The sequence below is a fragment of the Azolla caroliniana genome, unplaced genomic scaffold, assembly GCF_043228905.1.
Source record: "Azolla caroliniana isolate FFs.n. ecotype wild unplaced genomic scaffold, voAzoCaro1.0.p SCAF_8, whole genome shotgun sequence".
NCBI classification, from domain to species: Eukaryota; Viridiplantae; Streptophyta; class Polypodiopsida; order Salviniales; family Salviniaceae; genus Azolla; species Azolla caroliniana.
Window position 1 is genome coordinate 17,664,501 of NW_028230443.1, and position 69,600 is coordinate 17,734,100.

The window sequence follows — 69,600 nt, forward strand, 5'->3', positions numbered from 1 at the left end:
AGTCAAGATCGGCGACGTCGAGATAGACCAGCACTTCTTTGTGCAAGAAACGTCCTCGCACCCGGTCATACTAGTGGAACCGTACATTACGTCAGCGCGAATGGAGACCAAGGTGCTGGACAACGGGTCGGCTTACGCGAGGGTCAAAAGTCAGGACGGGCATCATTTGGTCCAGTTCCTGACGGTGCGACCGAACCACGAGCGAAACCGCGAGTCCCTCGGTGGCGAGAACCGAGAGGATTTTTAGAGAGGGCTGCCAAGGCATGGGGCCGCGACAGTCCGGACACTCCGGGAAAACCCCACAAATGTACGATAGAAGCGAAACCGAAGAAACCTTGTACCATAAGTAGGAAGTTTTGTTTCTTCGACAACGGAGGGTGTACGATAGTCGGCGTCGTAGGCCGAGAAAAGACAAGGGCGGAAGAGCGACTTCGGGCGTGTGGAGTTCTCGGGCCCAGCGAGGAAATCAACGGAGCCGTGGAGGCGGTCTCCTTCGACGATACCTTGGGAATATTGCGAGAGGTGGTCGGAGAGGGCCTTAAAGAGGACCGAACGATACTAGTTTGTTCAGAAGAGATGTATGAAGTCATCGCGGACTTCAGTCGAGGGCTCGAGTCGGATCAGACGGCCCGGGTTAACACGAAGTACAAGACTGTGGACCGGAAGGTAAGGCCAGTCGCAGCACCCTTACCGGAGGGCAGCGAGTTGCGAATCGAGGGGGTCGCGTCGGACCCCAGTTTACGTGATCCGGCCTGCATAGGACACACCTTCACCGACAGAACGCTACGGGAGCTCAAAATCGGTGGGGGCGGGTTCCTACTGCCGACAGAAGAAGACCGGTTTCGGAGAATGCTCGGAAGGCACGAGAAAGCCTTCGCGTTCTCATCGGAAGAAATCGGGTGCGTAGACCCGACAGTCGTAAAGCCGATGGTGATATTCACGGTACCGCATGTGCCGTGGAATCTCAAACCGATTCCGGTACCGAGAGCTCACATCCCGGAGCTGATGGAGCTGTTGAGGCAGAAAATCGATATGGGCATCCTCGAACCGTCGAGTGCCCCGTACTCAAACCGGTGGTTTATAGTACCAAAGAAGAACGGGATGTTGCGCTTCATTCAAGACCTGCAACCAGTCAACAAAGTGACCATTCGGAACGCAGGAATCGGACCGACAATAGACGAGTTCGCAAAGGCCTTCGCCGGAAGGTCAATCTACTCGGTCGGAGATCTGTCCTCAGGGTACGATCAGTTCCAACTAGCCGTAGAGAGCAGAGACATTACCACGATGCAGACTCCTCTCAGCCTAGTGCGGATGTGTACCCTGCCACAAGGAGGGACGAACTCGGTGGCCCACATGGTGAATGCGATGAACAAGGTGCTGAGGGATTGTATCCCGGACATCACCATGCCATTCTTGGACGACATCCCGATCAAAGGATGTCCGATGAAAGAAAAGGATGAGACGATCGGACCGGACGGATGCCGGAAATTCGTGGCAACACACATTGACGACTGCGAGAGGGTGTTGCAGAGGCTAGAGGACGCGATGCTCACCTTATCCGGGGAAAAATCGGCCTTCGGGCAATCAAAGATCATGGTCGTCGGACATCTATGCGGACCGTATGGGCGGAAACCGTCTCCAGTAAAGGTAGAAGCCATCTCCGCAATGAAGCCCGATTGTAACTCGGTCACGGAGGTACGGAGGTTCTTGGGTGCATGCGCGTTCTACCACATATGGATCCCGCATTACGCCCACGTTGCCGAGCCACTATACGGGTTGCTAAAAAAGGGGCAAAAATTCGAGTGGCGTGACAAGCATACGGAGTCGGTGCGAAAGATGAAGGAGGCCCTTGCCGCGGCTCCGGCACTCCGGAAGGCTGTCTACGAGAAAGGCACTGCCGTCTACATAACGGTAGATACGAGTCTGACCGGGATCGGATGGGTCGTCAACCAAGAAGACGAGGATGACATTCGGTTCCCAATCCGGTTCGGCGCGAAGGTCCTCAGCGAGCGAAAGCGAGGATACGCCCAGGTTAAACGCGAACTCTAGGGTATCGTTTCGGCAGTAAAGGCCGATAAAGACTATTTGATTGGGACAGAGGTGATTATCGAGATGGACTGCCTGCCGATTCTCGGCATGGTTTCCAGATGCGCAACCCCGGACCTGGCGATGCTCAGGTGGATAGCGTACATCAAGTCCCTGGATCCAGAAATACGACACATTTCTGGGAAAGACAATGCCATGGCCGACATGCTTTCGAGGGCGCGATTCAACGACGAGGGTGACATGGTTTTGGAGGACGAGGAAGTCGGCGTAGACTTCTTCGAGGCGGCTTACGTAACAACCGAGAGGGGAAGCACTCCGGCGTTTAACGATTTCAACGAGAGCAAGTACGACAGGGAGTGGCTGCAGATTGGGGGATTCTTAAGGACAATGATGCCAGACGCATCGTGGACAAGGGACAAGGCCAACCGGATCCGGAAGAAAGCGTACCGGTTCTTTCTCCGGGACGGATACTTGTGGAAGCACCCGAAGAAGAGGAACGACATCCCGCTCCGAGTAGTGGCGATGAAGGAGGAACAGGAGGAATTGATGAAAGCCTACCACGACAGCCCCTAGGTTGGACACCGTGGGACGTGGGCCACGTTTGAGAAACTAAAGGGGAAGTACTGGTGGCCGGGACTGTACCGGGACGTGCATCGGTTCGTGACAACTTGTGAGAGCTGTCAGATGCACTCCATAGTCCGACATCGGGACGAGCTTCACCCCACTTACCCTCCGGCCATCCACTTCAAATGGATGGTAGATTTGGTGACGATGCCGATGGGCATAGGGCAGATGCGATATCTGGTGCTGGCCCAAGAGGACCTGACGAACCAGGTGGAAGGCCGAGCCCTGCAGAACAAAACGACTGCGGCCGTGTGTCGGTTCCTGATCAAGGACGTGATATGCCGGTACGGGTGCATCGTAAAGATCGTGGCTGACCGCGGGGAGTTGGACGCCGAAGAGGCCGAGGAGTTGTTCAACCGGTTAGGGGTCAAGCTCTCGCTCACCACAACTTACAATCCGGAGGCAAACGGGAAGGTAGAGCGCGACCACGGGCCAATTGTCAAAGCGCTAGTCCGGGCATGCGGAGGCCAGGTCGGGAACTGGCCACGGCTGTTACCTTATGCCTTGTGGGCGGACCGGACAACGCACAGTTCGGTAACCGGGTTCTTGCCGTCAGAGCTCATGTTCGGACAGAAGCCGATCATGCCGATAGAACGGACGATCTCCTCTTGGGCGACAGTAGACTGGAGTGATGAAATGAGTCGGGAAGAACTGCTAGCGGCGCGTATACGGCAGCTCGAGCGGAGGCCAGAGGACGTGGAATGAGCGGCGGAGAGAATTCGGGGGGCAAGGATGAAGAACAAAGCCCGGTTCGACCGGACGCACCGGCTCCAACCAATAAAAATCGAGGAAGACGAGTAGGTGCTAGTCTACGACAGCAGCCTCGACAACCAGCACCGAGCAACACGGAAGTTCGCGAAGCGGTGGTTCGGGCCTTACGTGGTAACGAGCGCCAACGACAACGGGACGTATCACCTGGCGGAACTCGACGGTACGAGGATGGCGATGCCGGTAGTAGGGAAGCGGGTCAAAGCGTTCAAGAAACGCCACGTTGACGAACCGGATCTAAGAGGCCTGGACAGCGAAGACGAACAGTTCGAAACGGAGGGCGAACCGATGGACGAAGAAACGGAACCCGGACCGGTTTTCTCCAACCAGAACCCAATTTTGGCGCATACCGGTGGATGCGCGGTTAGGTGGGGGCGGATGTCGTGAAGAAAACCGTCCCTTGGCGCAATCGGTGAATAGCGCACATGAACCGGCCCTTCACGTGTGCGCGCTCTTAATGTATATAATAGAGAATTAGGTACAGAGAGATATCATGGGTAGTTAGATTCGGTAGGTAGGAAGTAAATGAGGGAGACGGCTCCCTTCTTGACGCTATAAAGGAGAGGGAGACGCAAGGAGAAGGGATCGCGCATTGAGGAGGACGAAGTGTTGTCGGACCGGAACCGAACGCTTCTCCTCTGTCTATTCTCTGTTGCTCTTCTCTGCAGGTTTCAGGAGGCTCGCGCTGCATCGAGGAACACCTGTGTGCTTCCGGTAGCACCTCCATTCTATCCCCTTTTCGTGCACAGACGAACAGGCATCGACATCTGTTCGCCGTCATGTTCGGTTGTAACCGCTCGCGTGCTCTGCTGTGTACTTGTTATTCGTTAATATACAAACACTTGCGTCTCCCTGTGTTGACGGGCCGCGCCCCCCCTGTGTTTCTCTGCTCATATGTGACCGGGCGTCTCTCTCTTTCTCTTTCCCCCTTTTATCACCTGCTCCTCGGTTCAAGACCTCGGTGGTCCCGCCTTGTTTCTCCACGCACGCACGTAGTAACGCGACAGCGCGTTGAATCATTGTTGTTTCGGCGTGCTCCTCCGCCATTCGAGCGGCTGCCGCGACTTGGGCTCTGGCGAGGAAGTCGACCAGCTCGAATGTCGTACCAAGGCGTAGGAGCGCAATAAATTCGTAAGCCTCCGCGGGGAGGTCCTTATACCCGAGGACTTCATCCTCCGAGATCTGCGTTGTCTGCCCATGCTCGATCTTTCCCTGGTTCAGCGATGCCTCCTCAGGGATGATGGCCAGGTTGCTCTGTCTGACAACTAAGGCTTGGTCTTGTTGTGGCTCTTTCTGTTCTTCCGAGGACTCGCAGTTAAGCCGTCTTCTCTTGCTCGGCTGTGTTTGGGTTCCGGGGCCGGTAGTGTCGTTTCCTCCGCCTGCTTCCTTTTCTGGGGTCGTGGTGGTGCAGCCTGCTATGTGTTGGGGCGTGGGCTAGGCCCTGGGCACGTTACCGAGGGGCGCGACGTTGGTTGTCGAATGGTGACGTCATCGGCCGTGTTGTCTTCCTCGGCTACCTCCTCCTCCCATTCTTGGCAGGTCTCGGAAACTGCCCTTTTTGTTGGGGTTGGGTGGGTGGTGGTGCAGATGCGGGGTTTTGGTCGGCCGTAGAAGGTGAAGGCGATGTGGGCTCCTCCCATGCTTCGTGGCTGATGGCAACGAATTTCTCTCTCTGCCTTCGTGGTGGTGGTGGGGACGTGAGTGTGTGAGGGGAAGGAAGAGAAGAGGGTGGGTATAGAACCATCAAAAAGTGGGTAAGAACAGACAACATCTTCTTACCGGATTGAAATGAAGCTAAGGCGGCGCGGAGTTCCTCGCCTGTGATGATTCCCCAATCGATTCTGTTTCCTTCATACGCGGTGATGATGATGGCTGCCTTGTTCTGCGGCATGCTCGTTGGGTTCGTATGCACGAACGCATACTCCATTAATATACGAGCAATCTCCCCGAAAGCTCTGTTGGGACCGCCATACGTGCGATATGCCTTCCCTGAGGCTGAGTACTCACCGAAGTACGCTTTCATCTTTGATGCTGGGGGTATGTCGACCTCATGGTCCCCGCCCCGTTGCAGGTCCAAAACAGCCCGAAGCACGTTGTTGGTGATGGCTTCAGGACTAATACGTTTAGCCACAGCTTGGGCATCTGGGTGCGTGGGGGCATCGATGACCTGCATGTAACCGCCCATTCCTCGTTCCTGGAGCCAATCGCGGGTTTCTGTTGAAGCGGTAAGAGGCATGGTAGAGATGGAGACGGGGTTCGACTGTGTGGAAGCATGAAGAAGAGTGATGAGGCGAGGGCGTGACACAGGAGGAACAGCAGGAAGGGGAAGTCCAGCAGAGGGGTTATGAGAGCAAAAGAGGGCTTGAGAGCAAGAGCGTTTTGCGCGATGTGAGCGAGACGGGGTTTCTGAGCTTGAGATCGATGGAGATGGGGGTGATAATGAACTTCTGTGTCTGTGCTGCGTTTTGGAAATGGTTTTAGTAACTTACTCCTAGGGTTTTGTGCCTGAAGCGAATCCTGAAGATTCTGAGTCGTGGGTGCCATAATAAGTGACTAGCACCACGTGTCTTGAAGGTGAGTGGGTTGCTTTTAGTGCTTTGCATGTGCTTAAATAGGTACTAAATGAGTGGTGGCGAGGGTTGCTCCTAAAATTGTGGGTGCCTAGGTGGGTGGTGTAGGTGTAGCTAATCGGTGGCTAAACTCTGGTTAATCCTACCTACTACTACTTTTATTAATTTCAAGAAGGTGGGTGAGTCCTTATTTAGGGGGACACATGGCCTCCTCCGTGGTGGTCTCCCGAAACTCGTTTGTGCCGTGTGGCTCGGTAAACGGGTTGGGTGGTGTAGTCCGTCGATATGGTCAAAGTCGGAAACCATTGGCCCAACTTTTGACAGTGTCGCCGGCGAGTGTGCCGAGCTGGAACGTCCCGTTGAACTCGTCGATAATCCAGAATGGACCAATCCACCGAAATCTTAATTTTCCCAGCATTGACCCGAGTCGTGTTTGAAAAAGAAGAACTGGTTTGCCGATGGTGAGCTCCTTCTCCAGCCCGTGTCGATGTCGATCCACGAAAGCCTTGCGTTGCCGTTGGCATTGTTCGAGCTGGGCCATACTCTCTATCCTATCTTCACCGAGTTCGAGGAGTTGTTCTAGCCGGTATTGCTTGGATTGGGCCTCGGGGAGCCGTGCTTTGACTTGAACTCGGAGGCTCGGGACTTGGAACTCGACGGGCATTACGACTTCTAACCCGAACGCCATTCGAAAGGGGGTTGATGGGATGCTTGTTTTGAAAGTCGTACGATACGCCCACAGCGCGCTCTGGAGTTTGTCATCCCAATCGGTCCTGTTTTCATTGACGATCTTCTTGAGTATGGTTTGGAGGATTTTATTGGTCGATTCCACCAAGCCGTTCGCCTGCGGGTAGTATGGTGTGCTTTTCTTGTGCACCACCGCGTAGTGGTGTGTAAGCTCACGTATTATATGGTTGATGAAGTGCCCACCTTGATCACTAACGAGCTCGATTGGGCATCCGTAACGGCACCAGAGGTGCTCGTACACGAATTTAGCCGTGAATGCCGCCATGTTATCTCGGAGTGCCTTAGCCTCGACCCATTTGGTGCAGTAATCCGTGGCAACGATAATATACCTATTCCCTGTTCGGGCCACGGGTGGTTTGAAAGGGCCTACAAAATCCAAACCCCATTTTTGAAATGGGTTCAACGGAAGAATCGGCTGGTGTGGCATCCGTGACTGTTCCATTGGTTGCCCCAGTCGTTGGCACAAATCGCACTGCCGGCAAAACTCGTGAGCGTCTTTCTTTGTTGTCGGCCACCACAATCCACTTTGCCAAACTTTCCTTGCCGTGGAATCCCCGGCGTAGTGCCCCCTAGCTACTCCCTGGTGGGCTTCCTGAAGAACGGCGTTCTTCTCAAATTGTCGAATCGCTCAGCGCCATATGCCGTCCGAGCCTTTGTGATAGAGAATGTCTGAGACGAGGCAAAAATTCCGGCTACGCACTGCTAGGCGTTTTCTCGTGTCAAGGGTCATGTGCTCGGGAGGTACACCGGTAGTGAGAAAATGGGTCATCTCCGTGATCCCTTCATCTCCGTTATCGTCTGGTATCGTGGTCAGGTTAAATAGGCTGGTGTCCGGTAGCTCGTCGTACATTGTTTTCGCCGGTTCTCCTGACTCAAGACGGCTCAAGTAGTCGGTGACGGCATGTTGTACCCCGGGTCGATGCTGAATCTGGAAATCAAACTCTTGTAGTAGGAGCATCCACCGAGCCAACCGTCTGGTGAGGGCTTGTTTATTGACCAAATAAAGAAGGGCCGAGTGATCCACGTGAAACGTAAATTCTCGGCCCAAGAGGTAATGCCGAAATTTATTGATGCTATAAATCATACCGAGGGCCTCCCGCTCGGTGGTGGAGTAATTCTTTTCCGCGGTTGAGAGCCGTCGGTTGGCGTAGTACATGGGCCTATACCAATTCGGGGGTGTGCATTGCATCAGGGCACTTCTGATGGCGATGTCCGAAGCATCTACGAAGACATGAAACGGTTCGGACCAAACCGGGGACTGGACCACCGGGGCATGTGACAACATTCGTTTCAGGGTCTGATAGGCCGTGTCCTCGATTGACGTCCATTGGAAAGGAAGGTGATGGACTACCTCGTGTAAAGGTGTCGCGAAATCGGCCAGGTGTCGTATCATTCGGCTATGCCACCGGATCTGTCCCAAAAAACGGCTTAGTGCCTTAGCGTTCGAGGGTGTGGTGGCATTCAGGATTGCCTTTACTTTATCCGGGTCCATAACGATGCCTTCTTGACTGACAATGTGGCCGAGAAGGTTGCCGCTGGTGACTAAGAACGCGCATTTCGCCGGGTTTAAACTCAATCGAGCTTGGCGACATCGGTCCAGGCAGAGTCGTAACTGGGTCATGTGTTCCCGTCGATGGCCATACACGGCGAAATCGTCGAGAAAGACTTGCATGAACACCGGGATGTAGTCATGAAAGATTTTGGTGATGATGCGCTGGAACGTAGCCGGCGTCGTTTTTAGACCGAACATCATAACTTCTGCTACAAAAACACCCCATTCCGTGACGAAAGCGGTTTTCTCCTGATCCTTCGGGTGCATTCTTATCTGGTTATAGCCGTTGAACCCGTCGAGGAAATTGTAGCATTCGTGGCCGGCTACCGTGTCGAGGACGCTATCTGTGAATGGGAGAGGGAAACCGTCGGTGACTGTTGCCGCGTTAAGCTTCCGATAGTCGACGTAGACGCGGATTTTTCCATTCTTCTTTGGGACCACTACGATCGGGCTCAACCATGTGGCCCGTTTAACAGGGCGAATGAAGCCCACTCGGAGTAGTTTGTCAATTTCCTCTTTGACTTTAGCGGCGTAGTTGGGGTTCATCCTGTAGCGCCTCTGCTGAACCGGCCGAGTGTCGGGTAAGATGTGAATTTGATGTTGGTAGTATTGAGGATCCAGCCCCTTCATATCGGTGTAAGACCAAGCGAAAACATCCTGGTAGTCGGTGAGTAATTCTACGAGGCATGCCCGTTCTCCGGTTGGTAGATTATTGGCAATTTGTAACGTACGGGGATTCTCGTCTGAACCGAGGTTTATTGTTTCTAGGGTTGATGCTTTCACCCGTTGTAAAATGGCAAGTTCATGTTCGAAAGCCTCCCGAGCATGACGTATCTCGGCAACTGTGGTTGCATCTGGTTCCTCCTGGGGTGGTGACTCCTTCGTGACTTCCTCGTCTTTAGATGGCTCGATGGTTGGTAAGGCATTGATTTCGAAGAGAGGGATGATCGTGGGATGATCATCTAGGAAGTCATCGACCTCCTCATCGGCCAACCCTTCAAGCATATGGACCCCTTCCGCGTATAACGGCGAAGTGTTGAGGGCGACGGGGACTCGTTCTTCAGTGATGATGCGGACTTTTGTCTTGCCTCTTCGAAACGAGATCATGTTCCGTTGCCAATGTTGCTTGATATTCGTTGTACGCAACCATGGTCGACCTAGTAACAGTGGGTAGGTGCCTTGTGTCTCCAGTCTCAGCACGATGGCCGAGATCGTGAACATGTGGCCTCCGAGTGTGAAGTCGAGATGGCGGATTAAACCAATGGGGCGAACAGAGCGTGTGTCGGCCATCCGAAACCAAAAGGGGCATGGTTCCCATTGATTCAGGCCGAGGTTGAGACATGTTAACTCGCTAATAACGTTTACGCCGAATCCGCCATCGATGATGCATCCGTGCAGGTCTTGTCCCTTAATGATGATTCGCACGGCTGGGTTCTGAGAATCCATGAGTGGTGGACCGGTTCCTGCTTCGGTGAGGTGTATCGATGGCGTCATGGGCTTAGTATTGGCCTGGAGTGCTGCCAGGGTATCCCAAAATCTCGGCATGAGTGGTAGCAGTTTATGTAGGGGCAGCGAGATGCGGGAGTTGGTAAGAACATCCCATAGTTGGTCGTCCTCCGACGACGTGGATGGTGCCGAGGTTTGTGGTACTTCACTGGGCCCGTCTCTCATGTCAGTTTGCATGCGTACCACATTATTTTTATTGGCCGTGTCGATCCATTCTTTTGCTGCCTGACGTACTTCATCCTGGATTTGCCATTGAGTAGTCTGCGCTTTACTCCGGGTAGTGACCGTTTGAACATCGGCCATGATACTGTTCACCGCAGGTGCCTTGCCACGGTTGGTTGTCGGACATTGCGTGGCGTAGTGGCCTGGTTGATTACATTTAAAACATGTCACGTTGGCCGAGCTACTGGTGTCCGCTCAGTCTGTGTGTGGAAGCTGTTGTTGTTGATTCTCGGTCTCGTTTGGTGGTGGGTTGTTCCGAGGTGCGTTGGAGTTGTGCTGGTCATTTTGAGGAGCGTCCTGTCGGCGGTTGTCATTAGGTCTTCTATTGTTGCGCGTATTGCGATTGTCGTTTCGCCGATCAATGCGTGAGTTCTGTCTGTCATACCGGTCATCGTGATCGTCATCATATCGAGCATAATCGTCGTGCCGGTCATCGCGACAATGATCATGGCAGTCATCACGTCAGCAGTCGTCGTCTCGGCGCCGTCGATCCGGGGATCGCAGTCGGTCGTTATCCTGGTCTCGGTAGATATATCGCTCGTCCTACCGAGAGTATGTATTTCAGGGCTCGATCTGGCAGACCGGTGCTGCTGTTGTGCGGTTCAACATATTATATTCGCACTACTCGACCGTGTAAGCTCGAGACTGACAGATCGGACACTGTGGTCGGTGGGGACATTCGAGGGCCAGGTGCCCTAATCCTGAACATGCCGTGCATTGGAGGGCTTGGCGAAAGCGATTGTCCTCTTGGGGAAGAGCGTTTTGCAAGGATCTCATCGAGAAGGCCGCGTCGTGCTGGTTCCGATCGAGGGCGAGAACGCGCGCTATGACTTGTTCGATAGTATGGTTGGCGAAATTTGTAAGTGCGAGAGTCGTTCGTAGAGGCTCTCGTAAACTGGATAGGAAAGTGTCCGGTATATGTTGTGCCGAAAGTCTGTAGAGATCCTGGAACCGGATCGTGAACTGCGCGACCATTTCGTGCGGTTCCTGGCATATAGAGAAGAATTGTCGTAGCAGTTCTCGTTTAGGCACCTCGCGATGAAAAAGTTCAAGGAACTTTGTGCGCACGATTTGGAAAGTGGTGGCCTCTTCTATTTTGAGGCGAGAGTACCAGCGTGCGGCCGGTCCATCGAGGGAGAGTGTGAACTCGGCAATCTTTGAGGCATCGATTTCAGCCGGCGTGAGGTGGTGCGTGGAGTGGTTAGCCTGCCACGTGGATATGAAGGCACGGATGTGTGACTCCGCGTCTGGTCCGTCGTTGTATCGTGGGTATGGGTACGACATGATGTCGTACTATGGGTCTTCTGATAGCACCGGAAAAGGGTTTAGTTCCGGTTGATTGACCTCCGGAGGGCTCAATGGGGGTTTTGGTGGTGAATCAACTCGTGATCGAGTGTCCGGTGGCGAGGATTGCACTGGACAAGCCTCTGATTGATCGGGAAAGGATTGGTCAGTGACCGCCGAGTCGGAAGTTCCTTCGACTAGCTCAGGGCGTCGGGCGGGTGGCCGAGACCTCGTGGTGCGAGAGGGCGCCGTAACGGCGGCTGGTGGTTACCTTCAACGAAGTTCGTTGTGCACTCACAGCTGTAACCGAGCGTGCCAAATTGTGTTACCCGTTCCTTTGGGTGAACACCTTCGATAGATTTGCGGCTATCGGTATTCAAGGGCATGGTACGTGAAGGCTCGTAATAGAGGCGTCGAGAGAGAGACAGGGCTCAGAGAGAAAACACTAGCGAGGTCTTGATAGGCGTGGGCGGCGTTGAACTCATAGGTATGGATCAAAACACAGACTCATGGAGCAAAATGGGCACAAATCAGATATATTATTATGACAGAAAAGATTATAGAACACGGCCTATGGCCGGTGACCTTACAAGTTTATCTAGTTACGATGGACTAAGCTAGTGCTTCCGCCTATATTTTTCTTCTCTCCCTCTCTGAGGTACTAGTCCTCGTTTAAATAACTTTTCCCCTAATACACAGTCGAGCTGTCGGTGGCCTGTGATACTCGGACTCGGCGTTTGCTAATTCCCCCGGGTGCCACAAGTCGATGTCCGACTCGGAATTTTGTCCCTTCGCGAACATTGCGGTGCCGCCGTCAGTGGAGTTGAGGATGAACATCCTCCCATCTCTGCGCCCTTGCGCAATCACACAGCCTTCTTCCTCAATGAAGCACTCGAGGTGTGTAAACCGAACCTCCATCCCTTGGTCGACGATCTGTCCGACCGAGACCAAGTTTTTCGTTATTGTCGGAACGTGCAACACGTTCATGAGTTTCCCTTTCTGCCCGACATGGCTAAGGGGAACTTCTCCGACATTCACGATCGAATGCAGAGTGTTGTCTCCTGTTGCGACTACTCCAAGTTGTATCGGTTTTTCAAGGTACGAGAACCACTCCTTATGCCTCGTCATGTGGTTTGACGCGCCAAAGTCTATGTACCACACCTCGTCCGATCTCGAGGTGCTCTGTTTCATTGAGTTTGCTTCGTGTCTCGACACGAAGGCAGACCCTTCTCCGGCTCTCCCGAAGTCTTCGGCGTAGTGCGATCGCTGCCGATTTCCCTTGTCGGTATGTCTGGAGCCGTTTCCAGAACCGGTTCTCTCCGACTCGGCGCGCTTCTTCCAGCACTCACTTTCCCTGTGGCCTTTCTTGCCACAGTACCAGCACTCCGCGATGGCCTTCCCTTGCCGGTTCTCATCGCTTCGACTCCCCTTGTTTCCGGAGGGTCCGGAGTTGTTGTCAGCATCACTTCGGTGCCTTCTTCCTTGATCTCGTCGACCGCTTCCATTGCGTACCGACTCGCCTCGTCCGCCACGACCACGGGGCCTTTCTCCCTCCGTGTACAACATCTTGCTGTCGGTGTGTGTGCTCGTCGATGCACCCGCGTGGTTCTCCTCTACCAGGAGCATCGACTGTAAGTCGAAAAAGGACGGTGTATTCTCCCGGGTACACACAGCCGTTCGGAACGCTCCGAACTTCGACGCCAAACCTCCGAGACAGATCTGGACCATCTCGCTCTCCTCGATGTTCACCCCTATGGAGGCGAGGGAGTCACAAATATCCTTGATCTTCGAGGTATAGTCCGCCACCGACAAGTCGCGTTGTCGTAGGTTGTTCAACTCCTGTCGGAGCTGAAGCTTCCTGGCTGTGGTGCTCGCGGCGAATATCTTCTTCAGATTTTCCCACGCACCCTTCGACGTCTTTGCATCCCGAACATAGCTCAATAGCTGTTTGCCCACACACGACGCGAAGCAGTATAATACCCTGCTCGCCGATTGCTCCCACGACGGAAAGTCTCTGTGTGTCGATTCGGGTGCCACGTCATTAGCTCCTTCGACATAACTCCAGTAGCCGTGCCCGAGCAGGTACTGGTGCATCTTGTAGGACCAAGACGCGTAGTTGGTTCTGTCGAGCTTCTCTGTTGGAAGCGAGCTCGCCATGCCTCTATCCATCATTCTTCTTGTTCTTCTTCGTCAAGCTGTGTCGACTGCAGAGAGGTTCTCAACCCTCGCGCTCTGATACCATGTAAAAAGTAGCGTGCGGAAGCAAGTATAAAGACAGAACAGAAGGGAGAACACTCAGGTTTAATGGAGAGCTTGAGCTTACACAGTATACGCGGGAGAGACCGAGAGAGTTAGAGAGAAGACACCAAAAGGATCGTGTATTATGAAAGACAAAAAAACACAATACATATATGTGTTCAATGAACACTTTATACAAGCCCTAGAAGGACTGACTGGAGGACTAACAGTACTTCAATGCTCATTAAGAGCTCCTACACTAACTCCCAAATATATTCCTCACGGAATATCTTTCCTAACGGCCTAACCGATCCGGCCGATGTTAAGCTTATCTCTCAACAGATCAAAACACAAACTCATGGAGCAAAATGGGCACAAATAAGATATATTACTATGACAGAAAAGATTACAGAACACAGCCTATGGCCGGTGACCTTACAAGTTTATCTAGTTATGATGGACTAAGCTAGTGCTTCCGCCTATATTTTTCTTCTCTCCCTCTCTGAGGTACTGGTCCTCGTTTAAATAACTTTTCCCCTAATACACAACCGAGCCGTCGGTGGCCTGTGATACTCGGACTCAGCGTTTGCTAATTCCCTCATTTTACATTTCTGTCCTCTGGACAACAAGTAGATTCCACCAACCGCATTTTATGTGGTAGTCCCTTGAGGACTTGTATATAAAACCCCCAAATCCCAAGTATGATTTGCATGCAAGTATAATCTACATATGGAATTATGGCATAAAAGGCTTGGCCACATGAGCAATAAAGGCCTTGATAAACATGTAATTTGGAGACTTTTGATGTTAAAGGCTCAAAACTTGATTTTTTGTAATGAATGCCAATATGATAAGGAAATAACGAATTCTTACTACTTGGCCTCAAAATTGTTGAATGAAGTACATGGACAACATCTATATTTCGTTCATTCTTATTGGGCAGTACCAGTAAGATCAATCTAAATACAGTTTTCTTATCTTAAATTCACTTATTGCATGCATGTGTAATGTTCACTATAAATTTTATATATTTCAGTCTCCAGCTAATAGAGAATGGCAACTTGCAACATGCTACCATGGTGATGAGTTCATTGCTGCAGTAAAAAAAGGGAAACGTGCATGCTATTCAGTTCCATCTAGAGAAAAGTGGAGGTAATTGATCAAACACCATGTTGTGAGAAGATTGGAGTATCTTGCATCTACAGAGAGACGAAATGATGGACATCAGTGTTATGTATTAAAATACAGTAGATGTTGATATGATAGCAAGCAAAATGGATGACTAAGTTCGGTAGTCTATAGAAACCAATGTGAATATTCTTTGCACTTGCCAAATGTGCAACTTGGCATGTGTACATGACGGGAATAGTGTACTATCTTTTCTTTCCAAAAAGAAAGAGATCCATGATAAGGAGGCGAGAATTGTGTATAGAATGCTCAATGACGGAACTAACTCATGGGGATACCTAATGACATACAGGATTGCTCATTAATAATTATGGTAGCTAATATGTATGGCAGGCTAATATTAGCCATGGGAACCCATGATATTTGAACCCATAACCTTTTGCATTGAACAAAAGAAACCATAATCTTTGTTCTGGTAGGGTTTAGGGTTGAGTTACCTGTGGACTTGAGAGATATTATTTTCAAGCATCTCCCCTTGACTAAACAATTTCTTCAATGGAGGTAATTTGGGAGATTTTTCAGAATCTGCCATATGTATAAGTCATGTTCTCTCATACGTAATTTTGTAAAAATAGACCAAATATAGTAATTCCTTTCCTCTTCAAAGTATTTGGTGATCAAAATAAGTATTATGACAAATGTATGATCTAGGAACTCGTTGAGTATGATATTGGGTTGAGGCATCATATATGGTATTTTCTTGATATTTCATCAATATAATATACCTCGGCATGTTTTTCTATGATTAATTACGCAACTTAATGAAACATTTAGACAATCAAAATGTTTTTTCATATGTCTTGTTGGAAAGATGCCTATATATATGTACGTGTGTATGTATGCATATAATTAAAAAAGTTTATTGTGTAGATATTGGTGGGATCTAGTTCTAATAGCCTCCTTTGATCTCTTTATGGAATTGGGAACCAGATTTGGATATGAATTGTTTCTAAGAGTAAAGGCTGTGAAATGTTGATATGTCACATAGAGCATTATGTTGGATGTATAAGTCCCCATTTGATAGGAGAGATTTGACACAGAACTTGTAGATGTGGTATGGTGTGTCAAGCTACGATAATATAGGTAATTGCCTCATGGTTGTGGCCTTGCTCATATCAAGCTGCTCGTAACTAAACAACATTGCTGAAATCAGGATATTGATATAAGAAGATATGTTGTGAACCTTAGCCCTTGCGCAAATTCGATGTGGTATCATTACGAAGGATCTCGTTATGAAAAACATCATTTTCCTTCTACTAAGACATGTTTAAGTTGGCTAAATGAAGAGTGCAAGCAAGGACAATAACACTTTAAATGTGGAAGAAGGAATATGCTAGCCATTTTAGGGACTTCCCTGACTCTGTTTAGGAAGTGTATACAATGACAATGATCCTTGTGGATGTGTACAAGCCAAGCTTTGTGGGAGAGTATATTTAAGATTTTTTGTCGATAGTGGATATGGTGTTTTGAGTTGGAGGATATTTTAAACTTGACACTTAATGGATCAACCGTATATGAATGTTTATGGCTCTAAATGGTTTTGCAAAACTAAAGACAAGATTGTTGTGTTCATGAAACAAGTGGAATTTGAGGATGGGGAACAATGATATCACGGCCATATCTCTTATAATAAATTAAATGAAGATATATATAATAATTGAGAATGTTTCGTCTTGCTTGTTATGATATATAGCTTATTGTTACTGGATTTTCCTGTACTTCATTGAAAACGCTCCCTTTAATGATTTGTATCAATTAAGTGGAAGAGGACTCAATTCATTCATTTGGAAGCATTCCATTTTCTCAATATTTATGGTTTTTTCTATTTCTTTTTACATTCTCAATATTTATTCAATTTTCACTTGTGTGAAAATGTAGGAGAATCACGACATATTTCTTCTAGGTAATTGCATGTGTTTATGTGAGATCGAATGAAAAAGGAGATCTTGCTGTCACTAAAGGTGGTCAATATGATATGCAAAACAGTGGCAAACAGGAGGTACAATTTCTTTAGCTACTGTAAACAGCCCTGCATTACTGTTATCAGATTCTAATGTTTTCCTTTACATGTGGATGTTCTAAAGTTTCAATGTAGCCCAAGTAAGTTTGTTTGTATTTCATGGGCAGACAGGTTTGTATCATAAGCCAAACAGTAGTAATATGTGAGATCAATAGCTTTTAGATGACGTGAAGGTTGAGAATATGGTGTTAATCTGTTTTCTTTGGTAACTTCTTGTTTTCAAGTGGAAATTGTAACCAGGAGGTTCTTTACATTAATGTGCTTTACCCTACCAACACGAAGTTTTTGTGAATGGACGAGAAATTCAGGAACCACCAACAGTATAAGTAGGAAAGCTTGTGTGCCTAGGATATAATCTGGGGAAGATGGGTTTTGCCCCAATAGTGGTTAGAGGGGTTACTTCAATTAATGACAGTAGCCATGTCATTCGAGGTTTGGTTTTATAGCTCACTTAGGCCTCTATCTTTCTTTCTTTTCTTCCTTCCCATAGATAACGTGTACGCATCATCAAGGTGAATTATTCATAAACAATGTGCATCACAAAGCTTAATTCATTCGTCCTGGTATGTGGATATGAAAAATATTCCTGCATTCATCTTTGTTTTGCTCCACACTCTTCCAGGAATGTTTCTCACAGGTGAGTATTACCAGTAAGTTCAAAAAGCACATGAACATTTCATGACAATTATGGTAATCCACATTTAATGTAACAGTTAATATCGCTGGACATACAACCACTCAAAAACACTCTAATCTTTAAGAGTCAGAAAGCCATCTACTCTGCAGTACAAACCTCGTCATGTCCTATATAATAATTCTGAATGAGTTTAATAACATCTACTACAAAACTGTAGCATACTCTTTAGTGCAGCGCCGCACCTCTATGCCTTCTTCTTGCATATGCTCTTTCACATCTCCTATTTGAACCTAAAAAAAATACAAGTCATTTTAGAAGGTAGAATGGGAATTTTCACGTATCATGTGTAAACAGGTACATACCAACAAACAATTCTTAAAGAAGGCAACATAAGGAGTTTTTATCATGAAGAGAAAAATTGTGCAGAAAAATGGAGAAGAAACCCTAGCCCTAAGAGTCCTTTATTTAATTATGATGGGTTTTGGTACAATTGAAAGAATGACAAAACACATTTATTCTCAAGAATATACATATATATCACAACAGAAGAGACAACAAAGATCGCTTATGGTACACAAGGAGGCCAAGATCTGCCTGATTGATACAACTTTAATCATTCTTAATAGTCTACCTCAAGATGGGCGAAATATATCCACTAAACCAATCTTGTCACACAATCTAGAAAGACTTACTGGCCCAAGTCCCGTTGCAAGATATTCGACTACGTGATCTTCAGAAGAAAGATTACTCAATTTTAATATTCCTGTATCAAGTTTCTCCTTGATAAAGAATCTGTCAATTTCGATGTGCTTGGTCCTATCATGCCGTACCAGATTGTTGGCAATGCTGATTGCTGACTTATTGTCACACAACAGCTTCATCTGACTGTCTTGATTCATTGTTAGTTCTATTAGGAGAGTTCTCAGCCAGAACATCTCCGCAATTTCTACAGCAATAACTCTATACTCTGCTTCTGCAGTGGGCCTTGCTACTACCAACTGTTTCCTACTATTCCAAGAGACCAGATTGCCCCCAACAAACATTCAGTATCCTGATGTGGATTTCCTAACATCAGCACAACTAGCCCAATCAGAATTGCAATAGCCCTCAATTTTATAATGACCTTATTTATTAAAGATCAATCCCTTCCCCAATGCACCTTTGAGATATCTCAGAATCTAGTATACTGCATCCATATTATGTTTCCTTGTATCCTACATGTAGCGACTTACCACACTAACTGCAAATGAAATATCTGGACAAGTGTGAGTCACAAATAAATCAGCTGACCTACCAATCTCTGATACCTTTCACGATCAACTTTCTCTCCTGCAAGTACAGTTAACTTGACCTTTGGGTCAATTAGAGAAGCTACAGGCCTCCAACCCAACATTTCCCATTTCTGTGAGAAGATCTCATACATATTTTCGCTGAGATAGAACAAATCCTGCCCCACGAGCTACCTCAATTCCAAGAAAGTATCGTAGCAAACCAACATTCACCTCAAGCTCTTCACCCAGTTCCACCTTCAGTTGAGTATTATCTCCTTCATCGTTACCCGTGGTAATTATATTATCAAAATACACAAGTAATGTAGTATGCTCCTTGTGTTGGTGGAAACACAAGGAGCAAACCAACATTCACCTCAAACTCTTCACCCAGTTCCACCTTCAGTTGAGTATTATCTCCATCGTTACCTGTGGTAATTATATTATCAAAATACACAAGTAATGTAGTATGCTAGTTGTGTTGGTGGAAACACACAATATGGCCCGCATTGATCTGCCGGTATCCCATACCCACCATAGCCCTTCTTATCCTGTTGAACGAGACTCGAAGAGATTGCTTGAGTCCATAAAGAGATTTCCTAAGTCTGCAAACCTTGCCTACTGTTTGAATTTTTCCAAACCCTGGGGGGATATCCATGTACACTTCATCAAATCTCCATGAAGGAATGCATTTTTACATCTAAATTAATATAAATTTCAATCCTTATTCATTGCTATGAAAATAATCATTCTAACATTGCTCTTCCCACAGGTGCAAAAGTCTAATAACGATCTATTTTGACCTTTGAGGACTTTTATTGTAAACACCCATTTGCACCAAACTGCCTTCTTTCTTGGTGGTAGTGACACGACAATCTCTCATGTTTTGTTCTTCTCAAGAGCTCCAAGCTCTTCTTGCATAGTTGCTTTTGACTTTGGATCTTCTTTAGCAACCTGTCAACACTTATAATGATGCAATGAATGCTCTATGTGTAGCTGATATGTTAGAACAATAGATAAACTGAGCAACAACTCACATGGAGAATTCCACTTCAATACTCTACAGGGCATTCTATTGATCAATGAGGCAACTTGTCCCCACAACTGTTTTTTGACATTCATAGAAATCATCATGCTTCTTGCTACCTCTAGAAAATGTTTGCTCTTCTGTCTCTGCTACTCTATTTTATACTGATATATATGGGCATGTAGTTTGATGTTGTATTCCTTGATCTGACAAGCATTCCCTAAACATCATGGTAGTATACTATGTTCCATTATCGAACCTCAACACCTACTGCTCTATGAAAATCTTTAAAGCAAGCAAATACTTCATTCTTATTTTTCATCAAATATAACCAAGTAACATGACAAAAGTAGTGAGTGAAAGAGATAAAATATCTATATCCATGAATAGAACTTGTGGAACACGTCCCCTATCATCAAAGTGTATTATATAAGAAGTAGGAGAACTTTTGAACTAACATAGTAGTTTGGTCTGGCAAACCAGCTTCATATGGCCACCTACACATCTTTGGGTGTGACACTTTTGTGCGTCTAAGGCATGAGTTGAGAAGCAAGTAAGATGCAATGTCCATGAGGGGAATAGTTATGGGCTATAGAGATTAAGGCAAAATGGGCTACAAGATTTGGTTAATATGTCCCTGAGATGTTGTATTTAATGAAGCAAGTCTGCTCAAAAATCATTGTGCCTCTTTAAGTCTGACTGTAGAAGAGTCAAATTTTAACCCTAATATGAACCCTCAGGGTGCACCATGATTGGTTGGAAATCATAATGAGCCAAATGATCTTGAGCAGGAAAATGACGCTCCTAATGGGCATATGCAGCTTACGTATTCATGCTGAAAACAGGGCTGGAAATGATTTACAGCAGCCCATTAACTGTGAAGATGGCAATGTCCCTTCTGATGTAGATCAATTGCTGAATAATGTGGATCTACACATCCTAGGAGGCAAGTGAGTAGATATGACCCCTCTATACATTACATCATGATATCAGATGAGGGTGAGTGTCTTACTTATAAAGAGGCAAAACTATGTGAGCACAAGAAGTGGGAGTTAACCATGCAGGAAGAGAAACGCCGGGCATGAAAATGATACTTGGGGTTTGATTGAGTTGACCAAAGGTACGAAAGTCATTCCAAAAAAGTGGGTATACAAAATCAAAACTGCTGATGGCAAACCGAAGTATAAGGCAAGGCTGGTTTCCAAGGGATATGCCAAAAAAGAGGGTATTGATTTCCAAGAAGTTTACTCTCCCATGATTAAGACGACCACACAGCCGCCTTGGATTTGGAAGTATTCCAAATGGATGTTAAAATAGCCTTTTTGCATGGTGATTTAGACAAAGAGTTGTACATGAAACAGCTAAATGGATATGCCATTCCTGGAAAAGAGCATCTGGTATGCAGGCTGAAATGGAGCTTATATGGGCTAACATAGGCACCCATGCAATGGTATATGAAGTTTGATGCATTTATCCTCAAACATGGGTTCAAAAGAGGACTTAGGGTTTAGGGATGAACACCAAAAAGGATGAAGATGGCAGCCCAAGTATTCTAGTACTGTATGAAGATGATATACTGCTGGCAGCCAAAAGGATATGCCATTCCTGGAAAAGAGCATTTGGCATGCAGGCAGAAAAGGAGCTTATATGGGCTAAAATAGGCCCCCATGCAATGGTATATGAAGTTCAATGCATTTATACTCAAACATGGGTTCAAAAAAGGGCTTAGGGTTTAGGGATGAACACCAAAAAGGATGAAGATGGCAGCCCAATTATTCTAGTACTGTATGAGATGATATGCTGCTGGCAGTGAAGAAAAAGAGCACTCTGAATGCTCTAAAACAGCAGCGGAACTCTGTATTCTCAACGAAACACCTTGGATACACTGAGCATATGCTTGATATGCGAATAAAAAGGGATAGGCAGCAGTGTACTTTGCATTTATCCCAGGAAATTGTTGGGGAAGCACATAACAATAAAACAATTCCACACGGAAGTCAACAAATTGTTTCCTCACTTGTCTTGTAAAATATAAGATTGTAATCAAACCAAACTAATCTGTGCAGCACTTCAGCAAGAAATTCCACACCCCAACACTAACAAACCAATGATCACGGAGACGTGAGATTTACATGGAAAACCCTGATGTGGGGAAAAACCATGGAACCGTTCACAACGGCACCAAAACTCCACTAATCATCAATAATCCAGTGGGCACAACAAGTTTTCATCTCTAGTTCAAAACTAGAGACTTTACAATCTTCAAGGTAAGTCCAATAATATATGGAGATAGAGAGATCGAAACAATAATCCAACCGTTGGATTTGAAGAAGAGAGTGTCAAAAACAACTCACTAAATTCTGGTGAAGATCGGAGGTCGCTTGGTCATCGATCAGGGCTGGAATAGTAGCTGGTTACTCTATCTTCTTTCTCTCTATATACTTTCTTGCTGCGTATTCTTTTTAGTATATTTCTAATAAACAGAAATAGTAATAATAAGGGTTATGTTTCTAAAAAAACCCTTATTACCCCTGCTAAGAACTTATAAGTGGAAACCTTGTAAAGGCCCTTTTCATACTAATTTGGACTCATTACAACATACACATCCACATACTACTGTGGGTAAACAAAACATAGATCCAATTAATTATTTAGACCTCTTCATCCATGTAGGAGGGAACAACCCAACAGAAATGTACATTGAAAAAGTGTTGGACAGATTTAATGTGGCTGATGTGAGTGCCACTGTTATCCACTAGGGTTTTGCACCCATTAGTGACTGTGTAGACAATGTATTACAGAGCAATGAACACAGAACACAGATTATGGCAAACTATTCCAATCATGGAGAGATCAGAAAAACATGGTCTCTGTTATCATCACAACAGATGGTTCTGTTCGAAAGGGTGAACAGTCAAACCCATTTCAAAGGCGGTTATGAGAATATACTAATAATATATGAAAATACTATCTTTAACACTACCTTATGCAGCTCATGGGATACATGAATATGTCCATATATGAGGACCTGATGATGAATCAATATAGATAGATATGTCCATATATGAGAGCCTGATGATGAATCCATCCTCCAACGTGAGTAAAAGTGTCTCTCATAGTGGGCAATGTTCTTATCAAGAGATTTCGGGCTGAGTGGAGTTATTTTGTTTTGCAACTTGATAATATCAAGTCGGCTCACTCTTTTATTTTCCATTTTGCTCATGTTTGGATGAGAACAATCCAACCTATATTAGAACGGATGTAATGCGAAGCAATCGTTCATGTCATTCAATATTCTACAACTAGACTTACATCTTTAGACCCTTTGTAACAACCTGGTAGTCTGTGGATCTTTATAATCAATTGCTAACTTTGGAATAAAAAGATCTCAAAACAAGCCATTATAAAAAAACATTTGTTCATTATACCTCTTGTCTATGAAATATGCCTGCTGCAAGTGCAGCTGAAGCACCTGTGCTAAGAAATACTTCAGAAAAATGCTTCTGCGAACCAGCACCACTGCTAGCAATCACAGGTATCCCCACAGCATTCGAGATAAGGTCAACAAGCTCCAGATCAAACCCGCGTCCTTGTCCTTCATGGAAACAGGAGTTAATAAACAAGTAACTTAGAATATTTAATATGCACAAGGCTTGTTTATAAGGGTGGCCAATTAGGTAATAGTTCACTCCATGCAGACTTTATGTTTCCTGTTTTGGGCAGCTACAAACTTCATCCTTACTCAGGTTCTCACAATAATACATGTATATGTAGATGAAAGTAGTCAATATGATTAAAGATGATGGCGGATTAGGAGTGAGCTTGAAAATTCACTTCCTTAAAACATTGACTGTGGATTTTCAAATTTAGGATTCCTCAATTAGTGTTAATGATTTCAGCAAGAGAAATATTACATGTATTATATGTCGATAACAGAGATTCATTACCATCACAATCAATACAATTTAGAAGTATTTCACCAGCACCAAGCTCCTCTACTGCTTGAGCAAGTTCATATGCTCCAATTGACCGACCTTCACGCCCTCCATTCACCTGCAGAAATATACCACACGGATATGATTGAGAGAGACGTCTTAAATGAGCAAATGTGCATGCAATTAAAATATATATGAAAAACATATACCGTGCATTGATACCACACGTACTCCTCTCCATTTGGACCTAAATAAACATTAGAATGATTATTCTTGACAACATTAAGCAAACAGGAATAGAACAATGACATACCTGGGTCACGCACTTTAATAGTTTTGAAAGGAATTTCTTCAGGGGAAGGCACATATACACGTCGGGGGTCAATGCTAACCACTACAGCCTAGCAAGAAAACTTAAATATTTTCAAGATAACGTCATACGAAATTTACATTATTTAGAACGTTGAATAGATACTAGCCTGATTTCCATATACGTATGATATTTGCTCTAAGCTGCTCCTCCCTGACTTCAACTGAGAAAAACAGAATTAATTAGTACGATATAACAGTTTCCACTTAGATGAAAACCACCCAATCGTACACATAAAGATTCTTCCTTACCCATACACATACACATGTTTAACTTTGTTCTATTCCAGGTATAAAAATTGAGATTCAATGAATGATTCTATTGAGAATGATTAAAGTTATAGCCAAACGGCTAGCCAGCCCCAAAAGCTAGTTTGCCTAACGGATAGATCTTGGCCTTCTCCTCATGTAACATAAGCGATCCCTGTGTTTTCTCTCTCCTGTTGTGACATATATGTATATTCTTGAGAATAAATGTGTTTTCTCATTTTTACAATTTGGTATCAAAGCCTAGATCTGCACCTCTGCCAAACCCTCGCCCCACCCCTCTCCTAGTGCAACAGCAGTCAGAACAGCACCGTCCTAGCATCCAGAGAAGATGGCAGTGTTATGTGATTGAGAGATGACTTGAGAAAAGAAGTCAAAAGAGAAGAGAAGAGATATTCTAGGTTGAGAAGATGGATAAGGTTTTGTCAAAATTAAACGAGGATGAGGTGAAAACATTGGTGAAATACATGAAGCAGGCTGACATTGTAACATCTAGAGGTGTGACAAGAACACAACCACCACCTAGACTTGAACTCCTCCCAAGTGACTTCAAACTCGATCAAGGACAAGCCTTGATGGCTATCTAACGGGAAAAGAGAAAGAACCTCCTGTTAAAACAAGTAGTTAGTGGAAAGCATGGAGAGCTACCCACATGTCTTTGTATAGTTGGCTTCTCAACTCCATGGTTCCATTAGTTGCCACCACTATTGGTGGAATTCAAAATGTGAAGGAGATTTGGGAAAAATTACAAAAGAGCTATGCTGGGAGGGGAAATGAAGGCAGCACGAGGATTAGGGTTTAGGTCAAAAATAGAGAGGGAGAGAGTCTGAGTGAGAGACAAAGGGAGAGAGCGAGATGCACGTTGTCTTGGGTACAAAGAGTGTACCTCTTTTTTGGTTTTTAGATATTATGTATATACAAGTCAAAAGTGTGCTACGAGTGCATTCACACTCGTGCACTAATAAAAGGCACGATGGCCCTTTATTCCCAACAACCTCCCATCTAAAGACAATGTGCTGTGAGAAGAAAAAAAAAAGTCAGCTAAGTCCAAGTATGTACAAAGCTGAACTACATACATCTATACAACTCCCATCATCTGTCAGCAATGAGCAAATCGCTCAGCTGGAAGACCCTTCGTGAGAGGATCTGCAGGATTATTATTTGTATGTACTTTGACAAGCTCAATGTTCTTGCTGTCAAGTACATCTCTGATGAAGTGATACTTCACCTCTATGTGCTTCGTCTTTGCATGAAAGATAGGATTCCGAGCTAGCATGATAGCACTCTGGCTGTCACAATGAAGAATAGGTAACTTTGTAATGCCAAGATCTCTCACTAGATATGAAAGCCATAAAGCCTCTTTGCATGCCTCAGTGGCAGCAACATACTCTGCCTCTGTAGTAGACAATGCAACACACTTTTGTAGGCTGGAGATCCAAGAGACCGCTCCTCCTATGCAAGTAAACACATACCCAGAAGTAGACTTTCTGCAGTCGGCGTGACCAGCATAGTCTGCATCCGTAAAACCAATGACAGATGCCTTTTGCTTTCCAAAGCAAATACACAAGTCCTTTGTGCCTTTGAGGTATCTCATAATACCTTTCATCGCTTCCCAATGCTTTTTGCCGGGATTTGCCATGTACCTACTAACCACTCCCACTGCAAAGGCAATATCAGGGCGTGTAGCAACCATCGCATATATCAAACTGCCAACGGTTGAAGCATATGGAACCTTAGCCATTTCAGCCTTCTCATAATCAGATGTAGGGGTGTCTTCTACACTGAGTTTCAAATATGGAGGCAATGGGACCCCAATTGTTTTCGCCCCCTCCATATTGAAACGCTGCAAAACCTTAGAGATTTACTCCTGCTGAGATAGAAACAGTACCCCTTTCGATCGGTTTCAGAGTATTCGCATGCCCAGGATGTGATTTGCATCACCAAGATCCTTCATATCAAAGCTGCCATGAAGGCTTTGCTTCAATGAATCCAAGGCATGAATATCCTTGCCAGCAATCAACATATCATCAACATACAAAACCAAGATAATCAGGTTGCCATCTCCTGCCTTCTTGGTGTACAAGCAGTGGTCCACTTGACTTATACGAAAACCTTGAGACTGCATAAAAGCATCAAATTTATGATACCATTCTCTTGGTGCTTGTTTCAACACATACAAACTCCTTTTGAGCTTACAAACCATCTTCTCTTTGCCTTTAGCCACAAAACCTTCAGGCTGCTGCATATATATGTCTTCATGCAGATCACCATGTAAAAAGGCAGTCTTCACATCCATCTGTATGAGCTCCATATCTTCGGATGCAACTAAGCCCAAAATGATTCTTAATGTAGTCATCTTGACTACATGCGAGAAGATCTCATCAAAATCAACTCCATATTCCTGCTTGTATCCTTTTGCAACCAATCTTGCTTTGTACTTTGGCAAGGAATCAGAAATGACCTTCATTTTATAAACCCATTTGCATGGAAGTGTTTTCTGCCCTTTAGGAACCTGCACCAAATCCCAAGTGTCATTTTTCTCAAGAGATTCCATCTCTGACAACATGGCTTTATACCATTTCTTGGTGTCCTGTCTGTCCATTGCTTCCTTGAAGCAAGACGGTTCGCCACAATCAGTCACCATGACATAATCGTCCACACTGTTTGCATCAGGAACAAATCTGTCAGGCTGTCTAGTATCTCTAGACGATCTCCTAACCCAATGCTCATTGTTTGGTAGCTGTTGAGCCTGCAAATCATCATTTTCAATTTGCAGTCCAGGCATTTCAGCCTGCAAATCAGCATTCACAGCTTGCTGTTCTAGCTGTTCCTGCACATTTGGTGGCTGATCATTATTGGCAAAGGCTGGCTGATCATTTCCAACCTCATTTTCTGCATTTGCAGGTAAGTTTACAGCAGGTGTTTGCCGCTGTACAGCGGGCACATTTTTCTGTCTAAAAGGTATTTCTTCTCGGAATACAACCCTCCGTACTTCCTCGGTCTTTTCGGGTTGTTTATGCATGCAATTTTCCCGGAAGATGACATCATTGCTGCGTACTATTTTTCTTTTCTCGGGATCCCACAATCTATACCCCATTTCACCCTCGTCACTATATCCTAGGAAAATACATTTGCAGGACTTTGGCTCAAGTTTGTTGCGTTCTTCTTTACGAATGTGCACAAAAGCCTCACAGCCAAACACTCTCAAGTGAGCATATGAAGGTGGCTTGCCCGACCACGCTTCTTGGGGTATTCCCCCTCCCAAAGACCTGTCAGGTGACCGATTAATCAAGTGAACAACTGTCATAACAGCCTCTGCCCAAAAACCATGGGGTAACGCAGCATGAGACAACATAGTACGGACCTTATCTTGAATGGTCCGATTCATACGCTCTGCAACTCCATTATTCCGAGGCACCTATAATAACCGAGGCATTGTTCTGATCAGTGACATTTATCCAACGTCTTTGGGAGCTACCTAAACAAAGGTACCACTTATGTCATCAAGACAACTGGCTGAAAATGGAGACACTCATTGTTGGTATGGTGAAACACAGCTATGGTTCGAGTCACATGGCATGAGTATAAATGCACTACCGCCGTTCCAATATAGCTTGGACTGTCCCCGCCTAAATATGACCAAAGTGGAAAAGAATATAGTGATCCGGACTGATATTATTAACTTGGAAAACAAGATAACTTGGATCAGCCCCAAAATACCACTAGGTACAAAGATGGCCCACTATAAAACGCACTTCTTACATACATCCGAGGATGGATTCGTCATCAGGCCACCTTATATGGACAAACATCTATCCTATGCGCTGCTTAGTGTGATAGGGCAGCTAAGAACTCAGCTACAGATTGAGGTAGGCAGATATACACGACTACCTCTAGAAGAGAGAATTTGCCAATTGTGTCATCAAGGAGTGGAATCTGAGGAACACTATGTTTGTCATTGTAGTGTCTTTTATGAAATCAGAGGGAGATACCGTTGCCTCTTTAACAAGGCTTTGGCCCACTACGAAAGGTAATGGAATATGAGGACCAACGATGCCTAAGACTTTTCTTGCTAGAGCTCAAGAGACATCGGGAAAAGTTGTTGTAGAATACAGCCACACAAGCTCATCCACAAAGAACAATCACAACTTTCTTTAGCCCCATCACTCCTACTAATCCTACAAGTCCATCACGGGATACACAAATGGGCTCCAGACCAGGACATAACAAAGGGGTTACAATTGATCGGGCAATAGCAATTTGCCGTGCACGTAGGCCCCGCCTCCATGGACCACGACCTCGACACCCTTGTCATCTACATATAAAAGCCATTATCTCCCACCATCGTAGGTGCTTCCCTTGCTTTGGAGACATTTCCATTTTGGATCAATCTATACTAGAGATCTTTCGAAGACAAAAGCTACAATATACCTAACTTGAGAATCTCACATGTGCCAAAAACCAGATTCCCTTGTTTTCTTCTCTTTTCATCTTATTTACTTTTATATTTACTGTGTAGTATTTATTTTATTTTGATTTGTTCTCAAAGACGATACAACACTCAAGATGTAATCTCTTATTTGGTCTTATAGGCCATTTTGGCCTCTTAAAAGACGTTAATATATCTTTCTTTCTTCTTTCTTTCTCCCGTTCTGACATATATGTATATCCTTGAGAATAAATGTGTTTTCTCATTTTTTGAATTGATTCTACCTATGAAAATTTATCCAAAATCGATCATATCCTTTTCAAGGAATTTCTAATGAACTAAAGATGTTGTATTAAAGGTGGTTTGTATCTCAATTTTCCACTAAGCTTATTTTGAGTTTTATTTCTATCTTTTAGCATTCTACATTCTTGCATTATCCAAGTACATTTTATCTGCTGTTTCGGGCTCTTAATTTTTTTAAGTCATGGAAACTCTATTCTTGTGTGCTCATGAGATTTATTTTTCTTGTACTAACAACTTTTTGATGTTCTGGAAAAGAAAAGCACTCAGTCTTTGCTTTTGTGCTAGGCTCATTTGCATGGCCTATTCCCTTCTCCAAGAGTTTTCTACCTCATAAGACTTGAACTAGCTTTCCGTTGACTCACTAGCAAACTATGCCTTGTCCATGTCCAATTCGTCGAAAACTCAGTAGCTATTGATGGGTTTGTCCAACTCTACCTCATTCAGACTAATATCACCCCAATAAAAAACAAACCAAGTTACTTATATATGTGATGTATCACAGCAAATAATTTTCTACTGAACCTATGTACATAGCTTTGCGTGATTTAACCAAATGTAGTCTGATATAGAAAATCAATCTTTGTAAATTAATTTATCTCAGAAAGGATGAAAGAGGATCCTACAGGCAGGTCTTGTAAATATGAAAATGAATGCATTTTGCGGAAACTAAATTCTAATCTTTTGTAAGGCAAGGCATCTAATGACCAAGATAAAACATAGATTCGTAGCTTTGAATTTGCTACCAGTTTCCAAAGGGTTTCACTAAAGACTGTTTAGGGCAGTGAATCAAGAAGAGCAAAAAAATGCAGCCTTTGTCTCAGAAACTGCATTTACCAAAAGTCCTTACTGGCATATTGATAGAACTAGGTGCCATTTAAGAAATTTGTGAATTCATACCCCAGTCTTTAGGTACTCTTCTGCAGCATAAACAGCATCACTTCCAATAGATATCTTGTCTGCACCAGATCTGAAGTATTCAGCCGCAACTTCAAGACTCGAGTATATCCTATGAGTCATGAAAAGTGCAAATTAAACATAAAAATAGTACTAAACATAGGAGATTTAATGTACATGCACCAAATTGAAAAATGTGGACGACATTGATCAAACTATTGAAATTGCAGTGAAGAGACAACCATATAGTTGGGTTAGCATCCTCTGTTTATGAGTGAGCCATCCTTGTAATAGTTGGTGCTCTATGCAGAAGAAGGCATGTTTTCAAAATATCTTAATAAGTGAAAACTGAAAGTGCTGCTCTTAGTCAAATGACTTTTCTTACACACAAAGTCTAAGGTGCCATAATCATTCTCAATGCAAAAATAGCATTATAAAGGGAAAATATCAATATGAACCATCCTAGTAGAGATTATGCTTTTCTAAAATTATTACCTCATGTCCTCAGAAAATATACTCTGTATAGCTACATACAATCAATACAAACCTTCCATTCCTTTAATACAATTCTATAGCACTAACCGTGCTAGCATTTTAGGTGTCCCCAAACCTTTTCCCATAGCATTTCATTACAGTTATATAACCCTCTTTTCTTTGATCCAGATTCATAGTTCTTTGGTGGCACACACTATTTTCATTTAACCATGGACTGGTATCCAAATTGCAGATCAGTCACACAAATGCTTTACTTGTCCATGCAAACTCAGATTATGCATTGTAGAATTTCCCTAGACATGCACAACTGATTCAATGGAAGGTTTGTAGATTGGTTTTATCCTACTAGTACTAGTATTCACTTGCATGCCAGAGGAGAATTATGCATCAGAACCAACATCATCAATACTGAAGTACAGTAACCATTTTCATTCACAAGTCTGTATTACTGACTTAGACACACATGCCTGAAATTCTGCATAGCTCCATGAAAAAATAACATTATAAACGGAAAATATCAGTATTACCCCTACTGTTAGAGACTTTTGGATATCTAAAAGTACAATAATGTCCTTCACAAACATGTGCTTGAACTTGCGAATACACACCTTCCATCCTTGTCTTTAAAGTCGCGAATACCTCCTCCTACAGTTAATGGAACAAAAACTTTTTCTGATGTACGTTGAAGCACCTACAAAAGGTTGAAATAACTAACATCAGTTGAAAGATAGACAAGATGTTAATTCATTGAACATTTTAGTGCATAGCACTCACCTCAAGCATCGGCATATCTGCTAAAGGAAAATCTCGGAAACCTGTAATATTCAAAAATGCCACCTGCCATGAGAATAACCTCCAGTAAGTTTTACATAGATATGCATGTGTGTCAGAATGTAATAAACTCTCACCAACAAATCAAGTTGATTTTCACATGATAGTAGTAGGCATAATATATAGATTATTTTACATAAAAAAAGAGCAAGATTTTATTTATACAGATAAGAGGTGAGTGCATATTGATGTTAGCTATATGTGTATATATGTGTGCAGATAAAGTGTGATTATTTGATGATTATATATTGGCAAGTATTGTTTTTTTACTTAGACAAGCACAACATATTTCAAGTGAAGCTGGACAAAGTGACAACGGCAGAATTTACATCTCCATTCATAAACCTTGAAGATTTATCTTGCAAGTGGTACTGAAATGAAGATTCTCTACATGCCCAAATGGTCTATCTATCATTTATGGCGGCTATTAGCCATAAAAAATTGCAAAATAACTCATTTAATCAAATAAATATATTGAAGCACATGAATATGGATGTTCTCCCACCAATTGAGTATAGCCTTGATTGTATATATACTGATGATAAGCAATAAGATAAACAAAATAAAGAAAACAATGGATTAAGGGCACTTAACCACACTAACCACCCCAAAGCAGAGGACAAGGGAAGATAAAAAAGTTTATTAGCGTCCCATACCGCCAAAATGGCCTTATGGTATAGAAGTCAACCGATTGAAAATCAAAATACAAGATTTTTATTCAGAGATAGAGTTCCAATCACATCTACAAGATGCCATGTCAAAGGAGGTGGCAGATACTCTTTACTTAGCAGAACATTATAGACTTCAAGACCTCCATGTGTTCCCACATGTTGCAGATCTTCATGGGTTTGTCTCAAGTTCTAGGATAACTAGTTTCACACTAATTCTACTCTAAAAATTAACCTTCAGAATAGATTCATAAGGCAATGACCATAAAAACTACCCAACTTTGGATTTAACAGACATCGTAGAGAAATAAACAGATAAGAAGCTAAGCACAAAACAAACTTGCAGCAATCCAAAAGTGCCACCATGTCTACCCCCTTGCCCTCACAACATTAAGGTTTTATAGGCACAGTCAAGGACATCTTTAAATGTCCTTATGACACTGTTGGTCATAAATAGAAGTTTAATACAGTATGTAAGGACACATGTTTCAGAATCTTGATTTGTATGAATTTATATAGGCAAGAACACCAATTCAAGCTGTAATATGATAATACGCATAATACATCAAGAGATATTCTATAATTGTGACATTGAGAAGTTGCTTTTTGTATGAGGAACGTGACAATATCAAGAACAATGAAAAGGTCTTGGTGACATGATCCTGGAGTACTATTGATTCCTCAATGTGGAGTTGTGGTTTGGAGTTATAGACTCTGGACATTTAGAATTTCTAAGTACCTTGGAAATTTTAGTAATTCAGTCTGTTCTTCTCAAATTTTAGTATTGTCCTTTATAGTGAGTTTTGAACCTGACCTAAAAACACACAAGATGAAGCATCCAGAGCAAATCTGAAGCCTAGCATCCATTACACAAGGAACCAGCAAGTAGTTTACGTTTAAGCTTCTTTCGCTCACTATGTAAAAGAGAATAATTTCTCTTCATGAATACACCCATTCACCCCATGGTAAGTGCAATAAAAACTAATGCATCAGGAAAGTGGAATGATCTCAAAACATGACGAATCAAAGCAATTTGGTTCTAGAACTTGAGTAAGGTCATAGATATAACACATTATTAACGCTTAAAAAATGATTGTTCAAGACGTATATTCTATGTTCAACTATTAAGGAAATAGGTGGCACCTCATCTGCACCTTCATCATAATATCGGCTAGCCAGTTCCACTGGCTTACCAAGATTCCGAACCTGCACCATAAAGCATTAATCAAAAAACCTTCATGAGCAGCATCAAGCTGGAGAAGATTCTGTAACTACAAAACTAAGTGTCTTCAACTGAATACCAATATTCACTCATGTGAAGCAAATACCTCAACTTGCTTTAGAGCTAAGAAAGTAATCATGTTCAATAAATAAGAAAATCATCGAAGTATCCTAATAATTGTTTGTTGGTATGTATTGGTTTACACATGGTACGTGAAAATTTCCATTCTACCTTCTAAAATGACTTGTATTTCTTTTAGGTTCTAATAGGAGATGTGAGAGAGCATATGCAAGAAGAAGGCATAGAGGTGCTGCACTAAAGAGTATGCTACAGTGTTGCAGTACATGCTATTGAACTCATTCAGAATTATTATATTGGACATGATGAGGTTTTTACTGCAGAGTAGGTGGCTTTCTGACTCTTAAAGATTAGAGTGTTTTTGAGGGTTGTATGTCCAGCTATAATAACTATTACATTGAATATGGATTACCACAATTGTCATGAAATGTTCATGTGCTTTTTGAACTTACTGGTAATACTCACCTGTGAGAAACATTCCTGGAAGAGTGTGGAGCAAAACAAAGACGAATGCAGGAATATTTTTCATATCCACATACAAAGACAAATAATTAAGCTTTGTGATGCACATTCTTTATGAATAATTAACTTTGATGATGAGTACACGTTATCAATGGGAAGGAAGAAAAGAAAGAAAGATAGAGGCCAAAGTGAGCTATAACACCAAACCTCAATCACATGACTACCATCATTAATTGAAGTAACCCCTCAATCACTATTGGCGCAAAACCCATCTTCCCCAGATTATATCCTAGGCACACATGCGTTGCTACTTATAATGTGGGTGATTCCCAAATTTCTGTTACATTCACAAAAACTTGTTACTAGTGTATAACACCACCACAAAAACTTAGTGTCAGTAGCGTAAAACACATTAATGTAAAGATCCTCCTGGTTACATTTTCCCCTGGAAAATAACTACGAATTACCAAAGAAAACAGATTAACACCATATTCTCAACCTTCATGTCATCTAAAAGCTATTGATCTCATATATTACTACTGTTTAGCATATGATACAAACCAGTCTCCTTATGACATATGAACAAACTTACATAGGCTACATTGAAACTTTAGAACATCCACATGCAAAGGAAAACATTAGAATTTGAGAACAGTAATGCAGTGTTGTTTAGAGTAGCTAAAGAAAGTGTACCTCCCGTTTGCCACTTTTGTCTCGCACATCATATTGATCACCTTTAGTGACAACAAGATCTCCTTTTTCATTCGATCTCACATCAAGACATGCAATTACCTAGAAGGAATATGTCCTCATTCTCATACGTTTTCAAGCAAATGCAAAATGAATAAATATTCAGAATCTAAAAAGAAAATAGAAAAAATCATCAAGCATACCCTTTTCGCAAGCCTAGACATGCTTCCAAATGAATGAATCGACTCCACTTCCACCTAATTCATACAAATCATTAAAGGGGGCATTTTCAACGAAGTCCAGGAAAATCCAGTAACAATAAGCTGAATATCATAAGAAGCAAGACGAAACATTCTCGATTATTACATCTATCTTCAGTTAAATTCTTATTACAAGAGACATGACCATGATATCATTGTTCACCATCCTTGCATATATAGCTGTAACAAAAGGGAGTGGGAGTAATAAAAATATTTCTGAACTAGATGATATGAGAACTAAATTTATCTTCAGTTCAATTCCTCTTCCAATGCACGCGGCCTTGTCTTCACTACGGAGTAGAAACATGGGGACAGAGTCCTGACAAGGAAAATAAATAGAAAGACTCAGAGAGGCTGTTAGTCTCAATGATAGCCGATATGGAGCAGAGCATGGGTGCCCCATAATATAATCTGGGCAGGTATGGGCCAATCATCATTGAGACATTATTCCAATGAGTGCAACAGCTTTTTGGAGCTCCCTAAACGAAGGTACGAAAATTTGGGTCTATGTCAACAACTTGCTGAACATGGAGATATTCACTGCTGGTATGCTGAAACACAGCAATGGCATAAGCATAAAATGCATTACCCCCATTCCAATATAGTGCAAAATGATAAATTGCGATGACAATTTTGGCAAAACCATTCGCAATGCTGTTAACTAGTTATTTTCAACTTTGAGGGTTGCGGTGTATCTAAGAACCTTCTTCTTAAGCCGGATAGGCATTTTATTCCACGAACATTTAAATGTTGTCCCGGTGCCTAGATGTACAGCAGAATTGTATAAAAGCTTAAAATATTTGCTTTTCATAAGTTTGCATTGAATACATATTTTACATACCTCCTCTATAGCTGATTGATCCCCTTCCAAAAACCGCTGAAGTATACCCATTCCCACGACTGCATGAAATCATTAAAAATGTAAAAATAGTACAATTTCTCTACAATACATGTACCAAATAACCTACCCTTTCAGTTTATGGATGTCGAAAATGCTTGTGTGCCATGCAACTATAATTGGAATAGTCACTCTTACCTGCACATTTGTTGGGTGGCAAAAACATTCACACAAGCCTCTAGAGTTTCATGGAACTTGGAAAGCCATCTTGTTTGTTATCATATCAACGTTTACAATATTAGGCACCATTCTTGTTTCACCTCTTTTAATCTGTCCAATTCCTATTTGTTATTCCATCTTTTCGTGGTCAAATCGTTCGCCCAACCTTTCCAGAAAATGTTATATGAGAAAGTACCTCCCCCTTTCTCCAAATGGAACTAAGCAACGACATTTTCTTTTTTTACCACAGCAACGAACTCACAACCAGAGTTACAAGTTGCCAATACATGATCATTGGTGACTGACAAGTTCAATGTAGTAAAGAATATTACACATACATGCAGTTGTGAATCTAAGATAGGGAAACTAAAATGAACCAGGTTTATTTCAATGTGTCTTTCTAGCAATTTCACCATGAGTTCAACATGGCCCACTAAGACAATTATGTATGAAGAAACTTCGAGCACCTCTTATCTTGAGGTTGACCATTTTGTCAATAGGCAATAATTATTAGGCTACCTTCAACACACAAAAAAGGGCTCTCTGCTTCCTAAGAAATTAAGTTGAAATAATCAGGCATTGGGGGATTTTGTTTAGACAGCTAAGTTTCCTTCAGAGCTATTTCATTTTTTTATGCAAATGCCAGAATTTTATCATGGAATACAGTCAAAACCATAATTTACCAACTGCCTTGACAAAAAGTTAGGTTTCTTCAGAAAAATAGGGTTTTCAACATCTAAGAGCATCAGAATTTTGGAATGACATGTTATCCACTTCCATTGAGGAGTATAATACAGTTTTTAGTCCACAAAAATATTCGTCGACCCATGGCTTAAACTAAAATTGGGGGTTACTCTCCTAGCCTTAGGATCCAATCAACATGCAACGAGGCATACTCAGTCTAAGATACGAATATCTCCCTATCCCTCTAGTATGTCTCTAGCCTTAAATAAAAGTGCAATAGTCCCAGGTATTTCATCTTGAAGTCAAACTATGACCGTGAAATGGTTCATCCCTGATTGTCTTTTATGGTGCTTGTGAGAACCAAATCATCCACATACAATTGAAGGATTGATATCACTTACCTTTTATTTGGACCTAGACTGCAACATCTCCTTAACATTTAAATCTGGACATTGTGAGGAATTCGTTAATATTGCCTTAGCAAGCTATTGGTGCCTCCTTTAGCCTATGTAGCGATTTTTGCAGCCTCTGGTCAATGTTTTTTGAACCAAGTAGCCCAAAACTAATGGTCGTTCCATATAAATACCTCCTCCTTGAGATAGCCATTTACAAATGTAGATTTAATCTCGACACAGTTCGTTGCCTCGTTCCAAGCCTTGCAATCAAGGCAAAAGATTCCTCAAATTCCACTTGTTTCATGAACACATCAATCTTGTCTTTAGTTTTTCAAAACCATTTTGAGCCATAAACTTTCATATATGGTCGATCCACTAAGTGTCAAGTTTAAAATACCCTCCAACTCAAAACACCATATCCACTATCAACAAAAAATCTTAAATTTACTCTCCCACAAAGCTCGGCTCCTACACATCCACAAGGATCATTGCCATAAGTGCTAAGTTGACAACTGGTCTCTTTCATGTTGTGCATGATTTCCTAGAATTCCTAAACAGATGTATATGCTTCCTAAACAGAGTGGGGGAAGTACCTAAAATGGCTAGCATATTCCTTCTTCCACATTTAAAGTGTTATTGTCCTTGCTTGCACTCTTCACTTAGCCAACTAAACACGTCTTAGTAGAAGGAAAATGATGCTTTTCATAACGAGATCCTTCGTAATGATACCACATCGAATTTGCGCAAGAGCTAAGGTTCACAACATATCTTCTTATATCAATATCCTGATTTCAATAATGTTGTTTAGTTACGAGCAGCTTGATATGAGCAAGGCCACAACATGAGGCAATTACCTATATTATCGTAGCTTGACACACCATACCACATCTACAAGTTCTGTGTCAAATCTCTCCTATCAAATGGGGACTTATACATCCAACATAATGCTCTATGTGACATATCAACATTTCACAGCCTTTACTCTTAGAAACAATTCATATCCAAATCTGGTTCCCAATTCCATAAAGAGATCAAAGGAGGCTATTAGAACTAGATCCCACCAATATCTACACAATAAACTTTTTTAATTATATGCATACATACACACGTACATATATATAGGCATCTTTCCTACAAGACGTATGAAAAAACATTTTGATTGTCTAAATGTTTCATTAAGTTGCGTAATTAATCATAGAAAAACATGCCGAGGTATATTATATTGATGAAATATCAAGAAAATACCATATATGATGCCTCAACCCAATATCATACTCAACAAGTTCTCAGATCATACATTTGTCATATTACTTATTTTTTATCACCAAATACTTTGAAGAGGAAAGGAATTACTATATCTGGTCTATTTTTACGAAATTACTTATGACAGAACATGACCTATACATATGGCAGATTCTGAAAAATCTCCCACATTTCCTCCACTGAAGAAATTGTTTAGTCAAGGGGAGATACTTGAAAATAATATCTCTCAAGTCCACAGGTAACTCAACCCTAAACCCTACCAGAACAAAGATAATTTCTTTCTAACTTTCTTCTGTTCACTGCAAAAGGTTATGAGTTCCAATAGCATGGGTTCCCATGGCTAATATTAGCCTCATACACATTAGATACCATAATTATTAATGAGCAATCCTGTATGTCATTAGGTATCCCCATGAGTTAGTTCCGTCATTGAGCATTCTATACACAATTCTCGCCTCCTTATCATGGATCTCTTTCTTTTTGGAAAGAAAAGATAGTACACTATTCCCGTCATGTACACATGCCAAGTTGCACATTTGGCAAGTGCAAAGAATATTCACATTGGTTTCTATAGACTACCGAACTTAGGCATCCATTTTGCTTGCTATCATATCAACATCTACTGTATTTTAATACATAACACTGATGTCCATCATTTCGTCTCTCTGTAGATGCAAGATACTCCAATCTTCTCACAACATGGTGTTTGAGCAATTACCTCCACTTTTCTCTGGATGGAACTGAACAGCATGCACGTTTCCCTTTTTTACTGCGGCAATGAACTCATCACCATGGTAGCATGTTGCAAGTTGCCATTCTCTATTAGCTGGAGACTGAAATATATAAAATTTATAGTGAACATTACACATGCATGCAATAAGTGAATTTAATATAAGAAAACTGTATTTAGACTGATCTTACTGGTATTGCCCGATAAGAATGAACGAAATATAGATGCTGTCCATGTACTTCATTCAACAGTTTTGAGGGTCTCTTTATATTCAACCGGTTCCAACCAATGTGAGGAACTTTAACCATTTCAGATGACTCGAACTTCCTAACAACTCCAGATATGAGGCCAAGCCCTTCAACTGCAAAAGCTTTAATTTTCAGTATCAGAAAATATATACACATTTGGACTAGTAACCATAACAGCATAGAGGTAACATATTCTTTACCATTGCCTTTCTCTTCACTGCTTTCGAAAAGAAGTTGCAAACCAAGGCATATACCCAGAAAATGCTTATCTTGCAGAATATAATCACGCAAAGCATCTGCCAACCTACCAGGCAGACTCTTCTACTTTACCACAAGATAAAAGCAGTTATTCCTGTCAATATATGATACATCTTCATAACGAAGCCTACCCTTGTTTTCGGATGGAGTCCATAGCAGTCCCAAATGCTCCTACGCCAGGAAATATTAAGTGCTTCGCATTTTCTATGTCCCTGGCACATTTCACCTGGTCAAATATTCACATGTGAGTACAACAAAAAAGACTCAATAATGATGAAACTGTTCATGAGCATACAGAATCAGTACGAGAGCGAAAGATCATAGGCAATCTACATCAAACATGAGTATTTTTACATAAGTAAATATATTGGGCAATTTACTATTTCATTAGGTCTTCAATCAGCTATCCCATGCTGAATTACTCATGAAAACGATTAAAATCTACTGAAATGCAAGTGGAAAACATATGTAACCTCCTTTATTTGATAGCCAAGGTGATGAATAGCATTCCGAATGCTGCGAACATTTCCAGCTCCATAATCCAACAAAGATACCACTGAATATGAAGAAAAGATCACAAAGAGAAGCTCAATCAATCAAAGAAATCAACAAGAACTTACGTATATCGGGCTGAGTAGGTATTCTAAAAATAACATCAAGAACTGATCAAATAGGACCAGGGAGAAAGATAAATAAGAAATAGAAAGACGATCAAAGAAAATCTAGACGTACCGAAGTAGTGAAGGAAGGAAGGAGGAAAAAGGAAGCATCACCTTTCGTTTCTTGTGAAGAAACGATGCTTCCATGCTGAAGATGAGAGCATCTTGGCACCAAGAACCTTCTACTACTTCTACATTCGCTGCTTCCTCTGGAATTCAGAAGCAGCGGAGCATTAAATGATTTATCAGAGATTAGTCCAAACACCTGCGAATTCAAAAGATTGTGAGTTTCAAAAGGAGAAGAAGGAGCAGGATTCAGCGTAGAGAATTAGCTGTACCATTGCAGAGCAGGCAGAAAAACATTGTCGCAATCTAACCCTAGACCTTTCTAAAGAATTCTGAAACGGTTTGTTGGTTTGGCAAAACTCGAGCTGAACCGACGATTTTGTTTGAAAATTCGAGCTGAACCCACCACTTTGGTTTGGACGAGCCAAAACCGGCTAAACTGAAACTGAACCGTTGTCGGTTCCTAATTGGAAAGACACACTATACTAACTTTAAATATGGTTAATTAGAGCACCTTTGTGCCAATGATTTCATCTCAAGTAACACTACTAGCATAACTTATTTCCAAGATCAATTCATTCCCGTCAGGATCAGTATAATTTCCATTAGAAAAGTTGCGTCTATAACATTTCCATTTCCAAAAATGTATATATATGCATTTCGACTCAAGTGCAAGTTACGTGTTGAATCTCTACTATCGAATGGGAACTTGTACAATTAACATGATCCTCCATGTGACATATTGAACTCTAACCCATTAACAATCAATGGTGTGATTGACCGTGAACGTTCATTAAGAAGATGGATCGTATTAGGATTACATAGCATGTGACCATTTCAATAGATTTTCAAATTAATGATCACCCAAATCGTGTAAATGATTTTATCTTAAGTAACACTACCATCATAATCTATTGTGAAGAGTGATTCATTGTAAATGCAATAAAATTGAACATTCCATTGCAAAAGCTCCGTGAATAAATATGAGGCCACAACATGATGCAATTACCTATATTATTGTATCTTGACAAAACATACCACATCTACAATTTCTTTGTCAAATCTCTCTTAACGAATGGGGACATTTTCATCCAACACAATGCTCTATGTGGTATACATAACAACATTTCACACACTTTACTCTTAGAAACTATTCATCTCCAAATTTGGTATCCAATATGTAGTTTATCTAACTGAATTACATATTGCCGTGAAGAATTCTATCATAAAGCATCAAGAAAGAGAAAACCAACAAAACAATTTGATCACAAATTCCAATTCTACTTTCATAGCTAAAATATGCATAGCTTATTTAATTGTTTGAGTATCATGGAAAGACGATGATTAACACCTAAATACTATATTGTACTCAACAAGTTCTTATCTCATACATTTATCACAACACTTGTTTCCTCTAACCTTATGACATTATGTTATATGTGATTCATGAAGCCCATGGAAAAACTTATGTGACAATTAGCATATCCACTTATTGTTTTAGATGATGTAGTCTAGCACATTGATAATTTTTTGCCATTAGATCATGCATCACAAAATTTAATATCTCTTGATATCCCTTCAACTCTACATCTATTGGCCAATAAGTTAACAATGAGTTAAATCTATCAATCAAATTAACTAGGAGACTTAATTTCTATTTCCTTCTAAAGGCATGATGAATTCCATAATATCTAATTATTTGTCAACATTCGCAAGAAACACTTCCCATGCCTCATACCCATCAAATTCAACACGATAGGCAAATACATCAATCGACAAATATAGGCATGGAAGACCTCATGATCAAAAAATGATAAGTTAAACATCAATGGTGATTTTCCTAATAATTCGTGAAAAGCTCTAGTGGAGTGGTGCATGAATTCAAAAATTAATGGGAAATAAGAAACAAGACTATCCAAAATCTCTAGAAAAACCCTTCAATATGCATTACATAAATTCGATCCAACCTATTTGAAGTATCCTTATATTGAGCCGATTGAAAGGTATAACCAAGTTCATCTCCCTTAATCCATTTCCATACATTCCTTAACACTTCAGTATCACCCACTCTTGAGCCTTTGGTTCATCCACAATAAAGTGGATAGATGTTGATTGATCTGCCTCACAACAAACGTTAAAATCTCCTATCAATAAACTTAGTTGACCATTATCAAGCATTGAGATAAGAGATCTCCATAACAATTCCATTCTTGTGAAACATTTGATGCATACACACCAATTAACTAAAGTCCTTGCTCTTCACAACACATCTCAATCATTATAAATCTTCCAAATTCATTTGAAACAATTATTTTTGGGTGACATTTGTCTCCAATAACTATGACAAAGCTAGAATAATCCCCATGAACATTGCCAACATAACATAGTGTATAACCCTTAGAATGACTAATTAATCTAGCATTATAATGATATTTATGCTTTATTGCACATAAAACATCTCATTGCTGACTTAACACAATCCTCCAAACCTCATGCATTCTAGATCTAGAACACAATCCCCTCATATTCCATGTTGTGATCGTCATACTTTATTTTTTCCTTTAATCCGAGAAATCTCCTTCTACTTCATTGTTAATGTTTCAGCCATATCTTGAAATAAATCCCCTAAAATTGCATAGGAATTGTTGTGGGAATGGAAAACTCCAAACCCGGATGACTCCTCATGTGGATGATGCATCAATTTCTGTTTAATCCAATGAGTATATTGATTACATGTACTATCAAAAGACAATTTCTTCATATAGTCCTCCTAACAATTATTACCTTTATTTTTTTGCATGATTTTTTTTGTTGAATTGGTGTTACCTTTTATGTGGATACATTATGCCCAACACTCTTACTAAGTTTCTTCATATTTCCAGAAACTATTGACCATTGCCCTATAACCTCTAAAGTCTTTCTTTCCTTGTCATTCATAAAATGTTGTTCCTTTATTTGCTCTAAAATTGTTAAAGTTTGAACCGAATCATTGTTTGTAGGCTCTTAATGTACAATTTCCATTGCATTATTTATTTTCTGAGGACACTTGGCCTAAAAATGCCCTAACACACCACAATGGAAACAACGTGTTGCAAATGTACCCCATTTAAGCTGAAAATGCATATGAGGCATACTAGAGCATGCAATTTGCAAACAACTTGGCCTCTTAATAGTTGCATTTTAAAGAATACACATCCGATATTGATTTTGTGCATTAGTACTAGGAGGTACCAAGATCTTTCCTAACTTTTCCATTGTTGTTCGTAATATTGACCATACCTAACACTCTTGCTTCAATATATATTTTTATTCCACTAATGGCCTCCAAGGAACACAACTTTTTTCATAAAAATCTGACAATCTATTGACTAATTTCTCTTTATGCTCCTATGATATCGAAACAACCTTATACAACCCACGAGGACCGACATAAACATCTTGAACACAATCAACATGTAAAATCCCATATAACCATTGTTTGAGCCTCCAAAAGAAATATTAGAGATATGATCTAATATAAGCATGAGATAAGGATGTTAGATAGACAAATAAGAAAGGAGAGAGAGAAAGAAGTGTGTCAATCCACCCGACCACCCCCAACATATCATTACAATCATCTACAATACCGTTGTGTTTTCTTATCCCCTCTTGGACTTGCTACTAACTCAACCATGCATGCATCCTTTAAGGATTTTGGAGAATTTAGAGACATATACATATTCTTAATAACACTAGCATCTATATGACAAAAAAATATGTGAGACCTGACTTACAAGTGATTTTGTTGGAGAAGGAAACAAAGCAAGCGACAATGGGCTACATACAACCGAATGAAGATTTTGCTTGTAATGTTCTACAAAAACCACCAAATGAGATAAACAATTATTATTTAGAAATCTCTTTGTGCAAGATTCGAAAGGAGCCAAAGAACAAAGGAATCACATATCAAATATTGGCCTCAAATAGGATTTGAGACAATGCTTTACCATTAGTATAAATATTGTAACGCATAAAATATTATTTCATTTGTTATTTCACAAAATAATTTAGAAAATTCACAAATATTCTAGAATACTCTAAAACTTTCCAGAAACTCCAGGAATACTCCCGAAGACCCTATAAATAGAGATATATTTTACTATTCATAACCAATTTGGGTCAACATTAATGTCAAGCCTCTAAGTTGTTCTTATCTTTGTACTCTTTTCTTGTAATATATTTCCCTTTTATCATACTCTCTCTCTCTCTCTCTCTCTCTCTCTCTCTCTCTCTCTCTCTCTCGTAAATAATGGCTTTCATTACGAAAGAAAAAACACCACCATGACTAACTTACTACAAAGTATAGAACCCTTCTATCTAGGGATCTAAAGAATACTACGACACCAAACTCAATGTCACCCTACACACCAATTCAAATGGCGAATATGATGATATGTGACCTTGCAGAGTTCTCTCTCTTCTTGGTTGAGATTTCGTGACTTCTCTAGCACTGTCAATTGCCACAAAAGAAGTCCTTTTAACTTTAGAACATATTTTCTCACCCCAACTTGCTGTCATGATTTAGCACGGTATGGCTTCAAAAGGATTTGAACCCATGACCTTGTGGCACATGGGTGAAAGCCTTACCATTAAGCTATACATTATAACAAAAAATATATAGCTATACATTATAATACCATTAAGCCGAGACAGCCGAAGGTTAATGGGGAGCGGGGTCGAAGCAGACTTGGCCGAGTGCATGTTGAAGCGTTCCAAGACACATCCAATGTAGTCAGTTTGAGACAAGAAAAGTTGTCGTGTATCGCGATGCCGACTAATCTTCATACCAAGTATGTGTCTTGCTGGACCGAGGCCCTTCATGGCAAACTTCAACCGCAGTTTCCGAATGAGTTCGGCGAGATCTCCGGCATGGCGGCCGGAGAGTAGCATGTCGTCCATGTAAATGATGAGGAAGACGGGAGACCTGGCTTGAGCTGTTTTGGTGAAGAGACAGTGGTCCTCATCGCTCTTGGAGAAGCCTACCAACTGGATGAAGTCGTCGAACTTCTTGTACCACTGTCGGGGTGCCTGTTTCAGGCCAGATAAACTCTTCCCGAGTCGGTAGACTAGATGTTCTTGGCCGGATGCCACAAAGCCTTTCGGTTGCTCCATATAGATTTCCTCCTGTAGGTCACCATGGAGGAATGCCGTTTTTACATCTAGCTAAATCAACTCCAAGTTGTCGGCGGCCACGACGCCGAGCATGAAACAAAGGGTTGTCATTTTCACCACTGGTGAAAAGATTTCATCGAAGTCGACGCGATGTTCTTGTCGAAATCCCTTCGCAACTAATCTAGCCTTGTACTTTGGGTTGGTCGAGTCAGACGTCTCTTTTAGTCAATAGACCCACTTGCACGGAAGAGCATGTCGATTCTTCGGTAGTTCGACCAAATCCCAAGTCTTGTTTGCGCGAATGGAATGCATTTCCGACTCCATCACCAGATGCCAGGTGGTTGAGTCGGTAGATGCGGATGCTTCTTCGTAAGACGTCGGTTCACCGACATCGGTAAAGAAAATTCTGGGAGAGTACCTTTCCGGAGGTTGCGACAGTCTCTCAGATCTTCGAGGTATGATTGGACTAGTCACATCGGGTATAGATGTCGGATGGTTGGAAGCCGAGTCACTCGGCTATGCTGAATCGGTGGATTCAGTGCGGGAGGTGTCGGTTACCCGTGAAACCGATCTCGTGTTGTGGGATGGGTCTTCATGAAGGGTTGGCACTTCAGAGAATATTACCCTTCGGACTTCAATAGGCCTTTCGGCCGTTTTATGCATAGTCGACTCGTTGAACACGACATCTAAACTTCGGACGATTTGTCTGTGCTCGGGGTCCCAGAGTCGGTATCAGATCTCGTCGTTGGGTCCATATCCAAGGAAAATGCATTTCCTTGATCTTGGTTCGAGTTTTCGGTGGTCGTCTTTCAGTATGAGGGCATACGTCTCACAGCCGAAGATCTTGAGCTTGTCATAATTCGGCTTACTGCCGGTTCATGTTTCCTGAGGTATTTTAAGTCCTAGAGGTTTACTTGGCGACATATTGATTATGTGTACTGCCGTAAGTAGAGCCTCAACCCAGAAGCCATCCGACAGTCCAGAGTGTTGGAGCATGGATACTACGCGTTCTTGAATCGTCCGATTCATGCGTTCTGCAATTCCGTTCTGCTCTGGACTATAAGGTGCTGTATATTCACGTCGAATGCCGCGTACTTGGCGACATATTGATTATGTGTACTGCCGTAAGTAGAGCCTTAGCCCAGAAGCCATCCGACAGTCTAGAGTGTTGGAGCATGGATACTACGCGTTCTTGAATCGTCCGATTCATGCGTTCTGCTCCGGACCGTAAGGTGTCGTATATTCACGTCGAATGCCGCGTTCCCGGCAAAATTTGACGAATTCTTCAGACTTGAATTCTCCTCTGTTGGTGGTTCGGAGACATTTCAGTTTCCGACCGGTCTGATTTTCGACCATTGCAAGCCATTCGGAGAAGCTCGAGAACACCCAATCTTTGGTTCTAATGGGGTAAGCCCACACCTTCCGAGTCGAGTCCTCAATAAAACTGACGAAGTACGAAGCACCGCCGAGAGACTGATGTGGCATCAGGCCACAGACGTCCGAATGGACCAAATTGAGGGGACTTGATTCTCTTGGTGCTGATGTCGGGTGTGATGCGGCTACCTGTTTGCCGTACTGGCAATGCTCGCAGAATTGGTGATCTGAGAAGGAGAGTTTGGGGATGTAACCGGCTCTGGATAGGTGCGTTATGCCGGCCTTGCTGAGGTGTCCAAGTTGTATGTGCCATAACGATGACACGGGGATGTCAACCAAAAATAGGTCACCCTCTTTGAGTGTGACATATAAAGGGTACAAGGAATGTACCTTTGGTCCGACTGAGATCAAGGGTCTTGGAAGCTTAGGAACGTGTCAGACGTTGTGTAGTACGAGTGTAGAGCCACCCGGAAGGTTGAGCTCTACGGCGCTGATTCTGATTATGGCACAGTGCTACGAGTTTCTGACTCGAACTGAGTCGGAGTGCTGGTCCGAGTATTGCCGAAACTGAGATCGGTGAGGTGTCACATGATACGATGCGCCCGAGTCCAGGAGCCATGGGCTCGATTCCTCAGTCGTAAGCAAAACTTCTGATTCGACTGGGTTCTCTATGGACAATATGTTCGGGTCGGTCGTCAAAATTTCAGATGAAGAGCCGACGTAGTTGACCTCCTCATGTCGGCTACTATTCTGATCCACTCTCTGAGCTTTGTTGGTTTTTGCTTTGAGTGCCCGACAGTTGGCTTTGATGTTTCCCGGTTTCTTGCAGTAGTTGCAGATTCGGTTGTCCCGGAACTTGCTCCAGCTTCGTTGATTGTTCGGCGGTCGGGAAGAACTTCTTCCCCGGTTGTTCGATCGGTCGGTCGAACCTTGTACTATGTAAGCTTCATCTACCGAGTCTTTGGCGAAAGACTTTCTTCGAGCTGCTTCAGTCAGGATTGCGCTCGTGACTTTGGAGTATTTAATGACAACTGTTGAAGCATTGCACACGGTTGTAACGAAAGTTTCCCATGAAGAGGGGAGACTACTCATGAGTATCATTGCTCTGAGTTCATCCTCGATTGCCGTCCCCTGAGACAAGATTTGGGAGCTTATGCTTTCGTACTCGTTGAGGTGTTCCTGAACCGAATCAGATTCTTTCATCCGCAAGTTGTAGAGGCGTCAGATCAGATACGTCTTCGTTGCGGCGACATTCTTTTCATAAGTTTCCAACAACGTTTTCCAAAGTTCAAAAGCTATCATGCATGATTGCACTGTGAAGTACATTGACTCCGACAAGTGCATCCGAATCGATTGTTTGGGCTGATTCTGATTCAGATGACTTCATCGATGAGAGGGACGGATCCAACTGATCCTCCCGAATGTCGATAAGTTGAATGAAGCACACATTTAGTTGTTGCTAGGAGACCAATCTGCAGCGGGTGGTTACAACAAGAGGGTGAATAATGTCCGGTGACCTATTTAGATGTTGTTTAACCAAATGAAGCGCGATTGGGCCGGGTGTTGCACAAGGAGCTCACCTCAAGTGGTTACAATCATAGGAACAGAGTACATCCGACTAGCTTACTCCAATTAGTGATTTAACACAGTGAGATGCAGACTTCTTGTTTATCTTCTCTCTTCTCTGTTCTTCAAGAAAAACAGAAATAGAATGTTGGGTGGTGTACTATGACAGCCAGTAGCGGGTTGAAGAACCTCCAACGCTTGGGGAACAAGGTCATCAGTGCGGAAGAACAAGCAACATTTGTGATGGTGAAGAACCTGCGTATGTGAATAAAACAATATACAGAGAGAGAGAGAGAGAGAGAGAGAGAGAGAGAGAGAGAGATAGGCACAAAGAAACGTTATATTTCTCAATAGCAACAGTTACAACAATGACAAAAAACAACCCCCCAAAACTAAAGGTTACAAAGTCACTTTATATAGTGACTATCCTAGGGCAACTGCCCTTTATGCTATTTATAGAAATAACCTAAACTTGGGCTGTCCAAAGGGACAGTGTGAATACGGCCATTATACACTCGTATTCAACAAGTACTAATCTTCATCTCTTATTACTATTTCCCTCTTTGTTTCAGTACTATTCCTGATACTTTGAACCGATTTTATTTCCTTCTTCTTACTCCTCCCTCCCTTCATACTAATTCTCATATCCCTCCTTTCTCTAATACTATGGCCACTGTTAGCGCTCAAGAATATCAATCCGTTTTCTCAGAGTTGCAATGCTTGAAAGAGAACTTTCTCACATTGGAACAAGAAAATCAACGGTTGTTGGGGGATCTTCAACAAATATCCTTAGAAAAACAACATACACAACAACATGGGGAACTAGTGTTACGCGTGCAACAACTTGAAGCAACCATTGTAGCGTTGCAACAACAAGGGCCAAGTACGCAAGGGATTCATAAAGAACCCAAGATCGACCTTCATGAAATTCGATGGAACGCGATCACAATTTAGAGGATTCCTTAATTAGGTATGATTAGTCATTCAAATGCATCCTTCCTGATATCCCACCGATGCATCACGAGTGGGTCTAGTAGGCACGTTGTTAAGTGGCTCAGCTTTGGCATGGTTCGAATGGAATCTCTATTACTAAACAATTTTGAAGAGTTTATAAGCGAATTTAAAGCTTGTTTTGGAGATATTGATAGCATAAGGATGCAATCAACAAAATCCGCCAATTACACCAAGGTGATCGTCCAGCCTCTGCATATGCTGCAGATTTCCATCTACTCGCCTCTGATATCCCCTGGGATGACCAAGCATTAATGGAGCAGTTTCGTTATGGCCTACGTAACGATGTCAAGGATTTACTCTTGACTTTCCCCGAAGAACCAAAGTCATTGACAGAAGCAATCAGTCGCGCGGTTCGATGTGATAACCGCCTCTTCGAAAGACGTTCGGAACGTCAACTCCAAATGCTGAGGACAAGATCGGAGCCCACCTACCCTTTAGTTGTAGCAAAGCCATTCCCAAGGGAGTTGTCATGATATGACCTGGGATATACACCAGTCTTAAGCCTCCTAGCCATCATTGTATATTCTTTTCACATAATATATCGCTGTCATCATCATTCTCTCTCTCTCTCTCTCTCTCTCTCTCTCTCCTTCTCTCAAGTGTTCTACACCCTCTTTTCCTCTTAGTACTAATATTCATCTCTTAGTACTAATTTCCTCTCTATCTCAGTACTATTCCTGACAGTTTGAACCGATTTGGTTCGAAATAATGCCTTGTGCCTCCTTTTATAGTGTTCTCAGGAGTACTCCTGAAGTTTCTAGAATGTTCCAGAGAAATCTGGAATATACATCAATTTTCTATAGTAAAACTTAAATGAAAATATATAGTCTAATGGTCAAGAGCTCAACCTATGTAACATAGGGTCATGGGTTCGAGTTTGGCCATGAAAATATATATATATTACAATATATAGTCTAATGGTCAAGAGCTCAACCTATGGAACATAAGGTCATGGGTTCGAGTTTGGCCATATCGTGACACTCGTCGTAGATTACTGTGGCTTGAATAAGGTCACCATCAGGAATAGGTATGCACTCCCCCTTATCTCAAGTCTTTTAGAACGGATCAATGGTGCAAGGTTCTTCACAAAGATCGACTTACGAGGAGCATATAACCTCGTACGGATCCGACCAAGAGATGAATGGAAGACTGCGTTTCGCACCAAATATGGGCACTTTCAGTATACGGTCATGCCATTTGGTCTCACTAACGCGCCAACAGTCTTCCAACACATGGCAAATGATATATTCTGAGATCTCTTGGATGTTTGTTTGATCATCTATTTGGATGATCTACTGGTTTATTCGAAGACCCAAGAAGAGCACGATTCTCATGTACTATTAGTACTAAAACAACTTCGAACTAGAAAAATGTAGTTTCGAGTGCCACCAAGTGGAATTCTAGGCTATGTCATCTCCTCGGAAGGCATCTCTATGGATCCAGTTAAGGTTAAAACTGTGGCAGAGTGGTAGAATCCATGTTCATTGCAAGATGTGTAATGATTTTTAGGCTTCACCAATTTCTACCGCAAGTTTATATAGGATTACTCTGAAAGCTTATTCTGCCTCTCACACAACTTGCCAAGAAGGGGTAATCATTTGTTTGGTCTAAAGAAGCGGACATGGTTGTTACCGTATGAGATGTACGGGTAATTGATAAGTGTGATAAGTGAGGGTGAAAGATGTAATGCGTTGATATGTAGGTGTCATGTTATATGATTATGAGTGTGAGTGTGGTAGATACAAAGAGGTGTTAGTGAGTGACTAGGTGTGAATGCCAAGGGGGCTTGCACCCTTGTGGATCTACCCCTTTGTACCTATTTAACCCCTTATGGGGAATGAATGAATACAATAACCATTTCTCTCTCCCTCTCTCTCTACCCTCCCCTTAAAGTTGAACCCCCTTGGGAGGGGGTTGGAGCCATTCTAGGCACCACCCCCCACCTCGCAATGCTTCTCAATTCTTATCAACCTCTTCATGATCTCTCTCACCATCATACTCTCCATCATCTTCATTATTACACCATGTCTATCATTACCATTAACCCTAACCCTAAAACCTATAACAATGGCTTTTGTGAGTCTTAAGAAGGCATTTACATCAACTCGTATTCTAGCTCATGTTGATCCGAAAAAACCGTTCATCATTGAGGCTGACACGTCGGATTTCGCCTTGGGTAGCATTCTGTCACAACAAGGCGATGATGAAAAGCTACATCCTGTGGCTTTCCACTCACGCAAGTTTGACGCCGCCAAAATCAACTACGAAATTCATGGCAAGGAGCTATTAGCAATAGTGGACTCTTTTACACAATGGAGGCATTTTCTAGAGCGAGTCGATTTTTTCGTGCGTGCTGCATCGGTAAAAAACCCCCTAAGAATATGTCGTCTATTTGCCTGCCAACAAAACGATTACACTTCAGTCATACCTTTCAGTTCAGTGTTGCTCGAACTATGCTATCCATGATGGGTAGCACATCCTGCTCTTTTGTATCCACATCAATCGACTCCTCATCAAGTCACTGTTACATTCAATGATCATAAAAATCTTGCCTACTTCCAGAATGCTCGTGTATTAAATCAACGTCAAGCTCAGTGGGCCCAATTCCTCACTCGTTTTGACTTCAAAATTACATATCGCCTTGGGAAGCTGCAAGGAAAGGCAGATGTGTTATCACGACGTTCGTATCTAGCACCACGTTCCGGTGAGGCAACATTCGATAATTAAAAGCAAGTAATCCTGGGACCGGCACGACTGCAAGCAACGCGGGTTTTTGATACGCCGTTGGATTCCCACATTATCGATACCATACGTAAGGACTTGAAGACAGACGCTTTTGCTCAAGCCATTCTAACACAAATTGACCCCTCTTGGGCATCTTGTTCACAATCACAATAACTAGGTACAGATTATCGACAATTCGAATGTCATCATGGATTACTATTCTTTAAGAAACTCTTGTATGTTCCTAATGGTTATTGTCGCCTTCAAGTAGTCCAAAATTGTCATGACACATATACAATTGGGCATTTCGGTAGTACTAAAACGTTAGATTTAGTACAACGATCATTCTGGTGGACCCAAATGCGATGATTTGTCAAAGACTATGTTCGGACATGTGATACATGTTGTAGAGCAAAGATGCCAAGACATCATCCATATGGTTTATTGGAACCATTACCAATTCCAAGAAAGCCGTGGCATTCCATTTCTCTAGATTTCATCACAGATCTTCTAATTTCAAAGGGATTCGATGCCATCTTAACAGTAATAGATTGATATATGAAGGTGGCACATTTTCTACCTTGTACTAAGGAAATCACTAGTGAAGAAACCACTGAAACTGTCATGCGAGAGGTATGTCGGCATCATGGCCTCCCCGATAGCATCATCAACGACCGTGGACCCCGATTCGTCTCGAAATTCTGGAAGCATCTCTTCAAAATGCTCAAGGTCACTTGTAATCTCTCCTCCAGCTATCACCCACAAACAAACGGACAAGCAAAACGAATGAATCAAATGCTAGAACAATATCTTCGATGTTTTCTAAGCCATCAACAAGATGGCTAGGCAGATATTCTCCACTTTGCCAAAATTGTGTATAATAACTCTGTCCACTCATCGACTAGGGTTACACAATTTTATGCTTATACGGGCTATCATCCGCGGTGGTGTGTATTCGAAACTCCGGAGTTACCCACAAATCCTTGTGCAGAGGATCATTTGGAGTGGCTACGCAAGATACAAGCGAACTTATCTACTCATTTACAACAAGCTCAACAAACACAAAAGGATTATGTGGATCGTCATCGGCTTCCATCCAGATTTAACATTGGAGATCGGTTATGGATATTATGACGACACATCAAGACTACTCACCCATGCGATAAATTGGACTATCGGCAATTAGGTCTTTTCCGTATTATCGGAAAAATTAATGATGTCGCTTTTTGTCTCGATCTACCTCCGCAACTATGGATACATCCAGTTTTTCATAGTTCTCTTCTCGAACCGTATCATGATAACACTATTTCGAATCGTATTACACCACCTCCACCCTCGATCGAATCAACTAATTCGTTGTTAGTAAGTGAAGTACATACAAGATCTATCAACATCCAAATTAGCAATCTAACTTATCGAGTCTCGAAACTAACATCTCATCTAGAACTACATCCCAAAGATTATTCATCCCAAAGAGGTTTATGGAGGGTGAGCTTGAAGCCAGATTGGAGTACGAAGTAGATGTCATCCTCGATTCCAAGATTGTTCGCAACAAGCTCTATTATTTGGTCGATTGGCTAGGCTACAGTCCAAGTGAGCGTACTTGGGAACCAGTCGAGAATGTGATAAATGCTCGAGCTCTTGTTGAGGACTTTCATCGACGATATCCCGACAAACCTGGTCCTCCATCAAAGACGACCTGTAGCACTCATCGTCTTAGGGGGGGTAATGTCATGATTTCACTTGGTATGGCTTCAAAAGGATTTAAACCCATGACCTTGGGGCACACGGGCAGAAACCTTACCATTAAGCTATACATTGTAATACAAAAAATATTATTTCCATTTATTATTTCACTTAACAAATCCATGTATATTCTAGATTTCTTTGGAACATTCTAGAAATGTCAAGAGTATTCCTAAAGCCACTATAAAAAGAGGCACATGGCATTATCGAGAACCAAATCAGTTCAACGCCAGTCTTAAGCCTCCTAGCTATCCTTGTTTATTCTTTTCACATAATATATCCTTTTGTTGTCATCATTCTCTCTCTCTCTCTCTCTCCCCTTTTTCTCGACTATTCTACACCCTCTTTTCCTCTTAGTACTAATCTTCATCTCTTAGTACTAATTCCCTCTCTGTTTCAGTACTATTCCGGACACTTGCGAATAAAAAATGAAGGCATTTCGCATATTCCAATTGAACCATAGCCCCCAATACCTCAAGAACTCAAAAATAATTTGAAAATAAGGCATCGGTTCATTGTTCTCCATATGTGCAAAAACCCAATTGAAAGAAGATAGACTTACTCCTGTTAGAGACATCCACACTAAACTGATACACCTCCAAACCATCATTGCCATCGGGCATGAAATAAATTGATGCCTACTATGTTCCAATTCCACCGAACAAAAGAAACACAATCCTTTAGTAATGTTTCTTTTTTTAATGCATCCCATAATGGTAAAGCTCCAACCATAATTCTCCAAATAAATACCTTGGCTCGTAGCATCAATCGAGAACACCAACCTGCCTTGATCACATAAAACCACCATGTAATAGGCTTATGAAAACCCCATATCTTTATAACCCTTTCTTCCAACCACTTATGTTTGTCAATCAACTTGTGATAAGCAACATTCGTTGAGATCATAGTCAATCTCTTATTTCCAACAAACCTCTAATCAAGCTCTTGAGATCGCCCATCTTAATCAGGAATTGGCTCATGCGAAGATAGTATTTGTTGCAACTTATCCCAAATAAAGTTATAACCTTTTGGAATACAAAATGTTGATCTTATTGTTCGAAAAACCATTAATCTTCTTTGTGAAACCAACATAGCATCCTTAACTATTACCAAACCCAATCTACCCATCCAATTAAATTGAAGGTTAAGAATTTGTTTACCTTCCCATCTCAACAACCTTGATGTTGCCAAAACCTCCATTTGTAATGAATTGGCACATCCCCTTTCTTATGGGGGATGCCATTCCAGAAAATCCAACATACTTTGCCAAGATGTCAACAAATGATTAACTATCATAGACCTTGTAAATTTGACATCCTTGTTAAAATTAATTACATTCCACCAATTCGCTTCAACCTTCATGTTTCCAATCTTTATTCCGTTCTTCTCTATAAAATATGCCACCATTTCTGTCCAAGGTTGTACACCTTCAAACATGAATCGAATGAAAGTAAATCGACGAACCACCATATGATCATATAGATTCAATATTGATGCCTCACCAAGATGCTTCGGAATACAAACATGATCCCATGCCAACCATGACAAGGCACTTTTCCCTTTTCTTTTCCATAACAACATTCACATCGAGTGTGACAACATTTCAAGAGCTTTCTTTGACCATGGGATCAAAGGAAGATAATGAGATACCATAGAGACCATAATCGATTGGACCACCTTAAGTCGTACATGAAAAGGCCAAAATTGAGACCTTCAATACATAAACTTATCCTCCGACCTCTTGGATACCCACTCAATAAGTTTGACATGAGAAACTTCCACCCCAATTGGATATACGGACAAATTTATGTATATTAATTCTTAACCTTGAAGCATTTGAAAACAATTCCCACACATCTCTTGTCTTACTAATATTTTCCCGATTAGGTGCCAAAAACATAATATGATCATCTGCGAGAGCTTGAACAATACATGGCTTCCTTGATGGCCACCTTAGTCCAAGAAATTCTTCCCCCATAGCCATATTGTACAACTTAACAAGAATAGGATGTGTCACAATAGTGAATAGTAAAGGACTTACCGGACATCCTTGTCTAACTGACCTCCGAATAGAAATCGGTTGTGTTACTCCTCCATTAAACATCACATGTGAAACCGAACCCTCCCCTAATGTGTATATCAACTTAGACATACGATCACCAAAACCCATCCGAGACATCAATTGATTTATAAATAACCAATCCACATTATCATAGGCTTTCTCGATATCCAATTGTAGCAACACTAATTCTTGTTTAGACTCCTTTGCATAGTCAATTGTCATTTGAACATTTAAAATATTATGTAAAATGTCTCTTTTTGCTAAAAACCCATATTGAGCATTATGAATAATAGAAGGTAAAACCTTATGCAACCTATTAGCCATCACTTTTGCAAAAATCTTGTACATTCCCCCCATCAATGAAATAGGCCTCCATTGAGAAAAGGAAGATGGAGAAGGCACCTTTGGCAAAAGCTTTATCAAACCAATATTCCAAGAATGAGGCATTTCCCCTAATGTCCTCACCTTCTGAAATAAAACCGTAAAAGGCCCCTTTAACTTAATCACATATTTCTTAAAGAGTTCATGTGTTAATCCATCGCATCTAGGACTCTTATCATTAGCAAGATGTGACATGACATGTTCCACCTCATCCTCTGAAATATTAGCATCTAATGATTGTGCCACATCATGCGATACATGATTTTTCACTCCATTAAAAAAATACATCTCTATCCTTTTTAACATTATCATTGATACACACTTGTACATCCAACAATTGTGTATAATATTCTATGCATTTCTTCACAAGTTTTTGAGGATCAGAACACATGATACATTTTTCTCTAACCTTACCACATTATGTCATGCATGTGATTCATGAAGGTCATGAAAAAACTTATGTGATTGACTATTAGCAACATCCACTTTTTGTCTTAGACGATGTAGTCTAGCATGTTGATAATTTTTTGTCGTTAGATCATGCATCGCAGAAATTAATACCTCTTGATTTCCCATCAACTCTACATCCGTTGGCCAATCAGTTAACAATGAGTTGCATTTATCAAGCAAATAAACTAGGAGACTTAATTTCTTTCTCCTTTTAAAAGCATGGTGAATTCCATAATACATAGTTAACCTTTGAACATTTGCAACAAATACTTCCCATGCTTCATACCCATAAAATTGAACACGGTAGGTAAATGCATCAATCAATTGACACATATAGGCATGGAAGACCTCATGATCCAAAAATGATGAATTAAAAATCAACGGTGGTTTTCTTAAAAACTCATGAAAAGCTCTAATTGAGTGGTGAGTGAATTAAAAAATTAATGGGAAATGATATGATATAATTGACCCATAAGACACTGAAATATCCAAAATCTCTGGTAAAAATCCTTCGATATGCATTACATACATTTGATCCAACCTACTCCAAGTATCCTTATATTGAGACTCTCTCTCTCTCTCTCTCTCTCTCTCTCTCTCTCTTGGTGAAAACACACAATTATTTTAATAAATGTGTGTGAAAAACACTACTTACAATGAGTGTGACAATGAACTATGGTCACCCACTAGCTACACTACATGGGTAGTGGTAACAATCGGCAATGGTTCGGTTTGAACCGAATCGAACCGCGAAACCGCGGCTTAATAGCTTAACAGTTTCAATGGTTCAGTTCAGGTTTAGGTTTTTTTTAACGGTTCGGTTCGGTTTCAATAGTTAGAAACCGCGGTTTAAACGGTTTAACGGTTTATTAATTTTTTTAAAATTTTAAAAAGAAATTTTTTAAAAAAATTAAAATTTTAAAAATTGTTTTTAAACAATTTTTTCATTTTTAGACCTTATTCTTACATTTTAGGAACATCTTAAAAATGTTGAAAAATTAAAATAATGAAATATTATAAATTTTAAAAATTAAAAATTAAAATTTTTGACCTAAGTTGAAAACTGAAACCGAACCACGAAACCGCGGTTTTTTCGGTTTAATGGTTTAACGGTTTCATGGTTAAGTTTGGTTTGGTTCAGGTTTCAAAAAATTTAAACGATTCGGTTTGGACCCGAAACGAACTGAACCGTTGCCGATTGTTAGGTAGTGGAACATGTTGAATTTGCAATTGGCAAGACGAACGCTCCACTAGGGAAAGAATTTTCACTTGCTCGAATAAAGAAAATTGTCACATTAGTACTCCCTTCAACTTTCGTAGATAAGCTTTAACTACATGCCTACCATCAAATATAAAAGCATTGCGCATATCCCAATTATGACGCAATCTTCAATATCTCAAATATATGAAAATGATCTCCATCTCTGAGTTTAGGTCAACCTATGTAAATTGTGCAAATACCCATTGTCTAGGTGTTAAGTAACACCGTGATAAAACTTGCCAATTTTGAGAAAAGTAACTCCAAATCTGACAAGGAATCAGACATTGTATAAATCGATGAGTACTATCTTCCATTTGAACAATGCAAAAGAAGCAATTACCCGTTGTTAGTCCACGACGCTTTAGAGCTAATCCCATAGGCAATCCTCCAATCAAAACTCTCCAAATGAAAACCTTTCCTAGAAGTGGCAATTTAGAATACCAACTACGTTTCAAGATCTACCACCACCCACAATCAAATTTGTGTATTGTCCACTCTTCTTCAGCCTTAGATGATACCCATCCAAGAGACTCAATAGAGCAATGATACAAAAGATTAGTAGACACTTATAACAACGACGTCTGACCCCGTAAACACTAATCAATCCACGATTGTTCTCTTGTATGTAGAGGTAAAGGACCTTGCATCAATCCAATATTTTGCAGTTGTTGCCACATAAACCCACCCATAATTTGGTGGGTTGCATAATAATTGTCGCTTTGTCGTGAAGATTTTCGGCAATAGTGTGAAAATCCCATAAAACGTACGAAATCGAGTATGAATCACATAATACAATAATTGTGAAGATAACATTTTAAATAAATTTAATATTTAAGTACAAAATGATGGAGGTTTTGAATGCACTTTATTACATGAGAAACAGACAACTAAATGTCAAGATATGAGGGTATAAAGTTTGCGAAAGGAAAAGAGAAAATTGTGAGATATCCCACATAGGCATGACAAATACGACTCTCATCATATATAAGGTAGAGCAAAAGATATTATCTTTGTGTCTATGTGTGGAGCATAGAGAGTTCAAGGTAACTTGAACTAAGTGTGGAGGTGGGCTAGCTACTCGTAAAGGGTTTTGGCCAACCAAAACCGGATCGGCGATGGAGCCGGTGATCCGGCGCCAGTGAGACACTGGCATCCGACGGCAATCCGGTGACGTTATCCGGCGACGGTGAGACGACGACATTCGGCGGCGGCACCGATATCCGGCGATGGCATCCGGCGGCGGCACCGGTATCCGGCGATGGCATCCGGCGGCGGCACCGGTATCCGATGGCATCCGACGTCGGTGAGACGACGACATTCGACGACGGCACCGGTATCCGACGGCAACCGGCGACGGCATCCGACGTTGGTGAGACGACGGCATCCTGCGAGGCACTGGTAACCGACGGCATCCGACATCCGGTGTCGGTGATACGACGACATCCGGCGGCGGCACCGGTATCCGACGGCATCCGGCGAGGCACCGGTAACCGACGGCATCCCACGAACAGACGTCCGGTGACTAGATAAATAAATATATAAATATATGTATTTACAAGGAGGGCAAGTAAGGATTCAAACCTTGCACCTCCGAGTTAGGAGTCAATTGGCTTACCATTAAGCCATACCATTTAGTTGAATTTATATTTCTATCATTGTACTTTTACATGTAAATTCTCATACATGAGAGCTAAAAATGAGTGACATGGTTATCGTGCACCACATGCAATATATAAGCGCCAAATGGCAAACATGCATTTTATGCATGTCTTGTACCCTCACATGCACCATATGCATGAGAACATCTATAAAAGAAGGAGGGGGGAGGAGAAAAAACACGTTTTTTTGGGTTATGAAATTAAGAAGAAATTCGTTATCAAATTGATCGTGTAACTTGTTTCTTAAATCCAAAGATAAAAGTTCAATCAATCTCTCTCAATCGTTAGATCTCAACTTCTCTCTTTCCCAATCTATCTTAAGTACTTTCTCGCTAAAGCTTGCGCCAAAGCTTGTATCGACTTTGAACCCTTCCGGTCTAGAACCCCGGCGGTTCCGCCTCACGATCCGCGCGTAGTGACGGATCTTCACGACATAATTAAGTGGTGAACCCGACGTGAAAGAGGCGGTAGGAAGGATCAAGTCGAGATTAATACTTGGAGATGGCGTCCTCAAGCAACCAAGCGGGAGAGCTCGAAAGGATGATGCTAATCGTCGAGCAAATGATGAGATCTCGGGACAACGACGCGAGCATGGAGAAGGCTGTTGATCGTGTCGTAGAGCCTGAGGACCAATTCGATGGAAGGAACGTTACGAAGTTCCTTGATGCATATAGAAGGGAGATGAATCAGAGGGACGTGTCCGAGGCACGTCAAATCGCAAGCTTCAAGAGAGTTGTCGCCAACAACATCCAAAGACGCGTCATCGAGCTTCAAGAAGGTAAGACTACATGGTCCGAGTTCGAGAAAACGATACTAGCGGAGTTTGTGACTGAAGACTCAACGAGGATGACTCGACATGCCCTGATGAAGTGGATAGAGAAGAAGAATAAGAAGATGAGCGTCTCGAGGGTGTACGACGAATTCGACCAGATGTTTAGTCGTCTCCCCAATACGGACCAAGTGTTGCTTAAAGAGGACAAGACTTTGTACTTCTTGAAGACCGTGGACATAAAGGATAGACCGTTGGGGACTCTTCTCGAAGATGATACTCAAGTAAATGGGCTCGTAGCGGACTGGATCGCGGTGAAGCGGGCATGCAATAGGCTCGACAAGCGTCGCCAATGGGTTGATGACACCGTCTTGACAGGATCGACTACCACGGAGAAAGCAAGACCGCCGAAAGTATCTGAGCCACCAAGACAAAGTAACGTGGAAGAAAAGAAGATTGATGACGACATCATTGAAGAGTTAGCGAAGAAGTTTGAGAAGGTCACGCTAGCCAACATGAATCGTCGGGGCCCTAAAGGAAAAGAACCCTTTAGATGCGTGTGGTGCGATAGCATGGACCACATGAGAAGGGATTGTGCGAGCCTTCGAGAGGCGATTCGACAAAATATCGTATACATAGAGGACAACATGATCTGGTCAATGCGAGACTAGAAGACCCCTACGGGTGAATTTCGGAAGAGGAGGAATGAATAAATCTATGGAGGATGCCGATGCGACTCATGTGGATGCGATGCACTATGCTGCGTCAGCTGGAATAAGAGTCAGGAAAGACAAGACCGAAGCTGCTAGAGCGGGAGCAAAGTTTTGGACTTCTGTTCTCGAATATGAGAAGAAGGCAAAAGTCACATCGAACGAGGTAGAGCTTGCGGACCGAAGCGTGCAAAGCATAACCAGGTGGTCGGATCCGGTGGACGACAACACCATACTCGCAGAGGTGATGTGCGACAACCACGAGGTGTTCGTCGAAGAAAAGAGAAAGAGAATAGAAGAGAATAGAAGAGCAAGGCCCATCAAAAAGACATGAAACAAGGAACGCGAAAAAGAAGGACGATGCGGAGACGAGTCGACCTTTACAAATGGAGGAACGAGAATCAAGCCGAAAAGGGGAACCGAGCATATGAGTTGAAGAAACGGTTCGGCCCGTGAAGGTTGGTGTCGAAGACCCCGCTCGGAGGACAAGGACTATACCTACCTATAAGCTAAGGTTGGACATAGAGCAGACGACGGACCTAAAGAAGATTCTCGAAGAACGAGTTCTTGATAGCCACGTAACTTTGTCCTTGAGGGAATTGCTTGGCATTACGAAGAAGGAGTTCCATGACACGATCGTGGACCTTGTAAAGAGAAAGAGACAACAATCGGACGAGGAAGAAGAGAAGCCGCAAAAAGCAAAAACGAATGCCATAACGATGGCAAGAGACGAAGTCGATGAAGATATGGTGGACAGCCACTATACTCGACCTCATTGGGCACGAGCGACAACGGAGACGCCGGTGAAGATCGGGGAGAAGAAAGAGACCGTGGTAGCCTTGATTGACCACGGCTTGGAGATCAACCTCATGTCAACCGACTTCTACAAAAAAGGAAGATGGCCAATCAATACAAACCACGGATGGAAGATTCGCGCGGCAACAAAGTCTACGGAGGACTTGTACGGAGCTTGTCCCAATATCAAAGTCACGATCGGGGATGTGGAGATGGATCAACACTTCTTCATACAAGAATCGGCGTCGCATCTTGTCATCCTAGGGCAACCTTATATCACATCATCTCGGATGGAGACCAAAGTGTTCGATAATGGAGCAGCCTTCGCACGAATAAAGAGTCTTGACAACCAAAGATCGGTCCAATTCCTAACGGTGCGAGCCAATCATGAAAGGAATCGAGATAGTCTCGGAGGCTTTTAGAGCGGACTAGCATGGGGCACAAATAGTCCGAGCAATCACAAGACCCCACAAGAAAGAAGAGTGCGTGGATTGCAAGGAGAAGCAACATGTGTCACACCTAGTGGCGCATATAAACTAGTACTACCCGACAAGAAGCACAAGCACCGGATACAAGAATTCGAGAAGATGCTGAAAGAAGAAAACATAATAGAAGAAGGAGAGTTCGTGACTCATATTATGGAAGAAGCCTCATTTAACGACACCATCGGCGAAATCGAGGACGTCGTGGACTTGAGCTATCTTCACAACCAACGCGTGATTTTGGTTAACTCCGTCAACATGTATGCTATCATCGATGAATACCGTCGTGGCATCTCGATGAAGGAAGCTGACATCAACACGAAATATAAAACGGTGGATAAGAAGATCAAGCCAGTTGCGGCTCTGCTACCGGAAGATAGCTGGCAAAAGATGAAGGAAGTCGCTAACAATCCAAGCTTAAGAGATTCGAAGAAGATAGGTCATGTCTTCACCAAAGAAATGAAGGGGAAGCTACGAGTTGGAAAGGAGGATTTCCTTCTCCCTGAAGAGGAGCGAATGTTTCGCGATATGCTTGAGAGACATGGGAAGGCTTTCGCATTCTTCCCACGGGAAATCGGATGCGCCGACCCAAAGGTTATAGAGCTGATGGTGATCTTCACGGTGCCTCATGTGCCTTGGAATTTGAAACCGATACCGGTTCCGAGAGCACACCTTCCGAAGCTGATCGAGCTCTTAAAGGAGAAGGTGAGTATGGGAATTCTAGAACCGTCGAATGTTCCTTATTCCAATAGGTGGTTCACAGTGCCGAAGAAGAATGGATCATTGCGATTCATCCAAGATCTTCAACCCGTCGACAAGGTGACAATTCGAAATGCCGGAATCGGTCCGAGCGTGGACGAATTTGCTGAAGCATTTGCGGGCCGGTCCATCTACTCCATTGGCGATCTCTACTCCGGATATGACCAATTCCAATTGGCGATTGACAGTCGGGATATTACAACCATGAGGACTCCGATCGGGCTTGTTCGGATGTGTACCTTACCCCAAGGTGCAACGAACTCGGTGGCTCATATGGTGAATGCCATGAATAAAGTCTTGAAGGATTGCATTCCGGACATCACGATGCCATTCTTGGATGATATTCCGATAAAAGGATGTTCGGATGAGGAGAAAGATGAATCGAAAGATAAGGAAGGTTGTAGAAAGTTCGTTGCGGATCATATGAAAAATTGTGAGAAGGTGCTTCAAAGGCTTGAAGATGCGAATTTGACATTTTCGGGAGAAAAATCCGCATTCGGGCAACCGGAGATCTTGGTGGTAGGTCACTTGTGTGGAGCATACGGCTGGAAGCCCTCGCCATCCAAAGTGAACGCAATCCAAGACATGAAAGAAGAATGCGAAAACCAAACGGAGGTTCGAAGGTTCCTTGGAGCGTGCATGTTTTATCATATATGGATTCCTCACTACGCTCATGTCGCCGAACCGTTATATGGACTACTAAAGAAAAGAATGAAGTTCGAATGGCGAGATGAGCACACAAATGCGATGCGAAGATTAAAGAAACTGCTTCTTGAAGCTCCGACACTAAGGAAGGCCAACTATGCCGAAGGAAAACCAATTTACGTGACCGTAGATACGAGCCAACCGGAATCGGGTGGGTCATCAATCAAGAAGGTGAAGATAATGCGCGATATGTCGTCCGGTTCGGAGCAAAGGTTCTCAGCGAACGACAACAAAGATATGCCCAAGTCAAGCGGGAACTTTGGGAGTATTGTGTCGGCAATGAAGACGGACAAAGATTACTTGATCGGGTCAGAAGTGATAATAGAGACAGATTGTCTCCCAATTCTCGGAATGGTCTCGGGATGTGCGACCCCAGATCTTGCTATGCTAAGGTGGATCGCCTACATCAAGTCTTTAAACCCAGAGATCCGTCACATTGCAGGGAAGAAGAACGCCATGGCTAACATGCTGTCGAGGGCAAGATTTTCAAACAGAAGTAACATGGTTTCGGAAGATGAAGATGTCACCCTCGACTTCTTCAAGATGGCTCGATTGTTGGCGTAAGACCAGGACACGCAAACCCTCCACGCCTTCAACGACAACGAGTACGAAGGAGAGCGGTTACTCATCGGTAGATTCCTAAGAACATTGACGACATATGCTTCGTTGACAAAGAAGGAGGCCCTACGGATCCGAAAGAAAGCTTACCGATACTTCTTGAAGGGAGGATTCCTTTGGCGACATCCAAAAAGAAGGACAGGAATACCACGTCGAGTGGTGGTAAAGAAAGAAGAGCAAGAGACGCTGATGACCGAATTCCATGAGAGTGCTTGGGCAGGTCATAGAGGAACATGGGCGACGTTCGAAAAGTTGAAGGAGAAGTACTGGTGGCCAAGCATGTACAAAGATGTACTCCATTTCGTGTCCACATGCGAAACTTGCCAAATATATTCAAATATACGTCATCGTGATGAGTTACAACCGACATACCCAGTCACCATACACTTCAAATGGATGGTGGATCTAGTCTTGATGCCAATGGGAGTGGGACAAATGAAGTACTTAGCGTTGGCAAGGGAAGACTTGACAAATCAAGTGGAAGGACGAGCCTTGACAAATAAGACGACTTTAGCCGTTTGCAAATTTCTGCTTGAAGAGGTTGTTTGCCGATATGGATGTGTAGGGAAGATAGTGGCCGACTGAGGGGAGTTGGACGCGCACGAAGTGACGGAGCTCTTCGAAAGACTAGGCGTGAAGCTCTCCCTCACGACTGCCTACAATCCGGAAGCGAATGGGAAGATCGAGCGAGGGCATGGACCTATCGTTAAAGCCATCGTACGGGCATGCAACGGTCGAGTCGGGAATTGGCCACGACTATTACCCTATGCCTTGTGGGCCGATAGAACGACACATAGCTCGGTGACAGGGTATATGCCGACGAAGCTTATGTATGGACAAAAGTCGATTATGCCCATCGAAAGGACGATTGCCTCATGGGTAGCGATACCGTGGGAGAACGAGATGAACCGAGAAGAGTTATTAGCGGCGCGGATAAGGCAACTTGAAAGAAGACCTGAAGATTTAGAAAAAGCGCGAAAGATGATGGAGGCAACCCGAGTAAAGAACAAAGTTCTGTTCGACAACATGCATCGACTTCGTCCCAAGAAGATTGAAGAAGGGGATTGGGTTTTGGTTTACGACAACACCCTTGACAATCAACACAGTATAACAAGGAAGTTCGCAAGAAGATGGTTCGGGCCATATGTGGTGACAAGTGCCAACGATAATGCCACATACCACCTTGCGGAACTAGACGGATCAAGGTTGGTCGTACCCATTGCGGGAAAAAGAGTAAAGATTTTCAAGAAAAGACAAGACAAGGATCCTGACCTCGATCACCTCGACGATGAACATAATAGGGCGGATGTAAATGAAGACATGGAGGAATCTAATTGATCACCGTAGCCGAAATCTCACTTTCTCTCTTCTTGGCACGTACCGGAGGACGTGCGGTTTGGTGGGGGTGGATGTCGTGAAGATTTTCGGCAATAGTGTGAAAATCCCATAAAACGTACGAAATCGAGTATGAATCACATAATACAATAATTGTGAAGATAACATTTTAAATAAATTTAATATCGAAGTACAAAATGATGGAGGTTTTGAATGCACTTTATTACACGAGAAATAGACAACTAAATGTCAAGATATGAGGGTATAAAGTTTGTGAAAGGAAAAGAGAAAATTGTGAGATATCCCACATAGGCACGACAAATACGGCTCTCATCATATATAAGATAGAGCAAAAGATATTATCTTTGTGTCTATGTGTGGAGCATAGAGAGTTCAAGGTAACTTGAACTAAGAGTGGAGGTGGGCTATCTACTCGTAAAGGGTTTTGGCTAACCAAAACCGGACCGGCGATGGAGCCGGTGATCCGGCGCTAGTGAGACACCGGCATCCGACGACAATCTGGCGGCAATCCGGCGACGACATCCGGCGTCAGTGAGACGACGGCATCCGGCGAGGCACCGGTAACCGACGGCATCCCACGAACCGACGTCCGGTGACTAGATAAATAAATATATAAATATATATATTTACAAGGAGGGCAAGTAAGGATTCAAACCTTGCACCTCCGAGTTAGGAGTCAATTGGCTTACCATTAAGCCATACCATTTAGTTGAATTTATATTTCTATCATTGTACTTTTACATGTAAATTCTCATACATGAGAGCTAAAAATGAGTGACATGGTTATCGTGCACCACATGCAATATATAAGCGCCAAATGGCAAACATGCATTTTATGCATGTCTTGTACCCTCACATGCACCATATGCATGAGAACATCTATAAAAGAAGGAGGGGGGAGAAGAAAAAACACGTTTTTTTGGGTTATGAAATTAAGAAGAAGAAATTCGTTATCAAATTGATCGTGTAACTTGTTTCTTAAATCCAAAGATAAAAGTTCAATCAATCTCTCTCAATCGTTAGATCTCAACTTCTCTCTTTCCCAATCTATCTTAAGTACTTTCTCGCTAAAGCTTGCGCCAAAGCTTGTATCGACTTTGAACCCTTCCGGTCTAGAACCCCGACGGTTCCGACTCACGATCCGCGCGTAGTGACGGATCTTCACGACAACGCTTCAACAAACTACAAAATTCTTTGAGATGGAACCTCAACTATATCTCCCATCTCTTTGACCCTCAAATGAAACAAACGATTAAACTCAAAGTGCAATCTCTCCTATCTTGGCCAACATAATAACCAAGAAAACACAAGTCTTTTTGCACAGAATTACAATGCTCTCTACTAGATGATTGTTTCCATACACATAACAAGAGTGATTCTTGCCATGAGATATAACCAAGTGTTGAACACATGAAGAGACTAGAATCCTAAGTGTACATCCATTCAAAAATTGCCACCATGAAACCTTAATTGTTGGCCTCCCATGTGTTAAGCCCTTGTTCTCAATGAAATATTGAACAATAGATATCCGTGGTTGTGAGTTTGAATATATTTCTTGCAATAATGAAAATCTATGAGCCATCATATGGATAGATAAGTCCAATATTCCAGCTCCCCCCTAAGCACTTAGGGGTTGCTAGATGATTCCACGGAACCCATGTGATTCCCATCTTATCCCTCTTCTTCCACAACAAATATCGAAGAGGTTGCAAAACATAATGCAAAGCCTTCTTTGTCCATGGCAACAATGACAAGTAATATAATAGCATGGGTTCCATAATACATTGTACAACCTTCAAGCATACATGAAATGGCCAAGATTGTGACTTCCAATACATAAACTTATCCCTTAACTTACTAGACATCCACTCAATCAATTGACCATTTGTAACATTCATTCCCAATGGATACCCAAAGTGTTGAAAAATAGAGCCTTTCTTCACCATGAATCCTTCCCATCCTAAACATTCCAGATCCCTTTTAGTGCATGATATGAGACTAGACTTCCTCCAATTAATATGTAATCCGAAAACCAATGCAAATTGGTTCCATACAAGCATCTTCTTCTCAAGATTGTCTCGTGAAGCTTGTAGAAACATGAAAGAATCATCGGCCAAAGCTTGTGCTTAATTTAATAGTTGCCCTCTAGATGGAAGGTGTTGACCCATGATGTTACCATTTGTTGCAAGCCTTGATAGCATCACTAACAACGGATGAGTAGCAATAGCAAACAACAATGGGCTAAGTGGGCATCCTTGATAAATAGATATTGTCAAGGCAATATTTGATGTAACTCCCCCATTAAGCATTACTCCTCTCTCTCTCTCTTAAAATACATTAGTGTATCTCTCTCTATCAATTGAAAAATATATAAATGACTTAACCAACATAACCAATTTGAGGCAATTAATTAGGGCTCAAAACAAACCAAACCGAGCTCACATTAGTTAAGAAAACTCAAGCCCAAACCAAACTAAACTAAACCGCCAAACCTGTTAACAACATTTCAATGGTTTGGTTCAAGCTTGAGATAAACTATTGTCGACTCCAAGCATGGATCTTGGAGGGCATGAATTTGCTCAAGCAATGGAGGATATTGGTGCATGTGAAACACTACTAAATTGTATTGATTGTGATAGTAATAGATTACACTTGACAACATATTATGCTAGTAATGTTACTTGAGATGAAATCATTAACATAAATTGGATGATCATAATTTTGGAAATCCATATTCAAAGTTATTAGCATCTATTTTAACCAATTATTCCTTTGAAACAACCACATGCCCATAGATTGACACATGCATGATATTCGTGATATTTTCCATGCGTGATACGCAATATTCGAGATAAGAAAAGTCCCCGAGGATATTTTAAAACCATTTGTTTTGCAAAATAAATAAAGAAGGAAAGAATTAAGTCACAAAAGAAAAGAACAATCACTCATTAATGGATTATAAAAATATGATTAGTGTGTAGTCTCCTTTTGATTGTCAAATAAAAAAGCGGGGAGTTTATGGACTTTATTTTATTTTATTGATTTATTATTATTTTTAAAACGAATATTTTTACATCTATTATAGAAATATGATTAGTGTCAAGTCCCCTTTTTAATATGAGATAAAAATATCCACAAAATTTGGGAGAGTAAAAAGTGGGGAATTGATGAACCTTTATTTTTATTTTTCTATAAAAAATAAAATGAATACTTTTTTAGATCTATTATAAAACTATTATTAGTGTCACGTTCCCTTTTTATTGTGAAGTAAAAATATCCCCTTTTTAGTTTTAGGAGGGAGTTTATGAGCTCTTTTTTATTTTATTTTTAAGTAATACTTTTTTATGCATTCGTGGTAGAGGCCCCACGAATGCGAATATGTCAATCTATGCACATGCTAGCAATGGGCGCAGTTCGGTTCGATTTCTTGGCCTTGAAACCAAACCATTTATTTATATTAAAAACCAAACCAAACTGTTTAAATTTTATGAAGCCATTTAAACTGAACCGTTTAGAGCTGAACTGTTTAAATGAAACCGTTTATGAAAAATTTAGAACCAAACCAAATCGGTTTATCATAAATCAAAACCAAACCAAACCAAACTTATAAACTAATAAACCTATAAACCTTTAAACCAAACCACATAAGCCGAAACCGCTAAACGATAAGTCACTAAACCGCTAAACCATGAAATTCAAAACCAAACCGAACCGAAACCAAACCGGATCATAATATTTGAAACCAAACCAAATGGCTTATTTATCTTTGAACCAATAAGCCGTTAAACCGTGCCTATTGCTAGCAAATGCCTATGGAAGTGAGCTAGTTCTCAAGCTCATTGCAAATACAATTCATCTACTTTAATCATATTAACTACTTATTTCTACATATGTATCTAATAGCTTTTGTTAAATCTAAACTAGACATGTGCTCATAACTTTGAATTTGGACTCCCAAATTATGTTTACCCAATTTGCATTAATGAGTTCATATCAAGTAAAATTACCAGCATAATATGTTGTGAAGAGTGATCCATTCCCATTACAATCTGTACAATT

General features: G+C 42.1%; 1 protein-coding gene across 1 annotated transcript; it reads right to left on the reverse strand.

Moving 5' to 3' along the window:
• Window positions 1–17,418: 17,418 nt before the first annotated feature.
• Window positions 17,419–40,216, reverse strand: AT-HF (HIS HF; the record flags this gene model as incomplete). Its single annotated transcript, XM_087323350.1, has 19 exons — window positions 17,419–17,692; window positions 23,126–23,292; window positions 23,645–23,750; window positions 23,842–23,879; window positions 23,946–24,033; window positions 24,112–24,165; window positions 29,898–30,006; window positions 30,998–31,080; window positions 31,164–31,226; window positions 33,032–33,094; window positions 34,344–34,442; window positions 34,544–34,597; window positions 35,442–35,500; window positions 38,718–38,832; window positions 38,921–39,090; window positions 39,178–39,281; window positions 39,367–39,461; window positions 39,709–39,791; window positions 40,009–40,216. Coding segments are annotated over 19 exons (1,845 nt in total), but the record flags the coding sequence as incomplete, so codon positions are not given.
• Window positions 40,217–69,600: the final 29,384 nt, after the last annotated feature.